Source organism: Vulpes lagopus, chromosome 10 (assembly GCF_018345385.1).
Source record: "Vulpes lagopus strain Blue_001 chromosome 10, ASM1834538v1, whole genome shotgun sequence".
In the NCBI taxonomy this organism is placed as follows: Eukaryota; Metazoa; Chordata; class Mammalia; order Carnivora; family Canidae; genus Vulpes; species Vulpes lagopus.
In genome coordinates, this window is record NC_054833.1 from 93,321,213 (window position 1) to 93,392,689 (window position 71,477).

General features: G+C 48.8%; 1 protein-coding gene and 1 pseudogene across 3 annotated transcripts; one reads left to right on the forward strand and one right to left on the reverse strand.

Moving 5' to 3' along the window:
- Positions 1-1,345: 1,345 nt before the first annotated feature.
- On the reverse strand, positions 1,346-24,525 carry IRF8 (interferon regulatory factor 8). 3 transcript variants are annotated; one of them, XM_041771896.1, is made up of 9 exons: positions 24,431-24,525; positions 20,721-20,895; positions 15,520-15,703; positions 12,774-12,862; positions 11,246-11,351; positions 10,062-10,109; positions 5,172-5,558; positions 4,381-4,496; positions 1,346-3,619 (listed from the first exon to the last, which is right to left on the reverse strand). In XM_041771896.1, exons 2-9 carry the CDS (start codon positions 20,892-20,894, stop codon positions 3,443-3,445), a joined length of 1,281 nt encoding a protein of 426 aa, XP_041627830.1. In that variant the 5' UTR covers position 20,895; positions 24,431-24,525; the 3' UTR covers positions 1,346-3,442. The 3 variants fall into 3 exon arrangements, with proteins under 3 accessions (XP_041627830.1, XP_041627829.1, XP_041627831.1); XM_041771895.1 differs by lacking the exon at positions 24,431-24,525 and adding an exon at positions 24,004-24,155; XM_041771897.1 differs by lacking the exon at positions 24,431-24,525 and adding an exon at positions 21,166-21,317.
- Positions 24,526-48,173: 23,648 nt separating this feature from the next.
- LOC121500953 lies at positions 48,174-48,622 on the forward strand (annotated as a pseudogene).
- The last annotated feature ends 22,855 nt before the right edge of the window (positions 48,623-71,477 follow it).

Below are 71,477 nucleotides of genomic sequence, written 5' to 3' on the forward strand. Positions count from 1 at the left end.
CCATCCCTAATGGATTTTACAGAAGTTAGTGCACCAAGGGGTGATCACTCAGAAAGTGATAGTTGAATTATCTTCATAGAAGAAAAAAAAAGTCTTGATTTGCATAAATGTTTCTAGAATATGAAGAGGGAAGGCTGCTTATTTGACCCAGTGTCTCATGAGCCCAGTCCCACGGGCTGCCCTTGGTTTGCAGAAGCTTCTCGTCCAGAGGAGGTCCTACATTTCAAGAGTCAGGTCACCTCTAGGACCCTGGGGCATTTTCAGAACTCCTGGCCATTCCTGAAGTATTGGGTCCCTGAACCTCCTCCTTGGCAGATGAAGGCACCCCAGCCTCCCTTGGCCCTACAGGAAGCTGAGTGAGAAGGGTCTGTCCACCACGGTCTGCAGAGGCATGCTGAACTCTGGCAAGAAGCAGACTCTGTCCAGTTTCCACATTTGACCCTGAATCCACAAGCAGAAAATGGTTTCCTGATAAACAAAGTTCTGGTTGCAACATGGGGGAATTAGGGTGACTCAGTGAGATTTCTAAGAGAGCCAATGACTGGCCAGCAGCCACCCCTCCGGGGGTCATTGGGCCCCGCAACCTCAAGCCTCGCAGCCAGGCCTCATCAGATAGCCTCTCATCCCAAGCTGTCCCAGGACACTAATGGCCACAGTCCACCCCCCATGGGCCCTGCCTTCATTCCTTCATCTCTGTGCCGAGGATGAGACCCATCCCAGGCTTACGGGGCTTGTCTGAGGAAGCCTGTCACCTGTCAATGGAGCATGGTGGGGAACGCTTGGGAACACCATGCCCCCTGGGTTGGCTGGGGTCTGGGCCCCCCTGAAGCAGACTGATCTGTCCTTGGTTGTTCAACAGGTACCTCTCATGAAGCAACCTCCATGATGACCAAACTAGGCCCCTCCTGTCCCTGCTGTATCCCCTAAGAACCCAGCACAGTTGAGTATGTGTGTGAATGGAAGGATGCACATCCCCATCATGTGTGGCCAACCCAGCTCGGGGTCCAGCACCTTCCAAGATTGTCCTATCCCCACCAACCTCCTCCTCCCTTCACACCCTCTGCACTTTCCTCCATCAGCTCACACAAACCCAAACAGGCTCCCGGACCTCAAAAAAACAACCTAGCATGCCCTGCATTTTCTGCATCCAGAAAATTCTCTGACCTACAAGCCTCTATACCTTTTTGCTGTTGTTTTGGGGATGAGAGAAAAACAAGCAAAAAAAAATCCTTGAATCCTCCCAGCGTGGCACTGTGTTTCAATTCCCCCTTAAAGGACCCAGAATCAGGTAAAAATGATGAAATATTTTACAGTGACTTTAACAAAACACAAAGCACGAATCAGCTTTTTAAAAAGCACTTTATTAAAATAAAGAACAAAAAAGATCAATATACATTTTAAATGGATACAAAAATAAATATTCATTTAGCATATTCAAGATAAATGCTTTACCATTTGTTTGAGCTAGACACCGAAACCCACTGTTCTCCGACATACTTTTAGAAAACAGACCTATTATCCTTGATAATGTGATGCTGGCTTTGTTGGCTAAAGAGGAAAAGCCACTTTTGTTGAATTTCCCTATGTTTGCAGGTGGAATCAAACACTACCCGAGGGGCCCAGGATGATGGAGTCTTGCTACACACGCGACGCCTACATCACCTTCATGAAAGTAGCCATGGGGAAAGGGAACGGGCATTGGATTTGAAATTAGGGACCCATGGTTACTAGGCTGCCAGGCTGGCTAAGTTGGGGCCCACAAACCCCAGCTTCTCTCACATGGCAAAATGAGTGTTGACAGGTAAGGCCCCTTCCTGCCCTTTCACAGTGAGACTGAGCCAGGGTGGCGGCAGCCAGTGATGCTGCTGCTGGGTTATAAAGGAGAAAGAATGGGGCCAAGGCTCTTCTCCCCACCCCACTGAGAATGGAGGGAAAGCCAGCAGGGCCTCCCCTACCCTGCCTGCTGTCCATACTGAAGATGGAGCTGGCTCCTCCCACCCCTGCCACACAGTGGGCACCTGCTGCTGCTCTATGCTCACCCTGGCTGGCCAGCCTCCACCAGTTCCTGCACAGCACACAGGACACACAGCCAGGGAAGGGGCACCCTAATCCCCAACATAGCAAAATACAACTCCCCCCGCCCCCCACCCCAGAAAAAAATGTTCAAATGCTTTTTAATCATGAAAGTGGTTTTAGAGCAGTCATGGAGATGTGTTATATGCACAAGACAAGGTCGGTGGGAAGGCTGACCTGCCCTTGCCATTTTGACATATTTCGGGGTAGTCACTGTATCTTAGTCGCTAGGAAATAACTTGAGTCCCAGCATAGGACCCCTCTGAAGAGAATTCAGTATGACCTGAGGCCATCTGGCACTTCAAGGAGTCCTAGGGAGGGAGAAGACACCATCCCTGCCACTGTCCACCCCAGGACCAGGGTAGTGGTGAGAAGCGCATGCCTCTCATCCACATCCTCCAATCCACCCGAGCCACACCCACCACATGCTCAACACCACCAGCTGGTCTATGGGTTCACTGAATCGAAGGCACAATCTACAATTACTTTTTGCGTTTGTGGTTTATAGCCTGCTCACTTGATAAAAAAAAAAAAAAAAAAAAAAAATTCAAAGCAGTTTACAATAGGACATGTGAAATAGGACAAGTAAAAGTATGAATATTTTTTAAACAGGTCAAAACCATTTAGAAGAAAAGAGCAAAGTATCAGGGATGATTTAATTACAGAAATGAAAAAAAAATTTAGCTATAAGCTTCCTGGCAGTAAGGCCCAGAGGGAAAATTGTCATGGTCGGAAGGTGAGAACACACCAGTTCGTCTGGTGCTGGACACGCCCTCTGGCAACGTGTCCTGGGAGGGACGTACATTCCTCTAACAAGCCTGGCGTTATGCTCTCACTTGCTAAAGAGAGGCTGTTATCTAAGTATTTCTAAAAAATCTTATTAACATGCTTCACAGTAAAGGCACTCCACATCGAATCAAGCATATGAAATCATCTATCTATAGCTCTAACACAAGGTAAAGACAAAAAAGCAGCCTTGTTCTGACAAGCTGATCTGAGATTTCAAATCTTTTTCCCCGGAAGCAGCTATGGGCTAGGAGAATTGAATGCCAAGTCTTTGGAAAGATCATTTATCTCTGAACGCTGAGAGAATCTGGCAACTAATGATAATTAGGGGAAATGCAGGGAAATAAATGTTTGAATCACAGATTATAGTTACAGCATCCAGATCATTTGGTGCAGGTTTCAAAGTAGAAGTGTGACGCGACTGTTTTTAAACGTCAAGTCCTCGGGGAATGCCCTTACTAAATTAAGAGCAGAGTGAAGCATCCCGCCCCAGGTCAGAGGGATCCACATCTTTAAATAATTACAACAGTAATTGTAATAATGAAACATGAGGCATGGGCAGAATGGGGTGCCCAGGAGAGGCTTAAACCGTGATTTGCTGGTTTTCTCTGAAAAAAGGTCTCTGGTGTGAGGCACAGATGTCTGGAAACATCCGGAAGACCTGGTCTGGCTGGGATTCCTCAGGAGGCTGCACCATCGAGCTGGCGCCACAGCTCTTCCCAGCTTCTTCCACCAGCTGCCGGGCGTAGAGCTGCTCGATCTAGATGGAGGGGCACAGTCAGACGTGGAGGTGGGAAGTCCACTGGGACGGTCTCTGACTCTAGCCAGGTCCTCTCATTACCCAGTCCAAAGCTATCATTGAGAACTGCCCCAGGAGTCCCCAGTGAATGAGCCCCAAATAGGCAGGTGCATGGAAAGGGTAAGTGATATTCCTGCAAAGACTCCTATGTACAGTCCCAATGCAGTCCCAAACTGGTAGCAGCCAGTGTCCAGAATTCCACCATTAGAGTGGAACTTCTGGACTAGATTGCGTAGGGCTTGCAAAGCCTTATCTGTCTCTCAGACCTTAAGTCAGTTGAACGTGGCTAGAAAGGTAGAATCTTGCTAGGGGGTTTTGACTTAAAAAAAGGCAAGGAGAGGGATGCCTGGGTGGCTCAGTGGTTGAGCATCTGCCTTCAGTTCAGGGTGTGATCCCATGGTCCGGGGATCGCGTCCCACATCGGGCTCCCTGCAGGGAGCCTGTTTCTCCCGCTGCCTGTGCCTCTGCCCCTCTCTGTGTGTCTCTCATGAATAAATAAATCTTAAAAAAAAAAAAAAAGGCAAGGGGAGAACACATAGATTGTGAGTCCCAGAACATGCTCGGAGGTGGCAAGAATCTACTAGCTCCACTTGAGGTCTCCCCAGGCCTGCCTCGGCCCACAGGTGGAGTCCCCTGCCCCTACTGCCTGTTCTCCAGCCCAGGGATAAGTGGAGTCCCCACATGGGGGCTGGGAGATGCAGCCCGAAGCTGCCCATTCTTACCTGCACCAGAATGAGTTTGGAGCGCAAGGGGGTCATATCTGGAAACTCTTCTCCGAAGCATAGCACCACCCTGCTGTCGGGAAGCCGACTCTGGTGGTTATAGAACTGCTGAAGCTCTGTAAAGACAAGGAAGGGGTGCTGTCTATCTATCCTCTGCCCCAGTGTCTATCTAGCCTCCGCTTCGGGGCTTTCACACCTGAGCTCATGCCACTTGGCCCACCCTCTGCAGGGCTCCTTCTCCAGGGAAGCCACCTGCCTCCCTCGGGAGTTTGCAGGCCGGGTGGCAGGAGACCTGACCCAAGCTGGAGGCCGATGCTGTTACAGGTGGAGGAACAGAGAGCGGACACAGGGTAGGAAAGTGGCCTGCCTGATTGCAGCCACCCTGACCTTCTAGGAGGAACACAGGGCGGGACGCTAATCCTATGTATGCCCCACAGAACAACAGCAGCTCATGCATGCCATTTCTGTGTGCCAGCATCGTCCAAGGACAAGGTACAAGGTCACCATGTCCCAGAATGTGCCACATGGATCCCTGGGGACCTTGTAAGCTGGGGTGGGGCCTCTGCATTTCTAACCAGCTCCCAGGACCTGGGACAGTCCACAAAGGAGCTACAAGGTGCTAGGGTCCTTAATCCTCCCAGCAGGCATGAAGGCAGGGCTCGAAGAAGTTCCCCAGGATGGTTCAGCAAGAATGCACAGCCCAGGACTGGACCCAGGGGGGCACCCCTGCTGTGCCCAGGAAGGGGGCGTGATCGCGAAGGTGCAGGGCAGCAGGTTGCAGCGGTACCGACCTCGGAAGAACTGGCTGGTGTCGAAGACCTTGACCACCTCGTCACGCTCCAGCTTGTTGGGCCTGTCCTTGCACACCACGGCGTTGCCGCTGCAGAACACGCGGCCCTGACACAGCCGCCTGACAAGCACGCCCTGCCGGCTGCTGTGCAGGAGCACGCCGCGCTCCAGGTGCCCGAACAGCTTCCGCGTCACCTGCCGCTGCCGCTCGCTGGGGATGGCGTCCGCTGGTGGGAAGCGCACCAGCTCCAGGCCCTCGGGACTGTACAGCTTGGCACTGGGCAGGCCTGGCTGGCTCAGGGACAGGCGGCAGCCCTCGGGGCAGGTGGTGGTGGTCTGGCCCACCAGCTTGCCCCCGTAGTAGAAGCTGATGACCATCTGGGAGAAAGCTGCAGGAAGGAGGGGCGCAGGTCAGGGGCTGCAGGGAAGGGGCCTCCCCAGCAGGTCTTTTCTTGCTCCCCACCAGTGTGTGGGGGGTGATAACTGCTTGTGTGCCTGGGACCTCATGCACCCCTTCTAGAAATAAAGTTTTTACAAGTATGAATGAATACACAGAAGGGCTACGGAAACCAATGACTCAATATAAAAACCACTATGGTGCTCTCCACTCTCTGGCAAAGGTCACAATGACCCGTACAATTTAGAAGTTAGTGAAATCGCTCCATCTCCCAGCTACTGCGTAATTCTGGTAGACAAGGTCCTATAACACACACACACAGGACACACCGTATACACTGTTTTCCATGCTCTGCAACAATGTGGCCCACTCCCTAACTCGTAACAGACGCAAATGCTAGATCAGGACTCCAGGTTAGGAAATATATAGAGACGCGATCTTTTCTTGACAAATTCACAGTCCCCCTGGGGTTCCTTGGATTTTAAATCATAACTCTCCCCCAAACCCTTCATCTAAACCTGTTCTTGGAAGAGTCTAAAAAATGTTCAAATTAAGCCAGTGTTTCCCTGAATCAGCTACGTTTAGGATTGAGGGCGGGTGGCAGGGACACAACATGAAGTACACGGAAATACTATTATTCCGTTTTCAATATTCTCTCAGGCTCGGGTCACCTCAAGAAGCAGCCTCAGCTTGGTGCTGACGGATCCTTCGCAGCAAACCCTGACCGACTCCTTTTTAAACAAAGGGAGAAAATGGGTCTCTCAGCCTCGGGCAGGTGGTGTCGTCGGACCAGAATTTCTGAACAGTGCTTTGACCTCTAAATTCCTACTTATAGCAAGTGGCACTGGTTCACCTTTTACAGGCATAGATGGTCTCCATTTAAAATAAGTCTTAAAAAGTGACACTTAGTGAAAAGTAGAATGTTAATAGTAGTACAGGTGGTATCAAGATATGAAAACCCACTGCAAAACGTGTGGTTCAAGTGACTGAAGTTTGGGAACCTTTAAGCTAGGGAAGGAATGAAGACAACAGCTAACTTCCAGGACAGTCCCAGCGAAATCTGCATTTTAATATCCTTAAACTATAAGAACTACATGCACTATCAGTGAACTTGGTGAGTTTGGGGCACCTTCTAAGTGTCCTAGATCTGTCCTGGGATGCCCCCTTGGAGCCACACAAACTGTGAGCTGCCCAAATCCATGGTGACCCCTAGAGTTGTGCAGTGCACCACCCACACAACTGTCAGGGGCAGACATATTGGGTGGTCACCTGGGTTAATGCTGCTATGTACCTATAATTCCTCGGACCCTCCCACTCACTGGGCTCTGCTTAAAAATCATTTGCTCAAAGAATAAGACTCCCGCTACCATTCACAGGCTCCACGTTCTTCCATTTGGAGTTAAATGGCATTCTAGAATCACGCAGGGTTGGGAGCTTCAGGTGTTCCGATCTGATTCATGTGACATGTGGGAGGCCCAGGTCGGGTGGGGGGTCACCTGGCTGTAAGTGGCAGCGCCAGCATCTGACCACACGTCTGGTTATGCCCTGTTCACCACCCCGCCCACCATGCCAAGTCTGTATCTGCATCTCCTGATGACACACTCCACTTCCTTCACTCCACAACAATTGCATGAACTTTGTCCCAGATGAAGGAAACACTCTGGATGACTCTGTCACCATTCTGCACCTCCGCTCTGCCACTGCCAAGGCTTTCTTCCTACCACCACCTCTGGGCCAGTGAACTGCTCCCTTGGGAGCGGCAGACAGTGTTCCACAGATGCCTGGGGGAGGCCATCCTGGTGACCCCCAGTGCCACAGGGCAGCTTAGCTTGGGGAAGGTTTGCGCTGGAAGGGCCTGAGTGAGGACCACTGTACCCAAGAGGTAAGCAGCAGAGGCCCACGGAAAAGCCACCACTGAGATCACCATGTAACTCCAGCCAGCCCTTCTGCAAGTCTCAGCAGCCAACTGTGACCTGTCCTGTCCCCCCCCCCCAACAGCCACCTGCCCACCGGGGGATGGCCTCACCACAGTGGCAGCAAAGCAACGATGCCAGGAGCAGAGATGTCCTGACATGGGAGCCCAACTGTGGGACCCGAGGCAAGCAGTTTCATCACTCTGTGCCTCAGTCTTCCCACCAGCAAAGAAGAGAATAGCAGGACCCAACCCCTCAGGTGGCTGAGGACTGCATGAGCTCACGTTTGTGCTTAGCACATGTAAGCACTGCACCAGCAGCTACTACTACATAAATCAGGGTAACAGGACAAGAAGCTAGCTGTGTAGATGAGACTCCTGAAGTTCTACATCCTAATTCCTGGTCTATGCAGCATATACCAGGAGCTGTCCTCACGTGCTGTACCTACCTGCACATTTAATGAGGTAGAGGCTCCTCATTATTATACCCATTTTCCAGGTAAGGAAAAAGGCATAGACAGGTTAAGGCATCTGCTCTGATGGCACAACTGCTAAGTGGGGGAGACCGGACTCACTCGTTTCCCCAGCACGCCCGTTCCACATCTGGGTTCTTTAGCACTGAGCCCCACTGTCTGATTTCAAATGCCGCCTGCCCCCCCAGACATCGTGAACACAGCTGAGAGCGCGCATAGGCAGCCATGGGCACATTTAGATCCACCAGGGCAGTGGGGTATTGTTAATCCAGAGTTATGGTCAACATTTCACTTGGGAAGCTTTCACATAAAGATCAAGACTTCTGATCTCCCCAGGAAGGTGGGGAAACTGAGGCTGGCAGCGTCTGAAGTCCATTGGGCACCAACTAGCACTGAAGAGACCAGGGGCAGGGGCCTTTCCACTTCGCAGAGGAGCCCGGCACTCCCACCACCCTTCACCCGCCTGTTCGCTCATTATCTCGCCCCTGCAGCGCTGAGAACAGGGGACCCCTGCCATCGACTTATTTACACAGGTTGGGGGGGGGGGGGATGACCTAAACAGAAGCACCAAAGTTCACAACTTCTAGAAGAGTGTTGTAGGATTTTCTTTGCATGAAGCAGTGTTGTGGGTTGCTTCACTCACTGTGTGCTTCGACAGCTCTGGAGCAACTGAGCACACTTCCTCCTCACCCAGATGCCTCAGCCCTGCACCCGGCTCCCCACCGAACCCAGAAAGCACTGGTCAGCAGACTCCCCAGGCCACAACCCAGAGCTGACTAGGTCAGAGGCCTGACCCCGTGAGCCAGGGCCTCCCAGAGCGGGGCCGCTGCTGCGTGTGCAGGCTGCAGCCAGGTGCCTGGCTTTGAACCCAGCAACCTGCTCGCTAGCGGGGTGACCCTGACCAGCAATTTTACCTGTAAGCCTAGGTTCCCACATCTGGGAGGTCAGAGTTGTGACAGTCCCCTGCTTGTGGGGCTGCTGTGCAGTGATAGGAGTGCTATGAATAGGAACATCGCTTCTCTGTCATTTTCTTGCCTGGGTGAGAACCTGCCTCCACCACCCCAAATACTTGTTCCATTTGGGCCTCAGTTCAGACACCTGTCTGAGCCCCATTTCCCTCTCTGCACCAAAAGGCCTCTGGTCCCCCAGACCTAATGTTCTGTGGCCCATCCTGATGATTAAGGCTGTTCACTTCTCACAGACCTGCAGCTGTTGGGGAACACACCAGTTTCCTTTGCTCTAAAGACACTGTCAGTGAGCCAGAATGCAAATTCCAGGGGCCACTGGCAGGACGTCTGAGTCCCCAGCATAATGAGACAAAAATGTGTCACAGAGGCCATCTCCACCTATAAGGGACAGAAGCATGGATGGGACAGTCCGAGGCTATATCTTGGCTCTGCAGCCCATAAGCTGTGTGACCCAGGGCTTCTGAGCCTTGAAGTGGGAACAGTAACAGCACTTGTCTATGAGTGATGGAAGGTATAATGAGACGTGGCCATGAAAGTCTCAGCACTGATTCTGGCACCTAGTCAGCATTCAATAATGTCAGCCACCATCATCATCGTCACCATCCTCACCACCACCACCACACCATTATCATCCCCACCCCACCACCACCATCATCACAATCATCATCCTCATCATCACCATTAATTAGTATTATGAACTTGAGTGTGGAAGAGAGTCAAGGAAATGGACGCTGGTGACAGACACTGGTGACATTTGTTGACCAATGACGTCCCTACCAGAAAATTTTAATCACGCTACAGTTAATCCTCACCATACACCAGTGAGGTTCTGAGTAGGTCCATCACTCTGCCTGGGGTCACACAAGAGGGGCAGAGCTGGTGATGAGCTGTCCACATGCTCTTGCTCCTGCATAGTTATGCATAAAGAGCCCTTTGGATCTATTTGTTGGTCCAATCTGAGAAGAGCCTCAAGAAGGCTAGGCCCTTGCTTTCTCCAACAGAGGAGGAGGACTTGGGGTCCTGACTTTTGACACTAGATCGGCTCGTCCTGGACCCTTGCAAACCCACTGCAGGTCCTTTGAGCTCTGCCTTGGAGAGTGCCCATGCCCCACTCTGCCAACCCACCCAGAACACCTCCGTACCTGAATGGTGCGCATCATAGGCAGTGTACCCCGTCACTAGTGGGAGGCCTGCCAGAGAAAGAGAAGAGCAAATTCAGACGCAGTCGTGTTGGGGGGTGAGGGGAGGAGAACTGGCTCAAATGCTCCCTTCTCCAGAAGTTTCTTTAAAAGCCACAGGCTTCTGCGGACTTTGGGATTTCCCACCCCCCAGCACGGTAACCTATGTTTCATAAACCAGACCTCAACTCAACCAGCAAAGAGGAGGAGGAAGCGTCCTTTGTGCTGTGGGATTTCTGACCAAGTGTCAGTGTGACGCTCTCAGCCCACATCTCCTCCCACCCCAAGGCCTGCTCTAGAAATACTACTAGGCTGCGTGCCCACCAGCCAGGCCCCATCTGCAGGAGGGGCCCTGGGGCCCTGAGCTCACTTTCCTTGAGGGGCCATCACAGTGCAGGGAGAGGGGACTCTCCTGGGGCCCTGGACACAAACCTGCCCCCCCATAGCCTGGTGACCTTTGAAGCCAGTTGGGCCACAGTCACCTCCGAATCTCCTGCAGAGTAACAGTAGCAGAAAGAGGCTGAGAGAGCAAACACAGAAACCCGCACTCATGGAGGAGGGTCACATAGTGGAAAGTGAGCGGGTGTGAGGGAGATGGCATCAGAAGCTAAGTGATGCATGAATGCCTCATTCAGGCCCGTGACCCCTTGGGACAAGTCCTGGTGTTCCCATGAGTGGGCTGAGTCTCAAATCATGTACACAACCTCCCTCCATGGGATTCACATCCAGGGCTCCAAGTGAGTGGCTGCACCGACCTGGCCCTGGGCTCCCCTCGGCTCTGAGGGTCCCTAATGATCTAAGAGAGTAGCTGGCAGGCCCGTGTGGTGAGGTCAAGTGCAGCTGAGAGCCCCTTCTCCCCTCTGGCCTAGGTAGGGCTTGCCACAGCCACAGGAGCATGGGGGCAAGCAGACCGCTCCTAGGGGAAGGGTCTATGGGCCTTCCTAAGAGGCAGTGGTGATGGCAACCAGGGGTACCTCTCTGGGCTCAGTTACCTTCAATAAAATAGGGATCACGTAGTACCATGGCCCTATCTGCCCCCGGCTGCCTGAAGGCAGAAAGGAGTGAACACTGTAAACCACTCAAATAAGCCCCAGTCTCCCCCCACCCCATGTGGGAAGGGGGGGCGGCTCCTGAACTCCCATCCTTACCTGCACTGGGCTGCTGCACCCACCAGTCTGAGAGGAGCTGGTTCCTGCAGGCCTCCGGCGGGGAAGGGCTCCTTTTGACCACCCCCATGTAATCGTCCACAGAGGGCTGCAGAACAGGGGCGAGACAGAGGAGCACTGTGGTCACTGCACTTCCAGGGTGGGACTCTGGGGTTGGCTTAGACTTAACCAGAGCCATACAGTCCCCTTTATCCCACGACAAAAGAAAAATATTACTTTGCATCTTGAAAGATCCAAGACAAATCCAGCAGGCTTAGCGATCAAGCCATGTGCCTGAATTACAAGCCTCCGCAGGACCCCTAGAAAGCTTATGGCCTTTCTGTGAAACCACCTGTTGCAAAACAGAATGGCCAGGTCAACCAGCTGCCCCGATGTCCTGGAAAAGCAGACAGGTTCTGGGACACCCATGAACAGTGGCACTGGACAAACTCTGCCATGACTTTGCGAGTCCTGCTTAACACTCCACCTCTGGACTTTCAACCTCTGACCCATTCCTTAATGGATGCTGATAAATCTGATCAGCAAACATTTTGAAATCTGCTTTTCTTGGGATCCCGTTGTGCCAACCCAACCACCTCACTCTCTTAGCCGAGTCAGCAAAAAAAAGCCTTCTACAGAAAATGGGACGTTGCTGGAGACATGAAGCCAGGAATTCACTTGGTCTGCTGCCAGAGACCACCCAGAAACTCAACATCTGCCATCCGCAGAAGCCTCAGGCCGCTTAGGGTAGGCTGCATGTTGTTATCTGCATTCACTGACATCCCAGCTACTCCTAAAAATTCTGCTATCGCCATGTGAGTATTAGGAAGAACTTCTATAGCGCCTATACCACCTTTTATAAGAACCGTGTGGGATTATTTTAGCTATGAAATGTACACCTGGTAATACCCATAAAAACAGAGGGAAGAGGCTGATGTTAACAGAAAAGGGTACCTGTATAGCTAAAACCGGTAACCAAAAACCCACGTGTTTTGCCTTAAGGAGACCCCATTAAGTCTTTACTTATAGCCTATTAACTATGAGTTTACATACAATTCTAATGAGTGTGATTACAGGCCTTTCCAATCCGACAAGGCCTACCAGCTGCAGATTGTAAGACAGGCAGCTCACCTGCAGTGAGAACTAGCACCATCAATTATCCAAGTCATACAGACAATCCCAAACTGCAAGGCAAGTTTACATTTATTCACTGTGGCCTGCCTAAGAAGCCAAGTGAATACATGATGCATTTTTTATGACTGCCATTCAAAAAGTTTAAAATAGGACACATTTACAGCTGGAGCAAATGTCAGCGGCACAGAACAAGTTGCTCAGCCCGACCCTTGGGATGAAGTTGGGGAATGAGGTGAAGGGGCTGGCCAGACGGTGGAGGCCAGACTCACCTTCCATCCCAGGAGTGGAGAGATGCTTCCCGAGAGAGCCAATGGGCTCTGGATGCCCTGCCAGGGCAGGAGAGATGCCGTCCCTCACCGAAACCCACATGGCTTCTGCAGCCAGGGCTGGACCTTACCTCCTTGATGAGCTCATCGATTTCAGAACGACCACACTCCATCTCAGTGATCTCGCTCACACAGCCAGGAGTCGCCATGCCTAATTTGCCTGTGAAAAATTGGACAGACACATGACAAATGGCCCTGTGGCATCACAGCCATCATCGAAGCCATAATCAGTGTTTTGGGGGTTTTGTTTGTTTTAATGCTGAGTTGAAAGAAATAGAAGAAAGAAAGAAAGAAAAGAAAGAAAGAAAGGAGAGGAGAGGAGAGGAGAGGAGAGGAGAGGAGAGGAGAGGAGAGGAAAGAAAGGAAAGGAAAGGAAAGAAAGGAAAGGAAAGGAAAGGAAAGGAAAGGAAAGGAAAGAGAGAAGGGAGGAGGGAGAGAAGGGAGGAGGGAGAGAGAGAGAGAGAGAGAGAAAGAAAGAAAGAAAGAAAGAAAGAAAGAAAGAAAGAAAGAAAGAAAGAAAGAAAAAGAAAGAAAAGTCAGTGAGTGTCTTCCCTGGTTTGGAAAAGGCCTAGACATTTTTTCCCATGCTGCTTCAGTTGTCTGATCGGCAAAGTCAGAGGGAGAAGTCGGTTTTGTTGCTTCTAACTCAGAGGACAAGGATGGTGGTGTGGCCAGGGCCCCATTTGCTGAGATGGAAAATGAGTTCCTATCAGACATGCTTCACACCAGGCATTCACCACCCATATGGGTTACATTTACAAGCCAGGCTGTTTGAAGATACTCAAAGATTTCCTGGCAAAATGTGTGTGCAGATTGGAGTCATTTTTTAAAGTTAATTGACAGGAAATGTCTCTGTGGCCTTTCCAAATATACAGCGTGCATCTGAGTGCACACACCAGGCACACGCGCACAGCGCACCAGGATAACAGGCTCCGTCAGGCATGGCCTACAGGCACACAGTGGCCCACAGCAAGCACCCCACACCAGGCTTGTGTGCCCCCCATGCATCACCCCCAGGCCAGAGATCCGCCTTATCAAGGGATCAGTGTGCCAGGTTTTGTAACTAACACACACCTAACCAACCCATTGTTCCATCCTGACTGAATCTTGATTCTACTTTGACAGACTCGAGAATTCGCTAGAAGCTGCTGGTGGGGGAAGTAAGGGGTAGAGGGGGCACCCCCAGTGTAGCTTGCAAACCACTCAACTACAGAGCAGAGTGGGTCCATTTAGACATTATGCAAATGCAGCGTCCCTCTGCCGCCTGAGAACCTGCTGCTTCTCTAACATCCATCCTGGCAGGTGATGCTGGCCGCACCCCATGCTATAAACAAGCTGGGCTCACCTGCCAGTTCAGGCTTGGCCGATCCTGGGGGTGGGGGACGAAGAGAAACTTCTCCATTCCCTCAAATCACAAGTCATTTAGTGTTGATGAAATATTATCCAGGACTTGGAGGGAGGACGGAGAGATGCCCCTGCTCCCCTGCCCCCACAGAGCATTGCCTATGAGACCTCCCTGTCAAGGTCACCTGATTGTCCAGGGGAAGGTCAGTTTGTTTGACTCACTACTGACTACCTGGGTTTCAGGGTTCCACTAAGTCAGGTGCTGATTTACACACAATGAAACTACAGAAAACCAGCACCTCAGAAACACCCCCCCCTCCCGAACTATAGTGGCTCGCCAGGGTGGGATGCCCATAGGCTGGGCCCATGGATGGTACATCACCCAAGCCACATCCTTGGCCACAAAATCTCTGTCCTTCCGGGGAGGAAGAGCTAAGGGATTCTGAATCACGCTCACTACAGATTTGGAAGAGTCACAATTTTAGCTTTTTTTTTTTTTAATTCTCAGTCAACCTTTTTAACCTTCGCCCAGTAGGAAGAGCTCAAATTCAGATTGTCTGCACAGCACCAGAGTCTGGGGGCTCTGCCTCTCTCAGGCACCCTGGGCTACTAAAAAGCTTGGGAGAAGAAAGTAATTAGGCTGTCATGGTCTGGTTGCTACATCTCATGGCTAATCAATGTGTCTGAAGAATGTTCTAAACCAGGGAAGGTCACGAGCTGTCGTGTCAGGGCCACTCTGCAAAGGGTTCTGGAGCCCGACCTGAGCCCACTGCCTCCTGGCTGAGGTTCAATGTCTGACCAGGGTGTGGAAGCTGGGCAGTGGCTCGTGAGGCAGGAGCCTCCTGCTTTAATCCCTTCACAACTGCTATCGGGATTCTGGAGCTAGAACACCCATGCAAATCATCACATCCCAGAGCTCCCGAGTAGAGATCAGGATCTAACCATGTGCTGAGGCATGTCTGCTCCCTGGCAATGAAGCCAACGGTGCCACCATCCCCAAACGTGTTCAAGACCTTCACCCTCAATCCTTATCACCAATCCATCGACCCACTGACTTTTTGTCCCCTATACCATCCCCTAGCCCCCTCTGGGAAGCACTAGGAAACAAGGAATTCCTCATCCATCCACCCTGCCCAGGATGCTTGCTCCTGCTGACAGTGCCATCGTGCCTGGGGGCGGGGGGGGGGGGGCCGGTTCCACAATGGGCTCCCGGTCTGATGGCAGGGAGGGTGAGCAGCAGGAGGCCACCCTTGAACCACCCCTCCCCATCCTTTCCTCCACAGGCATAGCCTCTCTGTCCACTGGGAGCAGCCACCTGGCCAGCGGACAGCGGCTGAGGTCAGGGCAAAGAGCTCTCAAGATCTGCTTATGCAGAGGAGAGGACGGGCCTTCCACCCCAGACCCAGGCTCTCTGGTGGGGGGCTGCAGGCTGGCCAGCCTCTGCTGGGCTCAGCGCCTGCCATGGATAATTACATTTTTGCTCCTCCTCGGGGACAATCCGGTAAACTTTGTATGGCTCAGAGATGTCCAGCTGGGACCGGTCTGTCACTTCCTCAAAATCTGGGCTCTTGTTCAAAGCACAGCGTAGCCTTGTCTTCCAAGTGGCTGGTTCAGCTTTGTCTCCTTCCTTAAATTTCCCTTTGAAAACTGCCCAGGCCTGAGGAAAAGAAAGGAACACATGAGATAGGCAGCCGCCCTGCCCAACCACAGATGGCCACGGCCATGGTCAGGACCGGCACATGCTCACAGTCCTGACAGTCGTCTCTGGGCATTGGCTCTCATTCCAGGACTTGCAGGGCTCAAACACCTCAGTCTTGAGAAGACCTAGGCCAGAAGGCCCACTGCCCCTGCCTGCCCCAGGTCATCCAGCTGAGCCAGAATCCAGCCCCTGCCCCTGGCTCCTCCACACACACATGTCTAGGATCTGCCCCCTGTGGAGCCCATGGACCCGAGGGCCAGGAGGAGCCTGAGGCCAGTTAGTATAAAGAGGAAGTCGCACATGGTTTCAACTACAGTGTTCAAAATAAAGAACAATTTGTTGCTTTTTCAAATCAACCCCTAGCTAAAATTTAGCATGAAAAGGGAACAGTTGCAAGAAGTCTGACTGTGGTCATCCAGGCCCTGCTACTTTTAATAGACATTGTGTTTTGCATTTTGGCTTGTATTCGAACCTTCCCTGCCCCACTGCCAGGGCCCTGTTTGAAAGACAACGAAATGTTTTCTGCCTCTCTCGGTTTTGCACAGCTGTTCTTGACCTCTCCAAACCTCACAGTCTCAACAAGGACCAGACATTCAAAGCTGGAAACCTATAAAAGCCACAATGCAGAATGGGGCAGAACTTAAAAAAAAGAAAAAAAAAAAAAAAAAAAAAGAAAGAAAAGAAAAAAGCAGACAAACACATGAATGGGCATAGTTTCAAGATTTCAAAATTGGAATCCAGACACACCAATGGAGGGGGGCACGGGGGCTTAGTGCTGTCAGGTTAAAACTTTGGGTAGCAGACAAAATCAGAGCCACCTGGTAGCCAACGCTAATACAAGGGCTGGAGGATTCGAATCCTCAGCACCACTCAGGAAGACGCAAGTCTTCCCAAGGTGACCCAGTCCAGAGTTCCACTGCAGCCAGTGTCCTGGAGCTCAAAGCCTGCACCAGTGCCCCAAGAGCTCGAGAAACACAGATCCTTGGGCCCCAAGCCCTGAGATTCTCATCCGTAAGCATGGGTTAGATCTGGGAAACTATCCTCAGCCAGCATCCCTGGGACTGGTGGGCGACCAGGGAGCCATACTTGCAGGAACTCCATGACACCCCAGCTCCATCTCTCACGGTCCAGGCCTCCTTTCCCACACATCCCCTCTGTGGGGGAATGTTCCTGTTGGTGCACAGAAGCATCACCCCCTTCTTTGACACAGACACAAACCTCCCTCTGAGGTAAAGGGCTTCCAGTCCCTGCCAGTCTTTAACTGCAGCACTTTAACTGCATCGCAGACCATGTGTGCATTTATTTTTTTCAAGGAAGGCAAACCACATTCACACTGAACACTAATTTCAAAGTTCTGTTATGTTAAATCAGTTTCTCTAGCTCAGAACTACTGATACCAGGGGTTGGATCATACCTTGGGGTGAAGCCATCCTGTGTGCGGTTGAATGTCTAAGAGTATCCCTGGCACACGAGATGCCGGTTGTGGCAATCAAAAATGTCTCCAGGCATTGCCAAGTGCACCCTGAGGAGGCAAACTTGCAACACACTCCTCCACACCACCCCACTTGGCAAACCACTGGGTAATAACCCACATTACAAGTGGGCCTTGAAGACCTTAGGTTCAGAGGCAATGTTAGGATCAGCTGGGCCTACTGCCCTGTCCTCCATCAGGGGCTCACACTCACCCATGAAGAAAGCCAGGACGCCACAGAGCAAAGCGGGGACCCTGTGGTTGGGAGGTGCCGAGGGTCAGCATCAGGTACCTTGCTTCCAGCACTGCCCTAGGCCCTTTCAGGGGCTCTCTAGCTGGCTCTAAAATATCAGCTTAGCTGCATGATCTGTCAAGATGCTTCTCAAGCTAACACCAGAGGGAGCGGAGTGATCCCAGAGTCCACCACTGCTGGCCAGTCTCCACCCTGCCCTGGCACTCAGCAGCCAGCAATAAACCTGTGGCCATGGATGACGCCTGACCGAACGTTATTGTCTCATCTCGTGTTTTAAAAATCAAATGTGGAGCACCAGGGTGGCTCAGTGGTTGAGCATCTGCCTTTGGCTCAGGTTGTGATCCCAGAATCCCAGAATCCCAGAATCCCAGGATCGAGTTCTGCATTGGAGCCTGCTTCTCCCTCTGCCTGTGTCTCTGTCCCTCTCTTTGTCTCTCATGAATAAATAAATAAAATCTTAAAAAAAAAATCAAATGCTTTTTTTTTTTTTCCTCAAAGGCCTACTGAATTTGAAATACCTGTACTACTAAGTAAGTTGTAGTTCATTTAGGCCCATCACAATGCTGGTCAACGGGAGATATGACCATCGGCTTTATGAAAAGGATGTAAAGTACTTTTTTAAAAACAAGTACGAGTAGGTATGAGGGCCTCCGTATACTCAGGGATGGTACAAAATGAGCTCAGTCTTTTTCAATCCCCTGTCTCCGGCTTACACAGTGAGGCTGGCCACACAATCACACCTGCAGACGGTGAAGAATCCTCTGGTATTAATGGCTTCTTACGCTCCACTAAATTTTCTTAACTCACTGATTTTTGAAAGGTTTTCTTTGGCCCAAACTAAAGGTTCTCTACTTAACCAGAAAACCCATAAGCTGGCTCCATCCACCCAAGGCCTGACTGTGGGCTCTTGCCCCAGCAAAGGTGCGTCTGGGCATCGCAGGGATCCACCCTCAGAGGATAGCAGCCAGCTGGCAAGACTCTGAGGAGCGCCACGTGGGTTCTTCCCCCATTTCTCACCAGTGTGCCACCCTCCCCGTGGCCACCAGCCCTGGGGGGCGCCCACATCTCCCTCCCACCCCGCTCCTGCTGAGATTGTGGGCTCCTTTCAGATTGCCACACTGAGCGACTGCGTAATGAACGGAAGCATTGGGAATCTTGCACATTTTTCTCAACACTGTTGAAACGGCCATGGAGAGCGTTGCATAAGACGTATAAATCTGGGGCTGGCTTTATTTCATTACCCCTACAGCCTAAGTTGAAACAGGGAGCAGGGTGAAAGGAGAAGCCTTGCATGGCCACCAGGAGCCACAGGCAGGGACAGGCCACCTACTGGCCCAGCCTCTATCCCCTCCTGGAGGTTTCATTGATGGTCACTCACAAACCGAGCCCTCAGCACCCCACACATCTGCTTATGTCCATTCATCCTGATCATCATCATCAGCAACCCAAGAGATTCTCAGTGAGGAAGGGGCAAAAACTACCGGCTTGAGGGCAGGCGTGCTGCCAAGCACGCTGCAGATCCCAGGATGGCCCCATAAGAAGGAACTACCTGGCCCTAGGTGTCAGTGATGCCAGGGCTGAGGAGCTCGGGCTCGTAGCCATCTATCACCTAGAATTCCCAGTGGACCCTGTGGACCTTGGGCACTGCTCAAATTTAGCTGGAGTCTTTCCCAAGAGAGGTTCATACTGATGCCAAAGGCAAAATGCCTCTACAAAAGAGGCATCCACAGCATCACCAAGAATGATAAAGGAGCAAACAGTAACACTGCAAATCCTGGCAGGACCCAGGCTCTGGACCTGATGAGAAGAAATCTGCTGGACACTCGGGCTACACAGGGCCCCATGAAGGTGAGTGAGTACAAACTGTCTACATGTGTCCACTCTCCAGGGAGAGAGCTGGTAACTGACCAAAGAGTTCTGTGACCCCGGATCAGAGATGTAACAGAATTGTAACAGAAACGTGGAGCCCACTGCAAATGCCACACAGAGACCCGAAGGGCCAAAACACCTCTGAAGCCAGCTGTGACCTACTTGTGCTCCACTCTGGGGCCAAGGCATGATCTTCCAAAATTTTTGTTCATTTGGATCAGAGGATTGTCATCCTCAGTCATCCAGTGCTGCTTGGGGTCCTGCACACCTGTGCTCCCTCCCTCACCACAGTCTGGGGGCCAGTGCCCTCCCTTCTACAACTCAGCCTGCCCCGCCCTCCCTCATCCTCACCCACTCTCCCCTCCCTGGACCCTGAATGCCTGCAGAACTAGAGGGGTTCTGAGCCACCTGTGGTGCATCTGTTTGCCATCACAGAAGCCGGGGCTCACCATGACCCAGGGATCCAAATCACCCCAGGTGGGGGAGCTGCATTCCTGGAGCCTCAGAGAAGCCCGCAGGTGACAATAATCCACAGGGGACTCTGACAACCCAGCTGGGCTGCCCTCGCTCCTGCTCCTCTGCCTGAATGTTGGTGGAATGGTAAGAAACCTCTGCTGGTTGGCACTTAGGGTTGGGAGCATGGGCTCATGGTGGGGCTACCTGGCTCCACTGCCCAAGAGCTGTGAGATCTCGGACAAGCCCCTTGTCCCTGGTGCCTGGACAGGAAAAGAACAGCACCTACTGTAGAGGAGCATGCAAGAGGAGAAACAAACATGTGGGTCAGGCCTGGCACACAGTGAGCTCTCTTGCTCAGAGCTGCTGGTAAACAGCAAGCCTCTCCATGCTTGGGCACTTCTTATTCTCAGGGGAAGGAAGACTATTCTTAGACCTCTGCTGCAGGTTCAGGACACCCCACATGACCCGGCCCCGGAAGCAATGACAGATGGTGTCTCTCTTGTCTGAGCTGACGCTATATTGCCAGGCAGAAGTAATAACTTTGAAAGTACAAAGACTTATTATGCCCTTCCTAGAATTCGTAATGGAATTTAGATGGTAACCCGGGGAGGGTAAAGGTCTGGGTCTCAGGGCCTTGCATGAGTCCTCTCTCTCCCTGACTGTCAGCCTCATGCAAAAGAAAGGGTAGGTGGGGAAGGGCCCTGGATACCCCCCCGCCGGGGAAAGGCCAACGACAGCCAACTGACCTCAAAGGGGTTCAGTCACACAACAGGTGTGTGGAGACACACTCAGCACTCAATCTATGTTTCTTTAACAAAATTAGATGGCTTTTCAAGCAAAGGAGAAAGATGTCACTCAACGCCTCCGTGGGCCCGAAGGGAAGACAGCAAGTGCTGGTGATGTGGGATAGGAGTTCCAGTCTGTACCTTAAAAATGGATGCATCCACTTCCTGGTTATAATCTTGCTTGCCAGCATGTTTCCAAGGGATCCTGAACATGCTCTTCTCATCATTTTCCCAAATCAGCCCCGGGTACATGTTGCTGTCAATCTGCTCAATCAACCACTGCCGAAGCCGCCGGCCACCGTTCCGGTCACACATCCTTGGAAAGAAAAAAACACGTTCTGTGAAATTACAAATATCATCTCATTAATCACAGCACCCCATGTACTTGGGAGTCCAGAATTGCTGACAGCATGATCAGAGGGCTGCAACACAGGTGCTAGCCTAGGGGGAAATCCACAGACCCCAGGACCCTGAGCCACCTGCCGTGGGAAGAGCATGCTTCCCTGGGCCCTCTCAGTCCTGAAAACTGAGACTTTGTGGGGCACCAGGAGACTCCTGGTGCAGCTGCCCTGCACCATATACCCACCTGTCCTAAGGTTCTGGCTGGTTCTGCTTCCACCTTTCGCCCCTTGCTCCATTCCGGACAAACACAGCCACGTCTAAGAGCACCATTCCATTTTTAGCATGACGTGGGGAATAATCACTTTTATTTAATTTCCATGTCCTTTAATAAGCAGCTCATCACTCTCAGAGCCAACTCTATCACTTGATGCCCAGTCTGACCCGTGTCTATTGGCAAATAGGACATCTGTGTGCTCCAAAAAAGGAGATCCTCAAAGATAGCCCTTCTAGATTATTCCTTCAAAGCTGGGTTAATGATAAGAGCAAGAGTTTGTGATTGAGACAGAGCTAGAGTCCCCTTGAGACCCACCATCTCCCAGCTGGGTGACCCTGAATCATGATTTAACCTTGGGAGTGCCAGCCAGGGGGACTGAAGCCCTAGAGTAACTATCAGTACTGGGCATCCTTGTGGTGAAGGTTCAGAGGATGCATATGAAGCACCTGGGGCCATGCCTGGACCTGAAAAGATTCTAACAGATGCTATTGCCCCAACTTTCTTGCTCAGGAACCCTTACAACCAATTGGAACAAAAAGGAAGATCAACTGGGGCCATAGGACAAAGCAAAGTCAGCTGGGCTAGACTCTTCCAGAAGGCACCAGGATTTGGGGACCTCACCAGGGTACCCAAAGACATCCTCTAGAAGAACACTGTTGCCAGAAGAGGCAGCTTTCCCAATAGCAAAGAGAAAAAGAATAATCATGCCGTATCGACTCACAGCCCACATTTACAAGAACAGGGGTGGAAATCCCCTAGACAGTTGGACAGACGCCCACCAAAAAAAAAAAAAAAAAAAAAAAAATTCTATTCTTCTGATTAAAGTGTGACCTCTTTGGGCAAGCAGGTGTGAAATAATCAGTAGTGACAAGACATAATGTCCCCAAGAATATGGTCACATCCAGAGCCATGCTGGTCCATGAAGCAAGAAGTACAGGATTTGGAAACCAGCCTCCCTACAGGTGTGGGATTGGAAAGGGGGCCCAGGTCCTGGGGAGAAGGAGAGTCCCAAATGCCAAATGTGCCTTTTCCATGCCCACAAGTGGACGTAAATGGGGTGAAGCAGGTGGTGGAATAGGAATTGGACTTGGATTTGGAAAATGCAGACCCAGCAAAGGCTTTTCTCCAGCTAGGCCTTGGGAAAACCACCTGAACCTCTCTGAGGCTCTCCTCCCCTGCAAAGTGAATGCACCTCAAGCATCCCAGAATTCCAAAACAGCCCCTTATGCTTATATAAGTACAGATTTAGGAGGGCAGAGCCTGGGTGGCTCAGCCAGTTGTGTGTCTGCCTTTGGCTAAAGTCGTGATCCCAGGGTCCCGGGTGGATCTCCATGTTGGGCTCCCTGCCCAGTGGGGAGCCTGCTTCTCCCTCTCCTCCCTACTCATGCTCTGTCACTATCTCTGCCTCTCTCTCTCTCAAATAAACAAATAAAATCTTCATTAAAAAAAAAAAAAAAGATTTAGGAGGAACACCTGGTGAGAGAAAGGAAACATGCCCCAGAAGATAACCTAGCACAGTACTGATTCCTGCAGGCCTTCTTGGAGGAAAGACAGAAGAATCTCGCCTCCCTTGAGGAGTGAGCTGTGTGCAGGAGGAGGGTGAGAGGGGCCAGAACACAACAGAAGCGGTGGTATCTGCGGATCTGTCAATTCAATGAAATGTGCCCACTTATTAGGACTTTAGTCACCCTCTTAGCACGAGGTTTATAAACCAGAGTCCGCACTCCGGGAGCCTCCTGAAAATAAAAAGCAAGATTTTGTTTGTATGGGCGTTTTTCTAGAAAGTGGGTCAACACCTTCTTATCAAGATTTCTAAGGCACTCATGACCCCCAGAATTGTTAAGGACAACTGTCTTGGTGATTTATAAGGACAGGAAAAGAGAAAAGAGAGAGGGCATGGATAGGAAGAGTGAATCACAGAATAGGAAAACTGGACAATACTTTAGAAACCATCTAATCCAGCCTGCCTGCTCACAGGAGGAAACACTGAAGCCCAGAAGGGCACCCTGACCCCCAGGCACCCTAGCAGACTCTTATTTTGCTTGCTCTGCAGAGAAAAGCCAAGGTCATGTTACAAGATCTAAGCACATGGCCAGTCCCACCTGAATTTTCATGGAGAGCACCTCTAAGATTCTAAGTGGCAATACAAGCCTAAGATTCTAGCTCCATGACCCACACTGACTTAGTGACCGCTAACCCATTAATCCCGTCAAATGTCAAGCCAGAAAAAAATTCATAAGCCTGGTCACATGTTTATAACTTCCTCTTCCTTGATTTTTAGATAATCATTCTCTTTAAGGGCCAAGTCCTATCTGGAGCTAATCTGCATCCCAATAAATGCGTCCCAGGAATCAGCTTCCCAGGCGGGAGGTGATAAAAAACTGCCCTGCCCCCACCCAAGCCGGATTCCAGGATGTGCCTAGGAGGTGCAAGACTCACCTCCCACACCTCTCAGGGCCCGAGGTGGGGCGGGGAGGTATTTGCCTGGTGGCCACACAGCCCCATGTCCTCCACCCCTAAACCAAAAGCATCAAAGTTATTTGTCACTTTGGCCTTAGTCTTTCTGAAATGACTGAACCACTCTCAATTCTTTTCTTGGAAGAGCCTCCCATAATCTCAAAGGGCATGCTCAGAACCTTCATTTCAGGACCAGCTCCTAACTCGGGTTTAAAAGAAAGAAAGAAAGAAAGAAAAAAAAAGTATGTTACATCCCCCTACAGGTTGAAAGGGCAGTTTAAATTCTGGAACATTCAGCCTCCAGTCTCTCCATCCAGCAAGCACTCCACAGCCCTGGGGTGAGCAACATACCTCAACCGGGAAAGTCTCCCCTTTGCCTCGGGGCGCATTTTACGCCCAAATGCCTTTTAGCTGTGAGCCCTGCAGGGCTAGGGCTCTCTGGGCAGGGACCCCTGGGGTCGGACGGGTGCGGAGGGCGCCCCGCTGCGCCAGCTGGCTCACCACCCCGGGGGTCACTGGGCGCTTCCCAAGCGCTCCTCCGGGCAGCAGGACTTGGGCGGGACCGGAGGGCAGGTCTTGCAGTAAAGAGGTCGGTCCTCCCCCTCCTGAGAAAGGCCATCCTAGGGCTTCCACGCAAGCCAGACTTTTAAGAAAAATGGGATTTTGGAGGGGCAAGCATCAGCCGCCGGGGGACCCGCCGCCCGCGCTCCGCGCCTGGCCTGCGGGCCTGGGCTCGGGAGGGAGAGCCGGGACCAGGAGGCCGGAGCCCGCCGCCTACCTGCCGCCGCGCGCCCAGCCCGCCGCCCGCCTTCGGCGCCGCCGCCCGGTTCCCACGCTCCCGCCGCCGCGCTCCGGGGATGCGGCCGTGGCTGGGGCGCCGGCGCGGGTCTAGGGCGGGGGCGGGCCCGGCGCGCGGAGCGGCGGCCGCGCGGGCCAATGGGCGCGGGCGACGCGCCGCGGCCGGCCAATCAGCGCGGGCGCCCCGCCAGCGCCCCCCAATGGGGGCGGCCGGCCCGGCCGGCCTTCTTCGAAGCGCTCGTCTTTCCGAGAAATCAGTTTGCGCAGAGGCGGTGGCTGACGGTCCGGGTGTCCTTCCGGGGTCTGCGTCGGGGGTCCCGGGGGCGGCGCGGGGCGGGGGTGTCCGCAGAAATTCCCGAGGGGCCGCGGGGGCGTTCCTGCGGCGGGGCCCGCGGGCGGGGCGCGGGGTGCGAGTCCGATGGCGGCAGACGAGGTGCTGCCGGCCCGACGGCGGAGGTCGGGGCGCAGACCCCACACCCAGGGCTCCGGGGTGGGTGGAGGTGGAGAGCGGTGGAAGTCACGGAGCGGGTGGCGGCGAGGTCAGGGCTGCAGACGGCCTGGGGTCCCTGCACCGTGGCCCCCAGCAGGCCCGGTCAGGGGTCAGGCCCTCTCGGTGAGCGCCCCGAGTTCCTGGAGCGCAGGGGAGGCATCCCCCCCCACACACACACCCGGAGGAGAGGAAGACCCTGGTCACGTGTGCACACCTGCCGCGGCTACTTACAGACCTGACCTGGTCCTAGGGCGCCAGTCACTGCCCACTGACCCTGAGTGTAGAGGAAAGAAAAGAACGAAAGAAAGAAAGCCCAGATGTTTAAAAAAAGTATCTGAAGATCAGATAAAAACAGGATTGTCCAGCATATTAGGGCCAGAATGTCCAATTAGGGAAATTTCCATCATAAATCCTGTTGTTCCCCAGAAAATGTCAATTGTGTTGGGGTGGGGGTGGGGGGTCCTCTGTGTGTCTGCACCCAGTTTCCAGCCGCTCCTGGATGTTAACTGGCATTTCCTATTTATGGTGGAGTGGGGGCAGCAGGAGTGATGGAAATGACCAAGAAAACCCTGGCAACAAGGGAAAAAGACACATTTTTCCCCACATTCAGGTCTAGGCACCCTTCTATAGAGAAGAGTCAGAATCTTCATTGACTTTAATTGCCTCTTTGGCCAATCATACACAAGCAGCAGTGTTTACTAAGCCATTTATTCATTAGACTTTTCAAGAACCTGTGAAAATGTTTGAGCCTGAAAAGGAAATTTTATTGGTCCCAAAATGCAAGAAGTACACTGCAAGCTTGAAAATTTTTTTAAGATTTTTTATTTATTTATTCATGAGAAACACAGAGAGAGAGAGAGCACGGCAGAGACACAGGCAGAGGGAGAAGCAGGCTCCATGCAGGGAGCCCAATGTGGGACTCGATCCTGGTACTCCAGGATCATGCCCTGGGCCAAAGGCAGGGGCCCAACCGATGAGACACCCAGGGTTCCCCTGCAAGCTTGAAATCAATAAATGTTTGAAGAAAAGTCCCCCAAACGTAACGTGCCAACTTCAAATTGTAATTTATTTACTGATAAACATTTCATTGTACTTGAAAACCACATGTAAGTTAGAAATCACTTGGTAAGAATTTCCTAATACCATGATTGCCAGGAAGTCATAGCAATCATAAATTAAATGAGTTCCCTGTCGCCAAATAATTTCAAATGAAAACTATTTTTTCAAAGCTCAAATTCTTTGAGAGTATTTAGATAACATGGGAGTATCTTGATATGTTTGTTATGATGTGGGACAAGCTTGCAGAACTCAGAAATTCTTTAAAGAGTCTGTGTGCGTGTTTATACTCATATCTTTTCAGAAATGTGCCCCTTCAGCCTGCCCAGATTACTAACCTACCTGCCCACTACACAAAGACGTGTGCTCAAATTTCCACTCAGCGTTCCAGTTAGATCAAGAAAGGAGCACCCAAATATAGAGAAGTCAGCCCTGGAACTGTCAGAGCACGTATTACTGGCAGTAGGTGTCACTATATGCATTACAGGAGCTGTTCACCATATACCAGCTTGCACCGCAGCTGCTCCTGAAACCCCCTACTTTCAACGTGGTGATTCTTCACTGCCTGGGAACAATTTCTAACCTTATCTGTTTAGTTCTGTTCTTATTTAATGAGGATTTATAGAGCAACTGCTATGGGCTAGATCTGATGCCAAGGACAGGAGACCCAAAAATCAAAAGTGTCTCTGATCATTCCTTCCTCTCCAGTGACCTGCCAGCACCTCGTAATCCGGGTACAGTTCACCTGCATCTCCACAGCAGCCTACGCCTCATCCTCCATACCACGTCCCTGTGTGTCCTCCTTGCTGCCCCCCCGGCCCCCCTCCCCCCGCTGCAGCCTCTCCCCCTACAAGGGTTTCCCTGTGACTTCCCAGCATGTCCAGATGCTCATCCTGGCATCTGAAAACCACACCCTCCCAATCTGATGGATGGCAGCCTGCCACCGTGGTCAGAGCAGCACATTGCGAGGTGGGCCCTCAGTTCAGATCCACATTCCTGGCTCACCAAATGTGTGGCCTCGAGCAAATGACTTGACCTTCCAGACTTTTGGTTTCCTCATCTGTACAGTGCCGTTGATGATAATATTATGTGAAATTATTTGAAATCGCCAATATTCAGCTATTTTCTCCCCACAGAAGGGGCTGTTTTGTATGGTTCAGCCTAGTATTCCTGCCTCTTAGGATTAGCGAGGACTGCCTGGGACCACAAGGGCACCGGGGAAGCTGGGGACTCTGTAAGGGAACCTGAGAAGAGATTTCTCAGGGAGGAACCTTTCTTTTTCCAGTCCACCTCTCCTTCGCACCTTCCAAGCCAGGCTTAGGGAGGGGTGTTCAAGAGAGCCTGGAAAGGTGGATGCTGGGAGGACAGGGTAGACTCCCTCTTAGAGAAGCCAGAGTCACCTGTGGGTGGGAGGGGGTGGGATTCTGCCTCCTGGCCTGGAAACCCACAGGTGGTGGCACCCAGGGCTTCTGATGAGTGAATCCTAGCTTGCTACTCTTCTTCATTCACCAAAAATAGAAACCCTGCAATTCTCTATTCACTTCCTAAGGCTGCTGTAACACCTCATCTTTCAGTTCTTCAGGTCAGAAAGCCGAGCTGGGTGGCACGGGGCTAAGATGGAAGAGTCCGTGGAGCTCTGTTCCTTTGTCTTTCGGCCTCTTCCAGACGTGTTCTTGGCCTTAGGGCCCTTCGCTCTGTCTGAAAGCCCCGATGGCCAGTCTCCACATCACATCTCTTCTGCCTCCCTTGCAAGAGATCGAATGTGTATGCTCCCCCCGGAATTCCTATGTTGAAACCCTAACCATGCTAGAGGAGGGCACTAGGAGATGAAGCCTTCGGGAGGCGATCTGGCCGCGGTGGCGGAGCTCTCCTAAGCGGGAGTGCTGCCCCTGCAGGGGGGACTCCGGGAGCTCCCTCCACCTCTGGAGGCAGCTGTCAAGGAAGCAACGTCTGCCAGCATCCTTAATCTTGGATTTCCAGCCTCCAGAGCCTCAAGAGACGAACCTGTGCTCTTTATAAGCAACCCAGCATACATACTCTTTCACTGCAGCCTGAGCAAACTGAGACATCCTTCTGTCATATCTGATAAATACCCTGTGATAACATCTCCCACCTGCATAATCCAGGACAGCTCATTAGCGACTTCAATTCCACCTGCAACTGTAATTTCTCTTTGCCATGTAAAGTGATGAGTTTCTAGCACCACCAGTTAGGATAAAGTTGTCTTTGGGGCCAGTGTCCTGCCTGCCACACCATCCTTAAGACCCAACTCAAGCCTATTTTTCTTTCCTTACCCCAGCCTTTGACCCTCATTTTAAACACATGGACTCTGGCCACACTGAAATCTTTACGGCATCATTTGGGACTTGATGTTCACCTCGATGAATGATTTCACTGGATTCTCCCTAAGATAAAGCATAAGACCTTTTTCTGGTTTAGCACCACTACTTAGCACAGCACTGATTTAGGGGTGCCATATGTAGACACGTGTGAGTTTCAGTAATCCTCTAAAAGGACTCATGAGCTCACCATAGAGTCGTACTCATGGCCCAAAGCAAGATCAGCAAAGGGACAGGCACACAGGCAAAGTTGGGGGGAACGTGCACCAGCTTCCTGAGCCCTCTCTCACGGGCCACACAGGACACACTCTGTTCCCCAGCAGCACATTGTGACAACACCTGGGAAGTGGTGTCCACTAGGGAGGCTCGCCAGGGATGTGGCAGTCAGAGTTTTCCTGGGGGTCAGTCACATGAGCACTCTCCTCTCCCTGGCACAGACCCAAATCCCAGAGTCCCTGGAGGAAAGCAGGTGTTCTGCAACCACCACATTGTTTGCACAGTGTCAGCACCAGGAGCCCCTCTTATCAGCCCTGCGAGTGGGGGACCCTCCCTGAATCCAAGTTCCCAGATGCCAGCTGAGGGCTGACCTCACCAGGAGGCCCTCCTGGGGACCATGCTCTCAGGCCTGCTGCATTAACTCCCTTGTGCACATGCTCCTCATTCTGAGGTGTTTGTTGACTCGCAGAAGCTGCCACACGCTGCCACTATGGCTGTATCCACCTGCTATTGGCCTACTGTGTTTACTTGCTAACTAAGGTGAGTTGTGTTTTCTCCTGCTTCCCAAGGGCCCAGCATTCACTGGACCGTAGGAGTGGAGGCAGGCGGGATGCAAGCTTCCCCTGGGGCCTCTCTCTGAGTGCCAGCACCTCCATGGGGATCAGTCCACCTGGGAACAAGGGCCCCTCCCAGCCATGAGGCCCTGCTGACTTCACCAGATGCAAAAAACGTAGGCGGATTGGAAGCTTTTTAAGCTCTTTTCGGCTTGAAAGTTCTCGGTTTTCCCTGCTCTGTGGATTGCCCACGCCCCGTGGTGCCTGCTGGCTACATCTGTCAGCCATGTGGATCCCGGGGTGCACCACTAAGTCTCTGTCCTCCCAGGCTTGACTCCAGTGCCTTCCAAGTACAGCTCTGGGCAAAGGAAACATGTACAGTTTGGGATTTTTTTTTCCTGATTGCATATTTTCACGAAACCAACAAATGGCCACAGAATCAATCCCGTTTGAGATGTCACACTGACTCTAAATTGAGTTTTCTGCTTCAGACCACATCCATGTTAATGATATAATTGCTTTCCTCCGAGAGTGGCAACACCACATCAGAGAAAAGGTGGCTGATTGCAAGCAATGGTACGGCTGCTGAAGCTGTGAATGGGCAGCCAGAGAACACCGGATAAACAGGCAGAGGAACAGGACATAGTGAGTGACCTGCAGTCCCCAGAGCGTTCATCTGGGTGGAGAGATAAGAAAGGCTTCAGAGAACACGGGGTGCATGGGCGGGGGGGGGCGGCGGGGGCCAGGGCAGGCCACGGGTCAGAAACGCGGCACAGGCAGGACAGGACATCAGCTGAAAGAAAACAGTGAGGTGAGGCAGGCAAAGATCCCTTAAAGCAGGGCGGAGAAAGCAAAAGCCACAAAAGAAAAGCGAGATGCACCGGACTTCACTAAAATTAGGAGTTTATGTTGGTTATCAGGCAGCGTGAAGAGACCCCAGCACGTTGGGAGAAGCTCACCACACCCATTTTCAAGAAATGACTTATACGCGAAATGAAAAGAAGTCCTATGCACCAGAAAGAAAAAAACAGATTCCATCTCCACCCCCGGCAGGGGCCACGGACCGCCTGGACCTTCTGTGCCACCAGATACCACGGGCCATTTTCGAAGAAACGGGGTAGGCACAACGGCTAGCGTGGAGTTGCCCCCTACTCGGGAACAGGTGAGTTGGTGCTTTGTCAGAATCCGCTCGGCTGTCACAGAACACGTCTCTACTCCCATGGATGTGGGCCCCGTACCTGCGGATTGCCCGACTTAACCTCCAGTGCGGGCTTTAGGCACCACGTTGCAATGTCCTGGAGCCCGGCCGAGTGCTCAGGCTTTCTGAAAGAAACGTGACTTAATTGCACCGAGCTGATCAGCTTTGAGAGAGACCTTTCAAGTCACTGAAGTGGTTTATGTGGGCGTGAAACAAACGGTGCATTTGAATCAGTCCTCCTTCCTTCTAAGACTATCGAAATTAAGGTTCCTTAAAGTATGAAGTCACATTCACACTCTGAGTTTCCATACTAGTGTCTACCAAAAGACACAAGCACTGCACTAACCAGATAGCCAGAAAGCACACAATTAGGGGGATCCAAATCATCAGTCGGGGAAATGCAAATTCAAAACCACAGTAAGGGGGCCCTGGGTGGCTCAGCTGGCTAAGTGTCTGCCTTCGGCTCAGATCAGGATCCTGGGGTCCTGGGATCAAGCCCAGCGTCCCACTCCTTGCTCAGCGAGGGGGGTGGGGGGTCTGTTCCTCCCTCTCCCTCTGCCCTGCTCATGCGCTCACTCTCTCACTCTCCAGAGTAAATAAAATCTTAAAAACAAACACAATAAGACACCACCAGAATGGTTAAAATTCAGAATGGTTAAAATTGGTTAAAAATGGTTAAAATGATACCAAATGTTGGGAAAGGTGTGGAATGACGAGAACGTTCACACACTGCTGCCAGGAGTACAAATTGGTAAATCACTTTGGAAAACATAGATTGAACCTATGCTTATGCTATGCTCAGAGCTTCCACTCCTAAATATGTCCCCAGGGGAAATGCGGGCAGGGAACACATCCTCTAAAACCCACATACAAGAAGCTCAATTGTAGCTGTATTCAGAATAACCCCAACCTTGGCCTGGAAGCAGCCCGAATACCAACCATGCTCGAGGCACGAAATACTAGGCGATGAAATACTAGGTAATAGTGAGAAAGAACGAAGCATCACTGCAGCCCACAGCGAGGGTGAAGCTCGCAGACGTAGTGCTGAGGGAGAAACGCCAGGGCAACAGAAGAGCCGAGAATCTGCTTTCATTTGTCCGAGCTTAGGAACAGGCAATACTAAGGCAACAGAGGTGGGAGCGGAGGTTCCCTCTGGGGGCTGGGACTGGGGGTATGAGAAGGAATTGACTGGGCTGAGTCACTGGGGAGCCTTCCTGGGGCTGGAATGTTCTGCATCTTGACCTGGGCGGTACATATGCAGGTGTGCACATACGGAAAATCCATCCTGCCGTACCCAGGGTTCGTACAAAAAATGAATACAGCGGCAAAGGACAACTGACCACCTGAGGGCAAGCGACAGGGCTGTTGGCTCAAGCAATATCCTCTCTGGAGATCAGAAGGAAGACTGGGCTGTGTGCAGGGGCGGTGCTGGATGGCAGGTGCAGGAAGTGAGGGATCCTCCTGAGAAAGCCAACCACTGCTTGAAAGTTGGCAGTTTATCCAGGCAGATAAGGGACAGACCGATTCATTGGGTTCAGTTGACACAACACAGAATAAATGGCCACAGTTTGTCAGGGTGTGTGTGCGTGTGAGCATGTATGCACATGCGTGTATGTGTGTGTGCACAAGTGCTCAGTTTTCTCATGGAAGAGGCTGTCTTCCAAGGAAAGGGGGGATTTCCTTCAGGTGGTAAATCAAGGCTGATTCCAGAGCCTCTAGAAGGAAACTGGATAAAACTTCTTTGCGCTAGAAATGTAAACTTTGACCCCATGTCCTTTCATGCAGCTTCTCTTGTCACTGAATCAATAGCTCTATTTGTTTAAGGTGGATTAGATGGTTATTTGCTGGTTGCTAACGATGTGGGAAACAAAGACAGAAGGAAATGTAGATAAAATTAAATATCCTTATAACCCACAGCCCATTGACAAATACTTGAGGCAGGCGGAATAAGGTTCCTCCAGGGAGCTCCTGTCTTCATGTGAATGCCTGGCTTGAGGGAAAAACCACCTTAGCCGACCATGGCCAGGTCTCCAGTATCCTTGGAGTCTCCTTTAGCATATGAAAATCCTTTGGGAGCTTCTCTTTTCTTTATTTCCCCCAACCCCAAAGTATATGATCAGTTGTTCCTCACAATCCTGGGGCGGCAGCTCCTTCTGCCGCTGGCTCTGGTCCCCAGGCTTTAAGAAAACCACCATTTTGCACCAAAGATATCTCAAGAATTTTTCCTTGGCTTTTGGCTCTAGATCGCACCAACCTCACCAACATTCCAAAAACTACATCACTAATGTTGCCCTCGATTGATCTCTTTACCCTGGAAGGATGACAACTAAAAATCTGGGATAAGTCTCTGTTCACATACTAAAATTCATTATTTTTAAATGCATCATTGATTCACTTATCTGATTTTTATTCAATCCTTGCAATGCGCCAAGTACCTAATTCATAACCATCCTCCAAAGGAAGGGTGGGAAGCAAAGTATATAAAACTTTAAATAAGGGACGCCTGGGTAGCTCAGTGGTTGAGTGTCTGCCTTTGGCTCAGATCGTGATCCCAGCTTCCCAGGATCAAGTCCCGAGTCAGGCTCCCTGCATGGAGCCTGCTTCTCCCTCTGCCTGTGTCTCTGCCTCTGTATGTGTGTGTGTCTTTCATGAATAAATAAATAAAATCTTATAAATAAATAAATAAATAAATAAATAAATAAAACTTTAAAGAACTGCATGAGGTAATTCAATTTTTTTTTTTTTTGCCTTTCAAATACACACTTTATATTCGTACTGATTACTAGCAAAAGAGCTTGAAACAGTCCTGAAAAAGAACAGTTTTTTGGAGTAAAAAGGTTCTAAGCACAGACCAAAAGTACTTTAACATTTGGGGCCATTGTTAGGAAATACTGGTTTCCTAAGCTATCAATTCTGACATGTAGCATAGATGAATGTCTTTAAATTTTAACGTACATAAGTAACACAGGGCATTTGGGGTGGGGTCAGGACCCTGTGTGCTCAGCCAACAATGTTAAATAATCCAGAATAAGTTTATCCATCCCCATCTTCAAGTTACCTTTGCTGACTTGCAACAGACAACTCTGATAAAAGTACAGCATAAACACAGGAAAAAAAAATAACATGACAGCAATTATTTATCTCTAAATAGAGCCATGGGCTCTGAGGATTCAAAGAGACATTTAAGACAGTGTGCCAGAACCCCATCTTCACACTGGTCCTGAAATGGGACCGAAGACCTCACCACAGTCCCCGTGTGTCGACAGCCTTCCTTTTGGACTCCTGCGGCACGTGGGGTTGTGTGTTGCTCCTGTGCTCACTTCGCTCCACGGAAGGATGGACTGTGCTTTCCAAATCCCTCTGAACGTGGGATGACGTGCCCGGTGCAGGGGAGGGGGCAGGTGCCTCTCCCCTGGAACATGGAGGGAACAGGGGCATCCTTGGCTGTGGCAGGCTTTGGTGGGAAGTGCTCCTATGTCATTGGGAGAGCACTACTTAATCCTAAATGCCCAGGGCCCTTGCAAGTTTATGGTCGTGATTCCAGGGGTGCTCAGCTGAGAAAGCAGGAGACTCTTGATCTCGGGGTCATGAGTTCAAGCCCCACACTGGGGGTAGAACTTACATACATACATGCATGCATACATAAATAAATAAAGATTGTGATTCCAGTTCAACTTCACTGTCACTGACAGGTGTTTGGTGAGTATTTCATCACCTGAGGCAGTTAGATTCACCCCGGGTCATAAGCTGTTATGCCATAATCACATGGTTGTCTGTAATGTGCCATACAACTGGCAACAAAGGAAGAATGCAATGAAGAGTTAAGCCAGAGCTGGTTCCCAAGGCCAAGGTGCAGAACAGGGACCCTCACCCCGCATTACAGAACTCCACCCCAAAAGTGAAGAGGAAGGGCTCGATGGTGTGACGACCCGAGTGAAACTGGCAGCAGTCACTGCAATCTGCAGTTTGCTTTCTGTTTTTACAAAACACTCACTCTCAGGCCTTCTCCCTTGGTTCTCCAAACAATGGCACAGGTATGATTGCACCATTTGACAGATGGATATGGTGAGGCTCAGGGAGGCTTAAAGCCCAAAGGTCTCCCCACTCCTCCATGTTACTTTGCTCAGGGACGTAGGTACAACTGGGGCTGGAGGGAGGAGTTCTAGGTAGATTTAGCTCGGTATCCCAGCTAGGGCAATTCAGAAGAAACAAACAAATAAACAAAAATAGAAAGAAAGAAAGTCATCCAAATTGGAAAGGAAGAAGTAAAACTGTCACTATTTGCAGGTGTCATGGTATTATATATCCAGAAACCCTAAAGACTCCATCGAATACTGCTAGAATCAAGCCTCTGTCTCCCCTTCTGGAAGAGTAAAGGGTTCAACCAGCCAGCTGCTCCAGTTTCCTCCAGACCTGCAGGCCTCCTTTCTCCCAGCAGAGCCAGGCTACAACTGCAAAGCATGCCAACTAGGAACTTGGTGGGGTGACATTTGGGAGAGGATACAAATGGCTGAAATTTCTTTACAAGTTAGTCATTTCCTTCCTGACGGCCTTCTCCTTGCTCTGAGTTCTTTGTTTGCACCCCCATCACCTACTCATGTAAAGAAACGCATCATCGCCTGTGAGCCAAGATAGAGATATGTGCAAACAACACCCGCTTCCCCTCTGCTCCTGGAGTAGGTGTGAAGGCCACATTTGTGTGAGGGTCACACAAGTTCACACCAAGCCTCTGGAGCTGCACACACCCTCTTCTACTTGTCCCCAAGTCTTGGGGCTGCTCTCAGGGCCCCTGAGTGTTTGGGACTATCTCTTCATAAAATAATTTCCAGGGACTCTTTCTTAAGTGTGAGTAAATGGAAAACCCATTTCATCCCAAGATGTAGGACTCTGGAGAGATAGCATGTGCTGCTGGTGTGTGCTGAGATTCCCCAGTACTAAATAGGTATACTGCCATCTCAAGCAGTAGGTGCTAGATTTCTTTCCCCTACAGATAGTCCTCTTGTGTTTACCTCCTCATTGCTGCTTGGTTTGGGTTGTTTACTGTCTCAACACTTGAACTTCCTTGAATGTATGAGTACGTTGAAGCCTGCCTCCCAATATGATGGGATTAGGAGGTGGAGCCTTTGGGGATGGTTAGGTCTTGAGGATAGAGCCTCCGTGAGTGGGGTTAGTGCCCATATGAAAGGCTCCAGAGATAACCCTCACCCCTCTGCCACGTGAGGACACAGTAAGAGGTGACCAACTATGAACTAGAAAGTGCCCTGTTATTGGAACTGACAAGGAGAACATGACTGAATAGAGACTATACTATGTTCATGGATTGGAAAACACAACATCACAGAGAAGAGTCAAGACAGTGTTGCCCGATGATACTGAGGGTTTGCCCTGCCCAATGTCCAGTCCTGTCATAGAGCAGCCAGGATGGAGGGACTGTGGGGGCAACCGAGGTACAGAGCGAAAACCACGGAGCCATGGGATCAGCCCAGAAATGCCCTATACATGTGGAAATGTGACACATGACCAAGGAGGCATCTGGGAGTGAGAGCCAGCAGCCAGAACAGCACACGCTAGTAGCAGAAATCCCAAGGACTAATGCAGAGATGGGAACCAGGCTGGAAGACAGGGGTCAGGCAAGAATCAGTGTGCTCACACGGGAATGCAGAGAAGGCACAGCAAGGACAGGGAGGGAATTTGGCATTGCTCCTTGATCCAGGACTCACTTTTCAATGTGTTTAGGAAATGTATGCATGTACTAGAGACTGAACAATCAAGAGGAATAAAGAAGAGTGACCATAATCTCTTCTCTCAGGAAGCCTAAGGCCTCTCTCGCATGGATGAGTGGACAGGTACACAATCACTATATTCAAAGCAAAACACATATATGGTTAGGACATGGGTGGTGCCATCACGTGGGAGTTCAGAGGAGAGATACCAATGCACACATGCAGCCCACTCTGCTAAAGTGGATGAAGCTCTTTATCCCAGGCTGCTTGCTGGAGCTCCTAGGTGGTCTGGGGAGGCAGGAGGTGAGGCAAGGGGCAGGCTGAATGCCAACACCCCCACCGGCCACATGCAGAAACCCAGATACAGCAAAGCACAAGGGATCACTCAGCCAGCAAACAGGAGGAGAAAACCCCTTTCTCTGATGTGAAGGCAGTAGGGCTTACCTGCTTTCACCCCAACTGGAACGATTAATCAAGAAAGATTTCATGGAGGAAGCCACACTTGAAAGACGCCTTAAAAGGTCAAGAAAGCCTTGTTACAAGTAGAGGGAGAAAAGACCCAAGTGGGAGAAAACATCATGCTAGGGCCCCTGAAGAGGCAGAGAGTGTGGCTTCCTCTCTTGGACAGTGTGTTGCCTCGAGAGTCTAAGGAGCAAAGTGGATCATGGGCTTGTCGAGAGTGCCCAGGGGACAGTGGTGGTCACAGAGGACTCGCATCCAGGTTACAGACAGGAGAGGGAGCAACGAGTGGGGTAGGGGTGGGAGCTGTGCGGAGGTGGGCTTTCTGCACCCAAACCCAAGTGATGTGCTGGGATGCAGGTGGCCCCTGGGAGGGCCATGATGTGGCGCGCCTCTATGGCCATCTTCAGCTCAGGTTGGCCACAGGAGAAAATAATTCATTGTGTCATTTGGAAAAGTTTTCCGTGGGTGGCTGGTCTCCCTGACTGTGAACCTGGGGGTTTCCAGAGAGCAGTTCTCCTTTCCTGGCTCACAGCTTCCCCCAGCTGTCCAGCAGGGCAGAGTCTCTGCCACCGTCCCATCCCTCACACACGTACCTAGCCCCAAACCAGACTCTACGCACAGAACTCTCGTTGTGTAGAGCCTCGATTTTTTTTTTAATGTAGTTTCAATACCGTAATAAACACTATACACAAATCCCACACTGGGAAACAGTGTTTTTGAACTGTGTGTCTCTGCAATAGCCAAACATCCCAGATGTCACTTGGGCCAACTTTGCCAATGAACTGAAATCCACAGAACTGGGAGCTTTAAAATGGTGGGTTTGATGGCACATGCGTTCTAAGTTGAGATGAAGAAATGAGCAGAAACTGGCACAGAACAGCAGTGGTAGGTCCCGGGAATAGAAAAGTTTCCAGCTCAGGATCAAGGTCAAGTTTTAGCTCCTGTGCGATTTCAGAAAAATGATCATGGAACGTTCAAACTAAAATCACCAAAATTTCACTGTGCACCAGTGTCCCAGGCAGTTGAACGACATGGTTTTCACCCAGCGTTTTCCACTTCTCTCTTCTGGTTTTGACTGGAGGAAATTTAAAAATTATGTCATTCAAAGGCATTGAGGTTGCCTGTCACCTCACAGCGCAGACATCGTCAGGAAAGGACAAAGGAAGAAAAAGAGAAGAGAAAATGCAAGGGACCTCGGGGCAGAAAGGGTGGCCAGGCAGGTGACATTTAAGCCGAGAGCAAAAGAGAGGAGGCATGGGCCATGTGAGCTGGAGGAGAACCAGTGCCATTGCCACAGGGAGTCATGTGGGAGAAAGTGGTTTGTAAAGGACAGGGCACCCAGCCAGCCCTGACCCTGCAGTGGTTTCTAGTGTCTCAGGAGAAGTGGCAGTGGGCAGGGGATGTGGGTGTCAAACTTGAGACCTACCCCGAAGCTGAGACGCACCATCCCAAACACAGTGGGAGTTTCCTCCTGGCAAAGAGGCATTTAGCAAGTGTCACGCTGTAGAACGTACATGGGGGAGATCTCAAGTCATCTCCATCCAGTGGTTTCCTGATTAGACCATTTTTGAGAGTAAAGAAGGAAAAAGAGGCACTTGTCAGTGCTCACTGTAACTTGATACTGTTCAGAAGCTTTTTAAGGAGGGGATGGGGAGCATGGGGAAGCATGAGTATTTTCAGGTTGTGAGTCAGGAATGCAAGCACAGTATAGCAGCAAAAATCACGAAAGTTTTGACAACAGAGATCAGTAATCGTCTAGGAAGAGCACAGGGTCCTTAACCTTTTTTGTGTCATGGATTGCACAGTGAGTTGAACGGTGACTCCTCCAAAGAGGTACATCCACACCTCAAGACCCAGGACCAGGGAATGTGACCTTATTTGGAAAAGGAGTCTTTGTGGTTGTAACTAAATTACGGATCTCAAGATGAGATTATCTGAGATTTAAGGTATCCTTATAAGAAGAGAGGACATGGGCAGTTAGGGAGAGGCCTCAGACAGACAGAGGCAGAAATCTGAGTAACAACAGCCCAAGCAAGGGACACCCAGGGTCGCCAGCAGACACTGGAAGCCTGGAGACAGACACAGAGTGAGTTCTCCAAAGTCTGCCGACACTTTGATTTCAGGCTTCAGGCCTCCAGGAGTGTGAAAGAACAAGTTTCTGTTGTTTTCAGTCATCCAGTTTTTGGCAGTTTCACAATATGAAATGTGAAGCCTCAAATGATGACTTCTTTCTTTCTTTTTTTTTTTTAAGGTTTTGTTTATGTATTCATGAGAGACACACAGAGAGAGACAGAGACATAGTCAGAGACAGAAGCAGGCTCCCTGTGGGGAGTCTGATGCAGGACTCAATCCCAGGACCCCAGGATCACAGCCTGTGCCAAAGGCAGATGCTCAACACTGAGCCACCCAGGTGCCCCTCGAACAATGACTTTTATTGGAATAAAGGAACACAAAACGCCTCTGTGACACGTCCTCCCCTCAGCTGGCTTGTTTGGGGCACGACAGCATCCCAGCATGCTCAGTTCATGGGGGAGGCTTTCCAAGGGGCCCAGCTGGTTCTCCAACACAGGGTCTGCTCAGACTCAAGCTGGGCCTGCAGCAAATCTGCTCAGCTCACAATGGGATCCAGTCCTCCTAACTGGAGGAAAATAGACTATGATGACCAGTCTTTCAACAAATACCACTTTTACTTCCAAAACATTTAAGATAATCTTACCCCAAAATCACCACTGCGTTCAATCTCAGAAACCCAAAAGGACTAAAAGTATTAGCTAGCATCAGGTCACAATGTCCCCTGATCCAATCAAGTTCCCTGAGACTTGGTGGGAAAACCAGCCACCAGTTGCCCTTGGTCAAACGCTTGAGATTATTCATGGAGAGAAAAATAGAGATCTCCCAGAATCAGCTCTAGATCAGACCACCATGTGCAATTTACAGATCCCTTCACCCCCTTTAGCACCTCCCTTGCCCCACCTCCAGAGAGCCATGGCCTCCACCTTGGCAGGTGCCAACCTTGCTGGGGCGTCCCAGCCAGGGAAGCAGGGCGACCCAGCCTGCCACTGACTGAGCCCCATGCTTCCATCCACCTCTACTTTAGTAATGGGGCAGACAACACCTGGAAATGGCCCTCCAGGATTTCCTGCTCTAATCCCCAGGGCTGTGCAGGCGATGGGAAGTCATGCCCTGATTATATATATTAAGCGACAAAAGGGATTTTGTAGTTAAGACTACTGATCAGATGACTTCGAGTGAACCAAAAGGAAGATTATCCAGTGAGTCGAATCTAATCACATGAGCCCCTTAAAAGCTGAGTTTTCCCCAGCTGATAGCAGAGGGGGAAGTCAGAATCCAAGCATGAGGGGCCACATGGAGACCATAGTAGGGATGTGGGTGGCCTCTAGGAGCGAAGACTGGTCCCCAGATGTCATCCAGCAAGGAAACAGAGAACCTCAGTCCCTCGACCACAAGCAACTGAATTCTGCCAAGATCCCAAGTGAGCTTGGAGGCAGGGTCTCTCCAGTCGAGCTGCAGGGGGAAGAGTGTCACCCAGCTGACCCTATGAGGGCAGCCTCTGAGGGCCCGAGTGGAGGACCTGGCTGAGTCCACATGGATGTTGGACCCACAGAACTGGGAGACGACAAACAGCTGTTGCCAGAAGCCACAAGTCTGTGGCAGCCTGTGGCACAGCAGTAGGAAGCTGACACAACCCCTGTGCCATCAGAAGTGTGCCAGTGATGGCCACTGGCCCCTGAAAAGTCATGGAGAGAGAAAGCAGCGGACAGAGCCTCCAGCACCTGCTACTGGGCTCTCCCCACTGCTGCCCAGTGCAGTAGAGCAGCCTCCAGCCATGTGTGGCCCTTGAGCACTGGAGATGTGGTTGCTATGAATGGAGATGCCCCGTAGGTATAAAATACACCATGTTTTGGAGACTCTGTATAAGAAAAAAGAATGTGAACTATCTCTTTAATAACTTTTATATTGATCACATGGATCTATTGAGCAAAATGAACAATATTATTAAAATTAGTTTCATCTCTTTCTTTTTACCTCTTTAATGTAGCTTCTAGAAAATTTTAAATCAGGCTTGAGGGTCACGTTGCAGTTCACCGGGCAGGTGCGCCGGCCTGTGCACTGCCCTGCCTGACCCTCACCGCTGTGCTGCACTTCACAGGAGTACAGTGGTCAGTGTCTGAGGGCGAGGGGGCAGGGCCGGGATGGGCATCAAGGTTGTCAGAGCCAAAGACTGTGTCCTACTGCCCAGGGGACTGCCCTCCCAAACCACCATGATGTCTGCATTTTCAGCAGAGGCTGAACATCCTAAACCAAACAAAGGCTTCAGGCGGGGACAAAAGCACAGGCTGATGGGCTTCAGGGAAGTATTTTGGAGTACTGAGAGACCTCTCATTCCCCTCAACATTCTGCCCTAGGAACTGTCTCTGATCAGCCCAGAAACCTGGATCACCCCCATGAGCAGTAGTGCAGTCGTTAGGGACATCTGGGGTCCTGGGGCTCCTTCTCTGGGTTATCGGAGGCTATAAGAAAAGAAAGTTCATGATCCCCACAACGTGATCAATTTTTATAAATGCCTTATATTAGCCACAGTTTACTTTAGTAAGTTCCCCCCAAGATCCCTCTGGCCACCAGAAGGGGCACATCCTCCTGTGGGCTCACTGTGGGCACAGAAAGGGCAGCAGCATCCTGTGCTCCAGCCAAGTATTGAAGACAGCAGCATGTAGGTCCCCACACACACACCCGCTCCAAAGGCCAGTCCTGCAGGGGGTTGGGGGCCAGGGGTCATCCTTGACACCAGGAGAAATGAGGGGTACTTGCAACCATTCTGGAAGTGAGGAGCTAAGGATGTGGCTTGGTCCTTCATAATTATTTATTGTTCATCCATCTTGCCCTGCCACATTTTACACTCTATTGGTGTCCTCCTTCAACTCATATTCCATTTGTACTCCCTCTTAGAAAAATTTAATCCATTTACAATCCAGTGTTCATTGTGTTGAGAATGGCAGGTTCCAAATTCCCCTTTCTGTAGGGCTGTTATTATAATTGCCGAGCCTGTCATCAAGGATGCCAAGATCTGCTGCGCACACTACCCCCCAGAAGACCTCCTTGGGATTGCTTCTGGAGGTGTAGGTCGAGGGAGGCTGAATGGTGTTGGTGGGGAAATCTCCAGGGTCATGTTTTGAAATCCATTCTATACTTGTTTTTGGTAAAAACATGTGACACTCTCCGTTACTTCTCAAAAAATCTTGCTCTAAAGATGCTGACCTCGCTGACATGGACTGTGGCTCCAGCAAGGAACTAGGCTCCTTCCTGCACATCCCAGGATAGGCTGAGCCTGACCCTGGAGAATGTGCTTCCTTCTGAGTCACAAGACCCAACAGGGGTGACTGTGGGTCGGGAAAAAGTAAAATGCTCCACTCAAGTTCCCAAAGTCTCGACGCACAGGTTATAATTTTTCTTGTGCTGGAAATGAACCAAAATTCTTTCATTTCAAAAGCTTAGCTTTGCCATCAAGCCTTTGCTTGTTTTAGTTTTTATTCCACAGTTTGCCCTGCCAGCCTCTCAGATGGCTAACTCTGAGTGTGCATGTCTGAATCTCGTCTTCTGCTTAGAACTGAAAAGGGGAGCTGGGGACCTCCAACCAGCCCCTTGCTCCTCTGCTCCCTCGTACACTGCATCTTTCTTGGGTTTATGTCTTTTATTTTTTTAAGATTTTATTTATTTATTCATAGACACACACACACACACACAGAGGCAGAGACATAAGCAGGCTCCATGCAGGGAGCCCAACGTGGGACCGGATCCTGGGTCTCCAGGATCACACCTCAGGCTGCAGGCGGCGCTAAACTGCTGCGCCACGGGGGCTGCCTGGTTTATGCCTTTTAAACATTGATAATCGATCTGTATGTGCGTGTTCACGACAGCACTATGCACAACAGCCAAAAGCAAAAACAATGCAAACATCCGTCAATAGATGAGCATACAAACAAAATGTGGTCTACCCTCCAATGGAATATCATTCAGCCTTAAAAAAGAATGAAAGTCTGATTCATGCCACAACATGGATGAGCCACAAGGACATGACACTAGGAAGAAACTGGACACAGAAGGACAAGTGCTGTCTGAGTCCACATGGACAAGGAATACACCATAGGCAAATCTGTAGATTGGGAAAGCAGAGGGCAGTTACAAGGGCCGGGGGAGAGGAGGGTAGCTGCTGTTTCATGGGGACAGAGCCTCAGGTTGGGAAGCACAGAAAGTTCTAGAAACGGATGGTGGGGACGGCTGCATGGCAGTGTGAGTGTGCTGAATGCCACCAAGCTGGATGCTGCACGATGGCCAAAAGGGGATCTTTTATGTCATGTATATTTTACCACAATAAAAAGGTTTAAAGACATTCTCAGCAATAGGGAAAAATGGATGAGCTGCACTCTTTAAGTGATAAATATTAACCTTATGAAAATGAAAACTTTCCAATACTGACTTGTTGAGTCAGCAGCTAACCAAGGAGTGTAGGATGAGGGGAAAATGAAATTGCTGTTTCCTTGAACTCATGCAAAAAAAAAAATCGTATGTAAATATATTTTGTCTTCTGTAGGAGAATTAAAAGTTAGCATTTTCTGATAGATGATAGATAGATAGATAGATAGATAGATAGATAGATAGATAGATAGATAATAAAATTTGAGGAGAGATGCCAGGCTGGTTCAGTTGGTGGAACCTGGGACTCTTGATCTTGGGGTCGTGAGTTTGAGCCTCAGGTCAGGTATACAGATTACTTTAAAAAAAAAAAACTTAAAAAAATTTGGGGGGGGGGGAGTGGAGAAAGGACATAAAGATCAATTTCCATGCAATTCTATAAATTGCTTGTTTTTATTTGCTGACTCTTTTTTTTTATTTGCTGACTCTTTTGTTTCCCTGCTGTCCACCATCAATTTATTTTAGAGAGTAGCCCCCTATTAAAATTGGTTTCACTTTTCATACAGATAAAAGATGTAGGAATTTTCCACAGTGTAGAAAAACATAAGGAAAAATAATTTCCCCAAAATTCAACACCCAATAAAAATACCACCAACACTTGTTTGACATTTTCCCAAACCCCTTGCTATTCTAAAGGATGTAGACTAGCTAGGTTAGAAGATGGATGGATGGATGGATGGGTGGGTGGATGGATAAGATTACATTCACATAAATAAAATAATTGTTCTTTTCTTACTCAACAAAATTTGTGGCAATTACTTCCTACTAAAGGGTCCTTTTCAGAGGCTGGCTGATATCTCAGGGTGTGGATAAACCATAGTTTATTTAACCAGCTCCACCTCCCATATCAAACATTTCAGTTACTTCCAATTTTTCCCTACATTAAACAATGTTGTATGGTCATCCTTGCCCATTAGACTTTGTGAGCATGTCCAGCTACCTTCCAGAAGTGTCTAGATCTTGGTTACTGTGTGGAAGAATATGCACTTGAATTTTTTTGAACATTTCCCCCAAATTGCCCTCCAGAGGAGCTGTGGACGTTTTATGTTGCTGACAATGGTGCATGAGGGTCCCCATTACCCTGAACCCTGACCTACACAGGCCATTGCCACACTGCCTTGCCATGTGCCAATCTGATGAGCAGAAGGTATCTTGCTACTATTATTTGCAACTCCTGAGCAGTAGTGAGGTGGGCAAAATATACCATTTTTCACAAACTGTAATTATAGGCAGTTTTATGTGCTCATATTTGAGTTCCTTGCTCATTTCCTTTCTCACTTTTACCTTGCTCTTTATTAATTTGTAGGTTTTTAAAAATATATACCTTTGTTACGTACTACAAACATGCCTTCTCAGTTTGTCTTTTCACTTTATTAATGTTATTTGTTTTACTTTCCTGTACAAAGCTTTTTGATCCTCGGGGAATCGGATCTATGAAGGTTTGGATTAGTGCTTCCAGATTTCATGTCATGTTCATAAAAGAGTCCTCCACCCCAGGATTATAAAACATTCACCCTAGTTCTCCTCGAGTAGTTCTGTGCCCGTGTTTCACATTTAAATATTTAATTCCCTCCTAAATTTATTTTGATATAAGAAGTTGGATGTGGGTCCCACATTTTATTTTAGATTTTATTTATTCATTAATGAGAGACAGAGAGAGAGAGAGAGAGGCAGAGACACAGGCAGAGGGAGAAGCATACTCCATGCAGGGAGCCCAACGTGGGAGTCGATCCCAGGTCTCCAGGATCAGGCCCTGGGCTGAAGGCGGCACTAAATGACTGAGCCACCCGGGCTGCCCCTGGATCCCACTTTTTACACCCAAATGACCAGCCAGTTATCTCAAAATCTTACTTGCCCCCAATGACTTAAGATGCTCCCCTTGACAGTCTTCATTTGATATGTGAGGTCATTTCTGCATTCTTAATTTTTCCCTGGTCCATCTTTTCCTGCCTTGTTATGCATGCAGTTTGGATATTCACATATTTCCTCAGACCCTGGACCAGAAAACACCCAATCCTTCCTCCATCTCAGCACAACCAAACCCTGAACAGATCTTTGGAGCTACTATGTGAGAACCCCAATGAGTCAATAACAGCAGGTGGATTCGGGGATGGGGGAGAGATAAAAATTCAAACAACAACTGATAGGGTGATGAGCTTCCTGAGAGTTTCCCCTTATTAGTTCCAGACTTTACCATAGGAAAGCCCAAATCCTGGAACTATAGAGTGGATGTGGGTAGGAAATTCTCCAAGAGAAATATTCTCTTTCTGCCCTGAGAATGGGAAAGGGGGTTCCTGAGGAACAGATCATATGGAAGACCCCCTTCCTGTTCTTTCCTTTTCACCATCCTGCTCCTGCCCCCAAAGTATCCCCCATCACAGAGGTGCCAGGAAGGAGGCTCCTGGCAGTCCAAAGTCTTTCTCTTGCCTTTTTCTGCTTTACCCTGAGGCCAGAACTATGCAATAGTACAGGAAGGCTAACCCCCATCTTTCCAGACAGAAAAGGGGACCTCAGGGCACATGGGTGGCTCAGTCAGTTAAGCATCTGCCTTCAGCTCAGGTCATGATTCTGGGATCCTGGGATCAAGCCCCACATCAGGCTCCCTGCTCAGCGGGGAGTCTGCTTCTCCCTCTGCTTTTCCCATACACACCCACACTTGTGCTCTTTCTCATTCAGGCTCTCTCTCTCTCTCAGTCTCAAATAAATAAAATCTTTTTTTTTTTTTAATAAAGAAAAGGGGACCTCAGGAGAGGAGGCTCTGGAGAAAGATTTTGATCCTTTAAAACTGTGGATAAAACCCTATGCTCACGCTCCAAGTTGCATATGTGCACACAGCGAAGGCTTTGAGAAGTGAACCACAGTGTGGCCGGCTACTCGAGTCCCAGATTGGCCCCTGGGCAGTGTGCATGTGGAGTGACAAGGTTTATGCTATAGAGGCTTTCGAAACTGAACAGACTCAGAACCACAGCCCACAGAAGGTAGGTCAGTACTTTGCAGCCTGAACTTAACCAGATCGGTAACCTCCTAAAACAGAAAAGGAAATGTTCCCCAGAGGAATTTAGCAAGAACCAGAGTTTCATAAATAATATTCCAAATATACATGATTTAATCCAAAAATTTTGACCTACAAAGAATCAAGAAAATCTCAACAACTCTCAAAGCCAAGATGACCCAGATGTTGGGATTACTACAGCCTTTCCATGCTTCATGAAATGAGGGAGAGTGCTCAAAACAGAGTAAAGACAGAAGTTCTCAGCAAAGAAATAGAAGCCATAAAAAAGAAGCAAATGCAAACTTTTTTTTAAGATTTTATTTATTTATTCATGAGAGACACAGATAGAGAGAGAGAGGCAGAGACACAGATAGAGGAGAAGCAGGCTCCATGCAGGAAGCCTGACAGGGGACTCCAGGATCATGCCCTGGGCCAAAGGCAGGCGCCAAACCGCTGAGCCACCCAGGGATCCCCTGCAAACTTTAAAAGTAAAAATTTCAACCATAGAAATTTAAAAGATCACAGCCCAATTGCAGAATAGATGGTAGAAGTAAGAATCAGTGAGTTTCAAGATAGATCAATAGAAAGGATTTTATTTGAATAATAGAGAGAAAAAGATTTTGAAAAATGAACAGAGACAGAGGGGACTGTGGGAAAATATCAAAAGGTCTACAACTCATGTCACTAGAGTCCCAGAAGGGCAGGAGAAAGAAAACATTGCATAAAAAATATTCAAAGAAATAATGGTAGAAAATTTCCCAAATTTGGTGAAAGACATAAGGCACAGATTGAAGAAATACAATCAATCCTAAAGAAGATAAACCCAAAGAAATTCACATCCCAACATATCATAATCAAATTGCTATAGTCGGGCAGCCCTGGTGGTGCAGCGGTTTAGCACCACCTGCAGCCCAGGGCGTGATCCTGGAGACCCTGGATCGAGTCCCACATCAGGCTCTCTGCATGGAGCCTGCTTCTCCCTCTGCCTGTGTCTCTGCCTCTCATTCTCTCTGTGTGTCTCTATGAATAAATAAATAAAATCTTAAAAAAAAAAAACAAATTGCTATAGTCAAAGGGAAATAGTCAAACATGTGAATTAAAAGACAGAGATTGTCAGACTGAATTTTTAAAATATCCAACTATTGCTATCTACAAAGAATCCACATCAAATATGACATAAAAAGGTTAAAAGTGGATGGAAAAACATATATCATGAAAACTGATTTTTAAAAGCTACTAATTGGGCAGCCCAGGTGGCTCAGCAGTTTAGCACCACTTTTGGCCCAGGGTGTGATCCTGGAGACTCAGGATCGAGTCCCACATCGGGCTCCCTGCATGGAGCCTGCTTCTCCCTCTGCCTGTGTCTCTGCTTCTCTCTCTCTCTCTCTCTCTCTCTCTCTCATGAATGAATAAATAAAATCTTTAAAAAATTAAAATTTAAAAAAATTAAAAGCTACTCATAAGTTTAAACACGGGGTTCTCATATGACCCAGCAAGCATATTTCTTGGTATATAACCAAAAAAAATGAAAACCTAAAACTTGTACATGCATTTTTCTAGCATTATTATTCAGAATAAGCAAAAAGTGGTAACAACCCAAAAGTCCATCAACTGATGGACTGATAAATAAAATATGTCCATACCATGGAATATTATTCAGACATAGTAAGTGATGAAATACTGACACTTGCTATAACATGGATGACTCTTGAAAATATTATGCTAAGTGAAAGAAGTCAGATACACACACAAAAAAAAATTACAAGGTTTCATTTATATGAAGTGTCAAAAATTGATAAATTTATTGAGCCAGAAAGTAGATTAGTGGTTGCTTAGGGCTCAGAGAGGACCAGGAGGGAAATGGGTATTGATTGCTAATGAGTACAGACTTCCTTTTGGGGGTACCAAAGTGTCACAAAATTGATTATGTGATGTTTTCACACCCTGTGAATATACTAAAACAACAACAATAACAACACTGAATTGTATAGTTTAAATGAATTTTATGAATTTCAATAAAGCTGTTCATACTAGGAAGGAAAGCTAGCTAGAGTGGCTATATTAATATCAGATAAAATAGTTTCAGAACAAGGAAAATTATCAAAGATAAAGAGGAATGATAATATGTGATGATGAAGGTCAATTCATCAAGAAAATGCAACAACCCTAAATGTGTGTGTACCTGAGGGCAGAGGATGAAAATGCCCGAAGCGGCAGGCAGTGCTGGGGCTAAACTCGTGTGCTGGGGTGGCATGGGCTGCAGTGAGAGAGTCTGGTGCGACATCTCACATAATTTGCGGGTACAGCCTACCAAGAGGCCAGAGGCAGAACTTAGGCTGACTAGGAGTCTGTGAATGCACTCATGGAAGGTGTTTGTAAAATGTATGAAGAACATGTGACTCCAGTAGCCCCTCTATCACACGTGATATCAGTCGGTTGTTTGATCTTATCGGTTATCTGGCCGACCTCAGCCGTGCACACCGAGCTGATACCCGGACATATCAGCCTCATGAACAAGGACTGGGTTCAAGAGAAGATCCACGTGCCCCTTCGTCAGCAGGCCCAACAGGCCAGGGGAGAGCTGAGTTGGAAGCATGGGGGAGGGGCTGAGAACACAGGTGCATATAGCATGAAGGGAGCCTGTGGCTAGGATTGAATGTATTTGATAACAGTGAGGATCTTGTTCCATATGAAACCCTCATTGCCCCTTTCCTCCCTATTTTTTTTACTTAAATATTTAGATGGAAGTTGCTTTTGGAAGTTAATATTGGTTCCAACCCTTCAAATTGTTCGTACCTGCTTTACTGCATCCACTCAACCAGCTCTTCTTCCAGTCGGGGTGGGAGGGTGGTGACAGCTTAGCCATTATGTCTTTGAGATAAATATTTGTTTGTGAAAAACAAATATTCTTTAGTTTAAAAAGAAAATATGGCCAGCCTGGGTGGCTCAGTGGTTTAGCGCCGCCTTCAGCCCAGGGTGTGATCCTGGAGACCCGGGATCGAGTCCTATGTCAGGCTCCCCGCAGGGAGCCTGCTTCTCCCTCTGCCTGTGTCTGTGCCTCTCTCTCTCTCTCTCTCTCTGTCTCTCATGAATAAATAAATAAAATCTTTTTTTAAAAAATGTGGGGACATCTGGGTGGCTCAGTCAGTTAGGCATCTGCCTTCGACTCAGGTCATAATCCCAGGGTCCTGAGATAGAGTCTTGCCTCGGGCTCCCTGCTCAGCCAGGAGTCTGCTTCTTCTTCTGCCCCTCCCCCTCTTTGTTCTCTCTCTCTCTCTCTCTCTCCCTAACAAATAAATAAAATCTTAAAAAATAAGAAAATATGTGAATACATTATAAAAGTGAAAACAGAAACAAATTCTAAAATTATACTAGATGTCCACACTCTACTCTCAATAATTGATAAAGCAAGTAGACAGAAAATCACCAGGAATACAGAAGACCTGAACAACCAACTTGCAACTAACTTGACCCAATTAACATTTCTAGAGCACTCCATCTAACCAACAACAGAATACAGTTTCTTCTCAAGTGTACATGGACTTTCATCAGCATAGACCATATCCTGAGTCATATAACAAAACTTAGCAAATCTAAAATAACTGAAATCATACAAAGTGTGTTCTCTGCCCATAATGGAATTAGACTATAAATTAATGACAGAAAGATATTTACAAAATCCCCCTAAATATTTGGAAGTTAAACAACATACTTCTAAATAATCCTTGGGTCACAAAGTAAATCACAAGGGAAATTATAAATATTTTGAACGGAAGGAAAATGAGAATACAACTTATCAAAATTTGTGGGATGCCAGTAAAGCAGTGCTTAGAGGGAAGTTTAGAGATATTAGATGTTTATGTTAGAAAAGAATATGGTTTTCAAATAAATAATCTAAGCTTCCACCTTAAGAAACTGGTGGGGGGGGGGGAAGAAGAGCAAATTAAACCTAAAGCAAACAGAAGGAAGGAAATGAATAATAGTAGGAACAAGTATGAGTTGAATTTAAAACAACAACAACAAAATAATAGATTAAAAAAATCAATAAAACCAAAAGTTGGGGAGTGCCTGGGTGGCTTAGTGGTTGAACGTCTGCCTTTGGCTCAGGGTCGTGATCCCAGGGTCCTGGGATCAAGTCCCTCATTGGGCTACCCGCAAGGAGCCTACCTATGCCTATGTCTCTGCCTCTCTCTGTGTGTCTCGAATGAATGAATGAATGAATGAATCTTAAATTCTCAGTATCTTTTAAATAAAAACAACACATACACACACACACACACACAAAGTTGGTTCTGTGAAAAGATCAAGAAAATTGATAAACCTCTAGCCAGATTAACCAAGAAAAAAAAAAAAAGACAAAAGCTACCAAAATAAAGGACAGCACACAGATCCCAGAGATACTGAAAGGAGAGTAGGCTAATATTATAAAAATTCGATGGCAGATTTGACAACTTGGGTGAAATCTGTCAGTTCCTTCAAGGATACAGATTACCAAAAGTCCCTCAAGAGGAAATGGGTAACCTAAATATTCCTATATTTATTAGATAGTTTGTAGCTTAAAAATAAAAACTTCCAAGAAAAGACCCCAAAACTAGATGATTTTACCAAGCACCTAATGAAGGTATAATACAAATTCTACAGTTTCTTCCAGAAAATAAAAGATGAGTAATCACTTCCTAAAGTCACCCTTGCGTCCAATATTACCCAGATACCAAAACCAGAGAAATACCACACAGGAAAGGAGATCTATAGCCCAAAATCCCTTGGGAACGTAGTTGCAAAAATCCTTAGCAAAATATTAGCAAATCACAGCCAGCAGTAAGGGAAATGCACCATCACCAAGTAGAGCCTATCCCTGTTGGGTCAGCATTAGATCAACATTAGAAAACCAACCAATGTATTACAATGTACAATCCACTGTATTAACAGACTAGAGAGAGGGGTACCTGTCTGGCTCAGTCAGGAAAGCATGTGACTCTTGTTCCTGTGGTTGTGAGTTCAAACCCCAAGTTAGGTATAGAAATTACTTAAAAATAAAATCTTTACAAAAACAAACAAACAAAAAAACCCCAACAGACTAAAGAGCAAAAACCAAATGATTATCTCGGTAGGTGAAGAAAATGCACTTGACTAAACTCAACATCCATTTATGATTTTTAAAAAACACTCTCTTGCAAGGGGCTCAGTCAGTTAAGCCTTCGACTCGGTTTCAGCTCAGGTCATGATCTCATGATTCTGGGATCAAGCCCCCCTCAGGCTCTGCACTTGGTGGGGACTCTCTCTCTCTCTCTCTCTCTCTCTCTCTGCCTTTGCCTCTCCTCTGCAATCACACACTCTCTTTCTCTAAAATACATAAATGGCAAATACCCACCATTTGCTTCGACATGGCTGGAACTGGAGGGTATTATGCTGAGTGAAATAAGTCAATCAGAGAAGGACAAACATTATATGGTCTCATTCATTTGGGGAATATAAAAAATAGTGAAAGGGAATAAAGGGGAAAGGAGAAAAAATAAGTGGGAAATATCAGAAAGGGAGACAGAACATGAAAGACTCCTAACTCTGGGAAATGAAGTAGGGGTGATGGAAGGGGAGGTGGGTGGGGGGTGGGGGTGACTGGGTGACGAGCACTGAGGTGGGCACTGACGGGATGAGCACTGGGTATTATTCTATATGTTGGCAAATTGAACACCAATAAAAAATAAATTTATAAAAAAATAAATTAATTTAAAAAAAGAAAATACATAGACAAATCTTAAAAAAAAAAAAAAAAACTCTCAGCAAATTAGGAATATAGGGAAACTTCTCTAACCTGATGAAGGACATCTATAAAAAACCCACAGCTAACATTACACTTGATGTTAAAAACCAAATGCTTTCCCCGTAGGTTCAGGAATAAGGCAATCTTGTCCACCCTCACCCTACAGCATTGAAGACTTATGTCTTCCAAAAACCTATACCACAAAATTTATAGCAGCTTTGTTCATAATTGCTAAAAAATTAGAAACGATCCAGACGCCTTTCAGTGGACGACTAGATAAACGGCGGTATGTCCGTTCCCCAACGATGGCACAGTATATGGTATCCATGCAAGGGGTTACTAGTCAGCACTGAAAAGGGATAAACTATTGATTACACACAACAGAGATAAATCTCAAATACATTATGTGGAAGAAGCCAGACCCAAGAGATTCCTGCACAATCCCACTTATATGAGATTCTTGAAATGGTGAGACTAGAGGGAGGGTGGTGAGGTCCACAGTTGCCCTACATGAAGGGTGGAGGGAGGGTCTGCCTGGGGCAGCATGGGGAACTGGGAGGTGGAAGTGTTCTGTATCCTGATATGGTGGCGGTTACACAAGTGCATGCGTTTGTCAAAATTTAAGACCTACACACACACACACACACAAAAAAAATGTGTATTTCACTTTATGTAAATTTTACAATAGATTTTGTAGACGCTAGCAAAATACACATACTTCCTACCCATCTTACAACATGTAATCTTACAGAGACACTTGAAATAATTGTGTTAAGTACAAAAAAAAAAAAAAAGGCTCACAGGAATTTGCTTGGAACTGCGTTGAATTTGTGAAATAATTTATGAAGAACACACATTTTTCAATAGTAAGTCTTTTCTGTGTTAAATTAAAATGAATTAAATTACTATTTCTACCCAAGAACAAGTCATCTTTTATGCCTTTAATGGTGCCATCAGTATTTCTCACTTTGGGTCCTACACAATTTTTATGAAAATTTTTATGGATTTTTATGCATTTTGTTGTTACTGTGGATGAAGTGTTTTCTTTTCCATTACAAGTATTAAATTATCATTATTGGCTCAAAGGGAAAATAGAGCTTTCTGAACACATATTTAGTAAGCAGCCACCCCATTGACCTCCTTTGCTGTTATTAATCAGTCATTGATTAACGCGATGATACATGGTGTTGGCATCGCCCATGGATGGCGACTGCTCTTTCCTCCATTTGTATGTCTGACTTCCTTTTTTAATCACGATGACTAATGCTTCGAAGACAGTGTTAAGTAATTCCACTTTTATTTTCTAGGCCCCACCCACACATAGGAGACCCAACCACCGTCCAGCCTCCTGCTCTCAAGGGCCACTTTTCCGAACCGAGAGACAGAGAGTGGGGTCTGTTCACACTTCTGTCTCTATTTCTCATAGCAACTTTCCAATAATGAAAAGCCAATGACTCTCTGATAGCAAAGATGTAAAAAGGAAGACAGCACACCAGGCTGCACTCTACCACTCAACAAATCAAGGGTCTGCGCTCTCTCCGGCTCCCTCTCACTGCTTGTCCTGCAGGACACAGCCTTGGCCCAGCCTCATAACCTAGGAAATGCCTGTTCAGAGGTGGAAAGCATGGACTCCTAGACCCAGACGGTCACCGGGACTCACCTCCACCTCTCCATCAGAAGTACAGGTTAGGGGCAGCCCGGGTGGCTCAGCAGTTGAGCATCTGCCTTCCGCCCAGGACGTGATCTTGGAGACCCAGGATCAAGTCCCACATTAGGCTCCCTGCATGGAGCCTGTTTCTCCCTCTGCCTGTGTCTCTGCCTCTCTCTCTCTCTGTGTGTGTGTGTGTGTGTGTGTGTGTGTGTCCTTCATGAATAAATAAATAAAATCTTAAAAAAAAAAAAAAAGAAGTGTGGATTAGAAGAATTGATGACAGGGAGGAATCGGAGCGGCAGGCTTCCGCAAGGACCACTAGGCTGTGAAATCGGGGAAGAGGGTTGGGTGTGGCAGCTGGCCCCCAAGTTTGGCCAAGCCGGCAAGGAAGAGGAATATGCAAGGACACTTCCAGCTCTGATGTCACACATCTGTCTCTTGGGAAACACTGGGCAGGGCAAGCAGGGTGGGGGTTGGGCCATCAGAGCAAGACAGCTCAGAAGCCGTTCCAGGTTCTTCCAGATAATGAAATCATTTGCTCTTTGTGTTGGAAAGGACCGGAGGGTGATCTAACATAACTTCCCACCCCTTGCAGGAATCCCCTCTACAACACCCTTGGGGACCTCTTTGAATTATTCCAGAAATAAGAAATTTGCTATCTCATATAGCAGTTTGTTTTTTTAGCAGTTCAATGTTCAGAAAACTCTTACACTGAGACAAAGCTCTGATTCAAATCACTTTCAAAAGCTAAGGTGGGGCCACCCTCTGTGACAGCACAGAGCCAGCCGGCATCCCCTCCACCCCCATCCCCGCAAGTGACTGTGAGGGCATGGTGGCGGTACCTAAAAAGACTTCCTCCAGCATATCCTATATTCTTACATGGATTCAGCAGAAAAAAATCTACAGAAATTCCTAAATAGGAGGCTCACAATCACAGACTTTGTCCCAAAAGTTCTCCTGTAGTTGTTTTCTAATTTGAAAAACGACCTCTAAGATAGTGAGGGCATGAAACAAAAATGGTTGGTTTGGGGGGAAATGTTTCAAAACGGTGGGCACATTCTCATGCCAGTCCAAAAAAATAGGTAAGTTTGCAATGCAACTTTGTAGTCATCCTCTTAAACAGAGCAGGGGGAAAATGAATAAGGAATGGTTAAATACTTTATTTGTTTTCGGTTGCTGCTATAACAAATTACCAAAAACTTACTGGCCTGAAACAACAGGAATGTGTTTCCTTACAGTCCTGAAGGGCAGAGGTCCAACGCCAGGGACTCGCTCGGCAAAAGCTAAGGTGTCGGTGGGGCTGTGCTCCCTTCTGGAGGACAATCCGTTTTCTTGCCTTTTCGAGCCTCTCGAGGCTCTTCCTCCACCTCCAGGGTGGAGACACCACCATCTTGCAGACCAAGCAGCGCCACTGACTCCCTCATGCCTCCTTCTGAGACTTTTAAGGATCCTGTAATTGCATGGCGCCCACCAGGATAACCCAGGACACTGTCCCCGTCTCAAGGTCAGCTGATGAGCAGTTTCCATGTCCCGTTGCCATGTAGCTTGACATATTCACAGGTCGCAAGGTTAGGATGTGGATGTGGACATCTGTAGGGGCCACTATTCTCCCTGCCATAAGGATTTGCTCAATTGTTAATACTTGAGGAAAAGATAGGATCAGAGGAAGAAAGCAAACACATACCGTTCAGGTTTTTTTTAATATTTTATTTATTCATGAGAGACACACAGAGAGAAGCAGAGACACAGGCAGAGGGAGAAGCAGGCTCCTCGCAAGAAACCCGATGTGGGACTCGATCCCAGGACCCCAGAATCATGCCCTGAGCCGAAGGCAGACGCTCAACCACTGAGCCACCCAGGTGTTCTGCACATACCGTTTTGTCAAGATTTCAGTGGACTTTCAAGAACAGCCGTGCTTGTGGTCACTGGCTAGTTTGCTCTCCAGGGGTCCGTGTCAACGGGAAGGCACCTGAGGGCCGGCATGGGCCTGACCCTCACAAGAGGATGTGCCAGAGGGGGTCCTGATGGACATGCCAGTCTGCACTCCCCTGGAGCACCTACATCCCCAGGGCAGGGCCCTAGCTGGATTGGGTCTCCAGGGATAGACCCTGAGGGGTGCACCCTCCTTTCCTGGGTGAGCAAGGCACACTGAACTGATTGATCCTTTTTAAAGCCCTGATGGGCCAAAGCTGAAAAAGCTGGCACTTAAAACATGTGAGCAGTTTCAGTTTAGAAACAGAGTGTGATGGGATCCCTGGGTGGCTCAGTGGTTTAGCGCCTGCCTTCGGTCCAGGGTGTGATCCTGGAGTCCTGGGATCAAGTCCCACATCGGGCTCCCTGCATGGAACCCGCTTCTCCCTCTGCTTGTGTCTCTGCCTCTCTCTTTCTGTGTATCTCTCATGAATAATAAATAAATAAAATCGAAAGAAGAAAGAAAGAAAGAAAGAAAGAAAGAAAGAAAGAAAGAAAGAAAGAAAGAAAGAAAGAAAGAAACAGGGTGTGGTTTAAACTTACCAGGTGAGGACACTACAGCTCAGAGAGCAAATAGTTCAGTGAAGAAAGGGACAGACCCCTGTCTTGCATCCCGAAACTGATTCAAGCCTTGTGTTCTTTCCATGGGTCTACCTGGAAGTTCTCAAATGCTGGTTCAGGGGCGATGTCAGGCTGAGATAGCCTTCACAATCTGGAGCGAAGATATCCCTTCTTTTATGAATGATGGTACCAACTACCATATGGTAGTTGGTTTTCCAAACAGACATTTTTTTTTTTACAATTTTATTTACTTATTCATGAGAGACAGAGACACAGGCAGAGGGAGAAGCAGGCTCCCTGTGGGGAGCCTGATGTGGAACTCGATCCCAGAACCCTGGGATCACGACCTAAGCAGATGCTCAACCACTGAGCCACCTATGCGTGCCTACAAAGACTTTATTACAAAGTTAAAGTATCAACTCCCCAATGCAACATCACTGTTTTTTCCTCCTAGTCTTGAAACACAAAAGAGTAGGAAGCCTTTGACAACATCATATGTGATAAAATGTATCATATATCAAAGTAGAATACCAGATGAGAGTATGAATACATTTGTATGTATATAATAAAGACTAAATAGGAATATGAAAATAGGGCTTTACGGTGGCAAGGACATCAGTGCTTTTCCCTTTCTCCCCTTATACACTGCATGGTGCATGTCCCAGTGCCACAGATGGAAATGTGGGGATGAATAGGTTGTGTAACATGAGATCACTTACCACTGATGAACTTCTGTATTCAATACTATACCAAAGAACAGAAATTCACCTAGATAGACTCATAACTGGTATCTGAATAACCAAAGAAAATGTGAAATATTCCTGGAAACTGGGAAATGTCCCTAAGGTGCTATGACAAGGAGAATGGTGTTTGAAACCAGCACCTACCTTCCAAAGTTTGAGTCGGAGGTTTTTCTGGACGCTCATGGAGCTGAAAGTTGTAGAAGAGAAGGAAATGCCAAACCAGGAACAAGATATATATTTCAGATTGTGCTATTTCACTCTCAAAAGTCCTTAGGCCACAATGGCCATTTGTTTGCATTGTTACAATATTTAAATGGGACCCAGCTATTAATGCTTTGGCCAAAGCACACTACAGACTTTCATAAATAGACTATGGTCTTCAGAGGGAATGAAACTAGTCTAATTGGCATCCCGGATAAATACATCATTTGATAAAGTGTGAATGTGTTTTCATGAGAGGCACTATACTTTAGTCTTACTTTTTCTAATAAAACCAAAACAGAGGATCTCTGGGTGACTCAGTGGTTTAGTGCCTGCCTTCAGCCCAGGGCATGATCCTGGGGTCCCAGGATCGAGTCACACATCGGGCTCCCTGCATGGAGCCTGCTTCTCCTTCTGCCTGTGTCTCTCCCTCTCTCTCTCTCTCTCTCTCTCTCTCTCTGTGTGTGTGTGTGTGTGTGTATGTGTGTCTTATGAATAAATAAATAAAATCTTTTAAAAAAATAAAATCAAAACAGAATACAGTCTAGAAGTAGATCCACATACACGTGGCCAATTGATTTTCTATAAAGGTGCCCAGGCAATTCCATGAAAAAAAAGGATGATCTTTTCAGCTAATGGTACTGAGCTGGAATGGAATAACCAGGTGTCCGTATGGAAATTTTTAAATGAACCATGACTCATATCATATACAAAAAAATGAACTCAGGAAAGGCCTAAGACACAAATGTAAGAGCTACAAGTAACTAAACTTCTAGAGGAAACAGGCGAATATCTAAGTGACCGTAGTTAGCCAAAGTTTTCTTAAATAGGACACAAAGAAATCACAAACTATAAAAGAAATACTTGATAAATTGGGCTTCATCAACATTAAAAATTTTGCTCTTCAAATGATATTGTTAAGAAAATGAAAAGGCAAGCCCCCCAAAAAAATATTTGCAAAACATATATCTGACAAAGGGCTTGGATCCAGAATATATATACAATATATATAATATATAAATATACGTATTAAAAATATATTTAAAACATTTAATATATATATATAAAACTCTTGCAACTCAGTAAAAAACCAACAACAAAAATCGACTCAGCTTTTAAGAAATGGTCAAACAATCCAAACAGACATTTCATCAAAGAGGGTAAACAGATGGCAAGTAAACCCATGGAAACATCACTGGTCCTCTGGGATGGATAAGTTAACACCACAGAGGATCCCTCCTGTGGTCACTGACATTGTTAATAGGAAAGGCTGGCCACACTGAGTGCTGGTGGGGATGGGGGGCAGCTGGGACCCTCACCCACTACTGCTGGGAAGGCAAGATGTCAAGGCCACTTTGGAAAACAATTTGGCAGTTCCTTAGGAGTTAACCATAAACTCTCCCAGAAATCCCACTTATAGGTATTTACCAAAACAAAAACAGAAAACAGATGTCCATATTAATACTTGTAAGTGAATGTTTACAAGAATGCAGTTTTCTTCAGAATTTCCAAAAACTGGAAGCACCCCAAGTGGCCATTAACTGGTGAATGGATCGACAAATTGTGGTGTCCCCAGAGGCATCACAGAGTGGCCTTCAGCTATCAAAAGGACAAGTTACTGAAGCACACAACAGTGGGACAAATCTGAAAAGCATGACTTTAAGTTTTAAAAGCCAGACACAAAAGACTACATACTGTAAGATTCCAGGTATAAGCAAGTATCTTTTTTTAAAGGCCAAGTGCAGACATAGAGAGTGGATCAGGGCTAGCTGGGGAGCTGGAGCTGGAGGGGGAGATGGTGGGCAGGAGTGGAATCTGGGGACAATAGAAATGTCCTCTTTGTGATCACAGTGCTTACACGGCTGCACACATTGGTCAAAATCTATCAGTTGTACACTTGAAATTGGTGGATTTCCTTGTGCTTGAATGATACATTGACGAAGAAGACCCCCAAAAAAGCATCCAGCCTACACTCAAGGGCAGGTCACACACTGCAGTCACCAGGAGGCAGTCAGTGGAAAAGCAAGATTTCAGTTTCATTTTGCCAGAGGATTCCTCTAAGTTTAGGTGAGTGAAAGCAAAACGTTGAGCAAAATTTTCAGAGTTTTCCCGATGCCTCCCCCACCCCCAGGCCCCAAGCCTGACCATGCCAGTTCTCCCAGCAAGTGGCCGGGACTCTTGGTTTTTCTACTAATTAGAGGGGCGTGACCATGGGCTCAAATGGGTTTTGGGCCTCAGCTGCCCTGTCAGCATGTACTTTCCAAGCTGCGTTCCCCCGTGCATGCCCCAGACCTGCATCCCTGGCCAGCTGTGTGTGTTCACACAGCCCTCAGGCTCCAGCTTCTGGTGACACCTGGCCCACATTGGCATCAAGGGCAGCCTGGAAGAGAGGAGGGCCTTCCATGGACTCTCCTCACATGGAAGGTGACTCACATGGAAGGGAAGGTCAGGGCCAAGTGCACAGCTCAGATCTCAGTTTCCAGGAAGTCATCAGGCACCCCAACACGGGGCCTGGCACCTTCCCCCAAATGTTTGTCCCCAGTGAATAGTGCTGCCCCATGCTCCAACCCCCCGGACACTGTGGTTGTCCTCACTGCTCGGCTTCGGCCTCACTGAGGGTCGTCAGGTGTCTGTTCCCCACAAATACGCACCCAGGGCATGTGTGTCCTTGGATGCCCTGACCACAATCTCCCTTACAGTTCGTTTCTGCCCCAGCTTCCTTTCCTCATCACTGTTCTACAGGTCCTCAGATTCCTCCTAGGAAGGGCTGTGCTGGACGAGCCAGAGAGGCCCAGGCAGCTCCCCGGAGTTCTTGCCAGAAGGCAGCCTGTGTGGGACTGCAGCCAGCACGCTGCCATCCGCAGTGGGGAGAGCCCAGTTAGTGGCAAATGTGCTCAGCAAAGCTGGACAGATGTGAGCGGTCACCAGAGAGCCCCTCACCAATTGGACCACCCTGCTGTGTCCAGGCACCTGGAACCTCCTCCCAGAGCCACGCGAGGCACTCTGCCACCACTACAGAGATGGCTGCTCGGTGATTCTCTGGAGGGGGATGGCCTGGGACATACAGCCATCTGTATCAAGGGGCCCGTGGCTGGGGCTACCCTCCCTTGTTTGGATAAGGGGGAATCAGAAAGGATGCTTCCTATGGAAAAGACCATAATCAGGGCTGATTAACCTTTCCATTTCCACCATTGGCCCAAAGGCCACGTCACGCATACTAGTTGCACCTTCAGAAAAAAAATGGGGGGAGCTTTTTCCCCTGGAGAAGTTCTCAGGCAAACACCTTCTCCTGCAGAGCTCAGGCAGAGACAAACAGGGTCCTTGTCCCTGGAGTCACATCAAGGCTCTGTGGACATTTGGGGCTGGATTGTCCTCTGTGGTGGGGCCTTCCTGGGCACAGGAGCGAGCTGAGCACCATCCGCCGCCTCCACCTCCTGGATGCCGGGGGCACCCTTTCCCCCAGTCATGACCACAAATGTCTCCAGACATGGCCCAGGGTCCCTCAAGGGCAGAATCAGCCGGGTGAAAACCACCAAGCTTTGTTTCTTCCCTTTGCTTCAGATCCCTTTACATCTCTTCCCCTCTGCCCTGCCTCTTCCCTCTCCCCACTTCCTTCAAGCCTGCCCCCAGACCACAGTCGCCCCCTCGGCATCATTCTGGAGCCTACGCCTACGTGCCCTCCACCGGGGGTTCAGAGGAGAAGGTGTCTGTCGGGAATGGCTGACGCAAGACTTCTCCCACACGACGCCACTCCCAACACGGGGTCCCAAGAAGAGGCCTATGACTTCTGTTGTCTCGGGGCAAGTGCCAGCCGGGCAGCGAGCAGCCTAGACCTGTCTGCCAGGCATCACCCATGCATCCTTGGGACCCGTCTGGGCCCTCCGACACGAGGACACCCTCCCTCGCCCACCACCACCCAGGCCCTCTGGGAGTCTGAGGAGCAGAGGCCCACAGTACCAAAAATTCCTAGGAAGGGCTTTTCCCTGGCCAGCTTTGAGTAGCAGAGTGGCAGGATTCACAAGAAACTGACATGAAAGGAAACTCGACGGTCGGGCACCACTTCCCATCAGCAGGACGGACCACAGGAGGACACTGGGGGAGTCCCCCGGGCTGCCTGAGTCATGGCGTGGCTCATGAGAGGCATGGAGATCGTACCTGTCAGGAGCAGCCTGCAGCGCAGACAAACCTGGCCTCCAAACCCCTCAGCCCTGGCCTTCTCCTGCCACCTGTCTTCAGGGGCAAAGACAAACCAGGATCCGTCATAATCCCCAGGTCTGAGCTTGTTAAATGTCAGATACTGCTGTGTCCTGTCCCAGCCGATTGATTCCAACAAGAAAGCAAGTTCTACTTCATGAACCCCATCTCTTGGGCACATGGCCAACATTTGTACCATAAAGCATGAATAGGATGCTGAGGGGAGAATTTTGCCTTCAAGATGAAGATCGTTCAGGGTAAGTTCTCTCTTCAGGCAAGAGTGAGATCCCCTAATGGGGGAAATCAGGACTGGGACAGAGGCTTCTGGTGCTCGGTGCTCACCCCCACCACTTACCTGCCCTTCACCCCCCACCACGTGGTACATAAGATCTGACTGCAGCCCAGGGCAGCCGTGAAGCAAAGTATATTTCTGTTCACCTGGGTTCTGCTCAGAATGCTGTGGATGTTGTGGACATACATGAGCTCCTCCACTCCCACCTCTGCATCAGGCACCCTCAATCCCTGGTAGGAGAGGGCCCTCCCACTCTGCAGAAAAGGAAGGGGAACCTGCTCCCACAGTGTTCCCCACTCAGCAAACACAAAACCTGGCTAAATGCCACCCTCTGCTTTCTCCATCCTGGGCCTAGTGGCTGGCTGTGGCCAGAGGGGGACCTGTATCTCTGAGGCCTGTGAACCTCAGCAAGCCTTTCTGCTGTCCAGTGACCATAACCACTTCTCCATTCTTCTCCTCTCTCTGGACAGCTGTCTCCAATGTCCTCTTCTCAAGCCTCCAGATCCTAGACCTCTGGAAGAACAGAAGCAGCCAGAAGACAGGGAGCCTGGCCACTGAGCTGGGGGCAAGGTCTGCCTGCAGGCAGGGCTTTCATGGAGAGTTCTCAGTCAGCAGGTCTGGCACTGCCCAGGGCACAGTGTCCCATAAGAAGACCAGAGGGCTTGCCCAAGAGTATTTCCCAGAGACTGGATGGGGAGCCCCTGATGTTAGGGTGTGCTATTGCTATCTCTCCCTCTTTTACTGGATGAACGTGTGGCCTACAAGTGGATAGGAATGGGTAAAAGGAGAGAAATTTTCGACTTGAGGATAATTAGCCAACATTCCTTTCTAAGCCCCAGGAACATAGCCATGAACAAGCAGATGGAGCTTCTGAAAAAGGCTTATAGGCAGGATTACAAACCTGCCTTGGAAAGAGGGAGCAGGGAGAGAGACAGAGAAGTGATTGAGTTAAGGACCTAGAGATACAAGGCTGTACTGGATGGCCCAGGGGCCACGTAATCACCAGGGTCCCTTCAAGAGGGAAGCGGAGGGTCCGTGTCAGAGAGACAGTGGAAGTTGCTGGGCTGCAGGCTTTGCCAACAGAGGAGCAGCTCCGAGCCAAGGGACACAGGTGCCTCTAGAAGCTGGAAAGGCCAGAAACAGATTTGTCCTAGAGCCTCCAGAAGGAACACAGCCCTGCTGACTACCTTGGTTTTAACCCACTGAGACCCATGTTGGACTTCCAACCTCCAGACTATGAGAAAACAAATGTGTGCTATTTTAAGCCGTTAGGTTGGTGGTGATTTGTCACGGCAGCCAAGGGAAACTAGTGCAGGACCTCAGATGTCTGCGGCTCTGATCTATTCCTTAAAGGATGAGAAACTAACACAGGAAAATGAGGGACTGTTGGAAGGCAGCAAGGGACACACAGCAGGTGCCAGATACAATGTACAAGTAGGAAGCATGCTGACAGCTGAGCAGTCCTATTCCTAGCAGGGGTCCAGCTGGGAATTCCCAGGCCATAGGAACAGAACAATCCAGAACAAAGCCTCTCTCTCAACCCCCAGAACACAAGTGGTTTATTCAAGGCACCACCCTATGTCAGGTATGCCAACAGCTCCACAAGAAATATGAAGAGTGGGGAGCAGATAAGCACCATGCATAGCTGCCCTAGGCCCACGTCTCTCGGAGTACTTCACGGAAGGTTATAGAGGGCACTCACCATGAGGAGCTCTACACACAGCAAACAGGTAGGACACAACTCCACTTAGCCACAAAGGACTCTGAGGTCCTGACCTATGTGGCCAGGCCCTAGGCAGGTCCTAAGATGGGAAGATGAGTAGATGCAGCATGTGCCCTCCAGTGGCTTACAGCTGAGAATAAACAACAAGATGCAGTAAGTGGCACGTAAGAGATGTTGCTTCCAAAGTTGTACCTGTACTTGGGGCGCCTGGGCAGCTCAGTAAGCTAAGCATCCAACCCTTGATCTCAGCTTAGGCCTTGATCTCAAGGTCAAGAGTTCAAACCCCAAGTTGGGCTCCACAGGGGGCAGGGAGCCTACTTTAACACACACACACACACACACACACACACACACACACACACACACACAATTTTAGATGTATAGATGAGCAATAGTTTACAGGTCTTCCCACTTCGTTTTCAGTCCCAGAAAGCACATAACAATGGGAAAAATTCCAAACATTTTCAAAAAATTTTTTTAAATTTTAAATAGGCTCCATGCCCAATGTGGGGCTTGAATTCACAATCCCAAGATTAAAAGTCATAGGCTCTACCAACTGAGCCACCAGCGGCCCCAAAATGCTTTTCTTTAGAGTCTAGATGTCTTCTCCTTCAAAGAGACAGATCAAGTGTGTGTATTTTAATATTTATTTATAAAAGACATAACATTGTATATTACAAAGAGAGAAATTATGCCAATCTACAAGTAGCCTCTTCTCATGTCCAAAAATGAAAGCAGCAATTTGGAACTTGTGCCCTGATGGAAAAGCATGGAAGTCATCTTTAGGTTGGGCCACTCCTTAAAGAACACTGCTAGTGAATGTCTGTGCCAAGAAATACTTCCATGGCCATGCTCCATCTCATGGCAAACTGCTGTAAAGTGTTCAGATAATATAACCCCGGATGCCCTAAATGAGATATGGGAGCACCATCTCGATGAGCTACCGCCCATGTGTCTGGGTTGTGAAGTGTCTCTTCCTCCCTCAGGGTCCTTCCTCTCTCCTTCTCCAACAGGACTCAGGACACCTGACATGAGGACCACAGGAAGGTGCCAGTGTCTCTTCACTTGTAAACATTAGTGCAGTTAATCTCCTTTTTAGGCAAATGGAATCTCATATTTTCTTTCCTGACCCCACTGCCCCACCTGAGCCCCCTCTAGGGAGAGAGAACCTAGAATCCTCCCAACCTGGGACGCTTTGGAGAAAGGAGGCGGCATGGTGGCTGTGCCGTGAGATCATCGGGGAATGGACACTTCTCGGCACAGTCCTGAGTGGAAGGGCGGACATACAAAGTCCCTTCCTGATAGACTGGAGCCAGAAGCCCCTCAGTGAAATAGGTAGACTCCTGGAAAGTCCACCGGACCTTAGAGAGTCTTGGGTTCAAGTTCTGCCTCTGCCAGGAATTGGCCACATCATCTGAGCAGATGTTGGAATAATGACCTCTTCCGCAAATCATGCTTCCTGCATTCTCCCTACTGAGCCCTGTGGCTCTGCTGCTTCTCCCATCAGGAGGTGAACTAGTCCTTGCCTCGGGGAGGGCCTCATGACATCTCTGACCAGAGCAGTGGAGCAAGAATGACGTGTGTGACATCCAAGGTAAGGCAGGTCCTACTTACACCCATTTGAAGATGCCCAGGAGGGAAATTTTCCCGGCTGGCTACTGCCACACGAGTGAGCCAGGTGAGATCAGCTAAGGAATCACCAGTTCACCCACAGAATCCTGAGGGGTATTAAGCCATCTGAGTCCATAGATCATTTCTTACGCAGCAAAGCTCACTGATACATTAGTCTAGCCCATGTATTCCTCTCCAGTGCATCTGTTTCTTTATTGGAAAGTGAGTTTGAATTATATGATCTCTAGGCCCCTAACACCTTGAAGCCACATTAGTAAATAAAGCAGCAATGAAGATGGCAGGTCAGAGGGAGCAGTGCTCAGGAGCAAGACGGAGTCTGTCCCACACCAAGGATGCTGGTGAGGAGGGGAGCCGGTCCAATCCACCCACACTCATGGAGCACAGGGCGCAATACCAGGACAGGTGAGCTCTGCTACCGAGAGTAAGGTCCGACAGACCTGTGGTCATGCCCCACTCCGCTATACCTGCTGTATGCCTCGAGCCTGTGTCCTCCTCTGCAGACCACAGACAAAATAACCCCCTCAGACAGCTGGGGTGACAATGGAATGAGCTCTGGGAAGCGCCCGCTGCCCAAGAGGCACGGAACATGGCAGAGGTAGTAACCTGCACGCTTGAGCATGGAGGTGACCACCCCCTGCTGGAAGAAGGATGGACACAATGGGGAGAACCAGCACAAGTCAGGCGGTTCCAATCATGCCCACAACTTGAATGGTTAGCGCTATCTCGTGCCAAGCGCTTGATACAAACTCAATGCGGTTCTCAGAGCCCAGACAGAAGGGGAAATCAGAGGTGACTCCTCTGGATGTGGATGAGCACAAATGTTGGAGTCAGGCGTCAGTGTGGGCTGCACATCCCTCGGCTGCACACCGGTCACTGTGGGCTCCCCATCGAAGTAGAGGGTACTTTTCAAGGCAGCAGTCCCAAGTCACTGGTACCTCCCAGTGGTTGGGTCATTCTCTAAACTCTTAACTTCCCCATGGTGGAATCTCATTGAGTTGACCTCTGACTCCAGGCTTATTTCCAGAAGTGTTTAGACTTTTTGCTCTGAAGGTCTTTCTCTAACATAAATATTTAGTGACCCCATTGATTCTGGCCTTTTCTGTCTGTATGAAGGGATCACACAGAAGCTGTCAGTACTTCCTGAGAATATTGGGCTCCCACAGGACAGCGGCCCTGGGAGCACAAAGTCTCTGTCTCCCCACCTAAATGTAGGCATGTTGTGAAATCCAGGGTTTAGAGGGATGTTCAGAAAATAGCTTCTTGAACAGGGCTTCCTTCCTGTGGCCAATTTCATGTAGACATGTCACAATTGCAGGGAGAAAAAAAAAAGAGAGAGAGAGGTTAAAAAAATACACTGGATTTGCTGAAAAAGTTATTTCTTATAAAAGCTTCTCCCTTCCACTTAGGAAGGACGTGAACAAGCAGATTCCCCCTGGTGTCCTAAATTTGTGAAGATAAAGAAAACCTTGCTTCAGCAAGGGTTCTCTGCCTGAGCCAGCAACGTTCTGGCCAGCCTAGGCGTGAAAATCACACGGGAAGAGTCGATCAGACCAAACCCCAGTTCTCACCACCAGCTATGCTCGTGACCTGTTCACTGGAACTGTTGGAACATTTCTCATGACATCAAAAGAAAAGAGGGAATGGAATGGGGTCTTTGCTGGATCATGCTGAGATCCAGGGAGATCTTCCACTCCTGAACACAGTCCTGATGTCTTTCCCCGAAGGCTAACAGTGGTGAACATCTCTGCATCTCCATCTGCAATGCCCTGGTTTCATAATACCCTCCTCACGGTGGTAGTTCTCACCTAACAGTTACATTTGCTCATCTCTTTGAAGATAATATTCCATTGTGTTCTGCATTAATAAGTATGCCGGGATAACTGGACATCCCTGTGGGTAAGGTTGCACCCCTACCTCACACCATATACGGCATACCTCATTTTATTGCACTTTCCAGATATTGCATTTTTTACAAACTGAGTGTTGTGGCAACCCAGTGACAAGCACGTCTATCCATGCCATTGTTCCAACAGCGTTTGCTCACTTATCTCCATGTCACATTTCAGTAATTCTCAAAGTATTTCAAACTTTTTCAGGACACCTGAGTGGCTTAGTCAGTGAAGCATCTACCTTGGGCTCAGGTCATGACCCCAGGGTCCTGGGATCCAGCCCTATGTTGGGCTCCCTGCTCAGCGGGGAACCTGCTTCTCCCTCTGCCTCTCACTTCTGCTCACACTTGCCCTCTCGCTCTCTCTCAAATAAATTAATAAAATCTTTTTAAAAAAGAAAACTTTTTCATTATATTTGTTAGGGTGATCTGTGATCAGTGATTATGACTCACTAAAAGCTCAGATGATTAGCATTTTTTTAACAATAAAGTATTTTTTAATTAAAGTATGTACATTTTTTAGATATAGTGCTATTATATAGACTATGGTATAATGTAAGCTACAGTTAATAGTTACTAGACTACAGTTAATAGACTATAGAATAGTGTAAGTGCAGCTTTTATGTGCAGTAGGAACCAAAAAATTCATTTGCCTCACTCTATTACAATATTCACTTTATTGTGGCATCGCTTAATTGTGGTGGTCTGCACCCGAACCCACCACAACTCTGAGGTTTGCCTATGTGCTCCTGCGTGAGCCCCTTCCACTCAGCACCAGGCTGAGATTCATCCATGCTGCTGTGAGCAGTGGTAGTCTGTTCCCTGCTGTCTCTGAGTAACATTCCGTTGTATGAAATACCATAGTTTGTCTGTTTGTCCATTTTCCCGTGGATGATCCCTGGACTGTTCCCAGGTTTGGGCTCTTCTGAATGATGTTGCTCTGTCCGTCTTTGTGCCATCTGGCACATCTTTCAGAGCAGTACGGAGCGCTATTAGAAGTCAAGCTACTGCCCCCCAAGGAAACTGGGGCCTCCACAGCCCCTGGCTCTGCCCCGCACCTTGCTCCTGCCAATTCAGCTCAGACATCCAGTCTTTCTGTCACCTGGATTCCCTCCAAGCCCTGGAGTCGGGCCGCTTTTCTGCCCTAAACATGCAATCTGGGCCCCCCAACAAATATTTGGTGATGGTTTTTGTTTTGTCCTTCACACTAGTTTTCTAGAATATCAGATTCTTGGGTTCCCTTTGGCTGTCTTTAGAGTCATAAGATCTTCCACTGGCAGTAGAGTCTTCATGGTTTCTTCGCGCTCAGACACACCTGAGGTCTTCCACTCCAGCTCAGGCCCTCCTTAGGTGCCCTTCCTGTGATACTGACCATCCTGTACTCCCAACGCCACTCTCGAGCTGCTGCCTCCGGGATGCAATTGAGACCATCAGTGACCACTGGATCTCAAGGCACCCCACCTCCCCCACCACCATCACCCTTCTCAGAGAGCCCTGCCTGTCTGTACCCATAAAACTGTCACAAGGAGCCAGGTCTGCTCTGCACATGTAGAGCAGTGCTAGCCACCTGGGACATTTCAAGCCAGCTCTGGTGGACCAAATCCTCACGCGGGAGCTGGATTTGTGAAGTCCTGCCCTGCAACCACCCAGGTGGAGACCCTAAGGTCTGGGGAGTGTAAATGACTGGCGCTGCAGCAGACTGGAAAGCCGATCCCACCAGAGCCATCCCAAACCAAGCCCAAGTTGGCCCAAGGTTGAGGTTCAGGATCATCTGGAACGTGTCTGACTTCCCTGAGTTACTCCAATCTGTAGCACAGACTACTCTGTGACACCGACAGAGTGTGGCCCAGGATCACCTACCAGCGCACCTGCAGAAGGGTTTTGGTGGCAATTTGCAGAGGACAGGGCCTGCGGGAGAGCACCTGAAGGAGGACCATCACCAAGGTCCCCTCCGTGGACAACAGATCAACACGAGAGTTCCCGGATTGGGGGAATTGATTTGCTGATAGCAAATCCAAGGACAAGGCCGTGAAGGATGAGAAACTAGGGACAGAAAGGTGCAGTGGGGATGGTGAGTCAGGAAAACTGCCTGAAGGGACGAGCTCAGTGCCAATGAGCTGGACACAGGCGGCCCCTTTGGGTTGAAGAGCGAGCCCTGTGAGCTAATGCGTCCAAAGAATGTGTGGGAACTTGGCCAGGAGAGGAAATCCACGCTTCCTCACAAATCAGCCGTGTGCAAGTAAGGTCTCGGTCAAACGAGGGTCATACCCTTGACTTGGTTGTTCTCAACCACTGACCGTGGGCCTTGCTTGACCAACAAAGAGTACAGGATAAAATGCAGGATTTGTTTTTTGGGGTAAACGTTTCTCCACTAAGTGAGACATTGCCACCATTCTTCCATAAGCACTCTGAAATTAAGGAGTAAAAACTGTTTTGGGCGCCTGGCTGGCTCCGTAGGTAGAATGAATGACTCCTAATCTCAGGGTTGTGAGTTTGAGCCCCATGTTAGGGGTGGAGATTACTTAAGAATAAAATAATCTTAAAAACAAAACAGAAACCTGGGAAAATTTTGGAAGCCACACCAAGCAGCAATGTTAAACCTGTCAAGGCAAGGTCAGCAGCTGGACACAGGCTCGCTACAGTCTCAGGCACCAGCAGCCCCATCCACGTCTCCTGTATGCACTGGGGTTAATGCGCAGGCGACCTGCAGGCCCCGGGCACTGAGCAGCAAGAGAAGACACAGCCCTGGGAAGTCCGCCCGGAAGGAAGGGCAGCGGAGAGCCTCACAGGAGGAGGTGGCCACGGCCGCCAGTGGAGCACAGGTACCTGCCGGTGCCCTTGGCCGCCCACAAAGCCTCTGGGCTGCAGCCCCCACGGGAAAACGTGCAGGGGCAGGGTCTGCAGAGAAGCAGGGAAATTCCACAAACTCACTGTGTCTTACTGCGCAGTTGCTAACAATAACGAACAGACATTTCCATGGCCTGAAAAACTAAAGACAGTAAACTGTGACATAGACACCAAGCAGTTTATAGACGATCTGGAATCACGTGTTCCTAAAAAGCCCAAAGTGGAAACGCTAACACCAACAATAGAATTAATCCTCATACCAGTGGACCTGAGAGATGGGCTGCAGTGGGCTCCGCACATGCAACACAAGACAGATAAAAATTCAAAACGACACCTCTGCTGTAAGGACTTTGAAGACCCCAAAACAAAGCAGTGAGAGAGTAAGGGGACAGGTGTCAGGGACCTGGGAATGTGTGTGGGAAGTTCCAGAGGTCAAAACCCTGAATCAGTGTGGTCATGAGGAGGCCAAAGGGAGCTGCAGAGGTGCTCAGGGCAGGGCTGCCCTGCAGAGGCAAGCTGACACAGCGAAGGCAGTGGCCCCCAGGATGGTCCCTGGGCCGGCATCTGGGAACTTGGATCTGAGGAGGGTCCCCCACTCCCAGCACTGATAAGAGGGGCTCCTGATACTGACACTGTGCAAACAACAAGGTTGATGCAGAACACTTGCTCTCCTCTCGGGACTCTGGGATTTGGGTCTGTGCTGGGCAGGGGAGGGTGCTCACACGACTGGGTGCTGAGTCCCTAACAAGCATTACTGGCAGACAACACTGCAGGGGAATGGAGTGTGTTCTGTGTGACCCCCAGGAGAGGGCTCCGAAAGCTGGCGCCTGTCCCTTCCAGACTTTGCCTGCATACCCATCCCTTTACCAGCCCTGGAACACAGGCTAGCCTCATGCCTTATCCACAAAATACAGCCCTGGAAGGTGGAAGAAGGGTGTTCTGGATGAGGACAGTGAAGAAGACAGTGTTCTTAGAAGCCCACACACAGGCCCATGAGAGGCCACATACAAATGCAGGACAAATAGGAACAGCTGAAGGGGGCCAGGAGTTATCACAGGAGCAGATACAGCCAAATAAATACACACAACGGGCCATGTTACACTTTCTGATGGGACTTCCAAAATGAATGAGCTCCAAATATAAGGTATATTGAGTACCAAAAATAAAAGCAGTTTCTCTCTTTCCCATGGGTAGAATTGTGTCCCCTGAAGACTCTTGTGTCCGACCGCTAACCCCCATGCCTGGGGACATGGCCTTATTCAGAAGTAGGGGTTTTACAGACACCATCAGGTGATGATGAAGTCATGCCAGCATAGGGTGGGCCCTGAATCCAATGCCTGGTGCCTTGCCGAGAAGAGCGAAATTTGAGGCTCGCGTGATGGGCGCATCAGCCAAGAAACACTCAGGACTGCAGCGGCCACCAGGAGATGGCAGACAGGCAAGCGAGGGTCCTTCCTGGGAGACTCCGGAGCCATAAGGGGATGTGCCTCTGCTGCGCTGAGCCTCCAGTTTGCAGCCCTCAATGGGTGTAGCCATAGCAAGCTCACATGCCGACCTCACTGGGCAGAGTGTGTGACGGGACGCATCCTGCACCACGCAGTGCCAGAGCCAAAGCTTTCCCAAGCTGCAGGTATGTCAAGGAGAGTCTCATGAAACTTTTTACCCTGTGCAAAGGGGAATCAATTGACTTGTCATGTGAATGGCTCGAGTCGTGATTTCAAAATCAATCATGCGGGTGCCCAATCTATCAATCAGTCACTTCTGCTCTGAAAGAGGCAGAACTTCTGACATGCAGCTTCACAAAGTTAGCTGACACAGATCAAGTCCACATAAGTGGTCAAAGGACAGCCTTTCCTACCAGTTGGACTTGTTCTCAGTTGTCAGAGGCCAGGAGAAAGGAAAGACTATAAATATCCAGGCTTCTTGCCACTGGGTGGGATTAAGCTCTGAAAAGGGCTGCTCGTGAGTGGGGAAATGTTTTTAAATTCTACGTATTAGAATTGAAAGAAAAGTCTTCAAATCCCAAATCATTTGTCCAAGG

Excerpts from the sequence above, each read along its gene's own strand:
- IRF8 (XM_041771895.1), bottom strand. The coding sequence starts at position 24,041 with ATGCGCCCCGAGGCAAAGGGGAGACTTTCCCGGTTGAG. Across the intron at positions 15,704-20,720 it reads TGGATGCATCCATTTTTAAG|GCCTGGGCAGTTTTCAAAGG; the intron begins GTACAGACTGGA and ends TCTTTTCCTCAG. Across the intron at positions 4,497-5,171 it reads CACCAGCCAGTTCTTCCGAG|AGCTTCAGCAGTTCTATAAC; the intron begins GTCGGTACCGCT and ends TTGTCTTTACAG.